General features: G+C 45.5%; 1 long non-coding RNA gene across 1 annotated transcript; it reads left to right on the top strand.

Annotated features, from left to right (window-relative positions):
• Positions 1–32,161: 32,161 nt before the first annotated feature.
• On the top strand, positions 32,162–47,686 carry LOC135316770 (uncharacterized). Its single transcript, XR_010376019.1, has 3 exons — positions 32,162–32,249; positions 44,668–44,793; positions 46,066–47,686. It is a non-coding gene; the product is annotated as an uncharacterized LOC135316770 (long non-coding RNA).
• The last annotated feature ends 23,913 nt before the right edge of the window (positions 47,687–71,599 follow it).

Raw genomic sequence — 71,599 nt, 5'->3', positions numbered from 1 at the left:
TTGTACATGCGTGTACTCAAAGAGATAATAGAGCCAGCAAGATCGCTCGGCTTCTGAGTCACGGGCTAGAGCCAAAGGCACCAAACAGCGGTGCCTCTCCTGAACGTATCCTAGGGCTATTCTTTGCCCCACAATGTATCTTATGATTTGAAGCAGCAGATTACTTCAACTGTTCATCAGTTAAATATGTGAAGGTGGCTTCAGGTCAGCTTTTGGCATTGTGGATCCCGTCGGGTTCACGGAGACCAGTGCTGCAAGAGGGAATTTCATGCATTTAATTAACAAAAAAATCGTCTTGGGTTTGGAAACCTGCTCAAGTGAGCACAGCCTCGAGAGGTGGGGGGAGTTGTTAAAGCACGCATGCTGTTTCTAGTTTTAAGGACCTTGCTCCTGCAGGCAGTTCAGAGGAGGTGAGTCCTGGTCCTCTGAAATGCTGGGGAGTCCTCCTGGATCCGCGTGCTCAGACAAGAGGATCAGGGCCCCAGCAGACGGACGGGGGAGCTGCGCATCAGGACTGCAGCCCAAGAAAAACAGAACAGCATGGTTTTATGAAGATGGCTGAGTTATTCAAATCAATAGTTTTAAGCACTTAATACCTAAAGTGGTTTGAGCGTTGGTTATAAAAGCCTGTGTAAACATAATATATAAATACTTGGTAATTGACAGCTCATTCTGGGAAAATACATCTCCTGTAAGTTTTGTGTGTATATACTGCTTGTTTGTATACATAATCATAATTTATGGCTTTACAGAGTGTCAGGTATTAATCAACTGTAACAATAATACACCACGTTAGTGCTGAGTGCATCTCTCATAGCACCATCTGCTTGGGTAGAGGAAAACACTGGCAAAGGCGCTGGCAAAAGAGCTATTTTGTGATTTAGCAGAAAACACTGTAGGAGACTGAGCTTTAATAGTCAGAGCTACAGATTAATTTGAAGCTGCACATTTTGTACCTGCCCTTGCCACCAGATCGTCATGACATCATGGTCTCCACTGAACTGCTGGAACTGGTGTCTGAAGTGAACTTGAGCCCTTAAACCTAGGCTGGACAAAGTTAGAAAATACAGTACAGGGGAAAATCCTCCTTTGCCTGAGGGCTGGCAGACCTCAAGGGCTTTTGTCTTTGAGATCCTGAGGTCTCCTGCTGCGATTCCGTACTGATCCGGAGGTACCGCAGTGTATGTCTGCCAGTGTATGTCCCAAGTGAACTTAGAGCAGGCAGTTCTTTGTGCATCTGCTTGGGCTAAACGCAGTGGTGTCAACACCAGAACCACAGCCAGCCTGCGGAAACATGGAGTGCTGAAATGAGACCTGTATCTTTCCGGGCACGTGGCAGAGACAGAGCTTTCTCGCTTCCCTTTCCTGTTCTCAGTCCCCAACTTAACTCACCAGAAGAGCATTTAAGCCTGTGTTTTAAGTTTAGCCATAAATTTAGTGGGATATTTTCAAAGTCATGAATGGAAGCTAAGCAGCCCTTTAGCTCCGATGGATTTGAGTAGAGCTTGGAAATCTCCTTGATCCCTGGGATTTAACCATGTGCTTGAAGTTTAAGTCTATGCTGAGGCTCTGCTTCCATTTAGCTCCTTATCCCAGCAAAACAGTTTTCTTAAACATCATTTCACCGACTGAGCCAGGCTTCCAGATTCCTCTCCATCCCCAGGGGAGTGCTGGTGCTTTGCTGCTGGAAGCTTCACAAGACCAGGTGATGGGATACCATCCCTTTGCAGCCGGCATCTTTGGCTGTCTAAAAGGTGTTTGGATTTTTAAAATGTTTATTCAGATAACTAACATAAACCAAGAAGATGAAATGTTTTAAAACCATACCTCCTCCAGTGTTATGTCTGTGGGCTGATAAATCAGAGTACTCTTATCATCAACTTTTCATGCATTGCAATGGACTTGGCAAAGATTAGCAGAAGATGAAAGCCCTTTATTACTCTCATCTTCAGACTTCTGAACATTCAGACTCAAGGACAATTTCCCACACCTTATCTAGATGGAGACAGCATTGATTTAGCTTACATTAACCTTTTAAGACCTATCAGATTATGCTGGATACATCTCACTTGATAAGAATTTAACTCGAGTGTAGTCTCTGCCGCTCTTCCGTGCAGCCAAGTCCTGTAGCGTTGTATTAATCACGATCAGGCAATCTGCTTCCGAACTTCCAGTGGTGAAGTGTTTTTAATCACAATTTTAGTTCTAAAATTACGGACCAATCCTCCCCAGCCACCTCACTTGTTTTAAATCAGTTGTTCCTAGGGACATTTAACTTTCTAACAGAGTCTTTGCGCTGCCCTGTTTCAGGGCTAACTTAAGTTAAGGATGTAATTCTCAGACCATCCTACTTATAATGTCCTGCACAATCTCATTCGCTTTTGTGTCTCACCTAGTTGTCATTTTATCAGGATTCATGTCTTGGCTTTCTGTTTGGAGTCCAGGATAGGGTTTTGTAAGATGAAGTCTGGTGACGGGTAGCTGACTTCTTTGCACAAAACCTCATCTGGGCCCGCGGATACATAAAGAAAGCCTGTGGGATTTTGCACCCACATCTCTAATATATTATAAGAAACCTCAAGCAGGAGCTCTGCATCTTTCCAGTCCAGTTGAGGTCATTTCGCCAGTGCAATGTCAGGTGGTAACTAGAGGCTCTTTGTGCGAGACCCACAAGATCCATAAATGAGCAACTAATGGCCTCGGCCCAGCCCCGCGTCACGCAGACGGGCGGCGTGCAGATCCCCCGTGCAGGACGCTGTTTGCATCGCCGCAGCTTGCGAGAGAAGCATCCTGCCCAGGGCCTGTGAAGTCGGAGTTCCCACTGCTTAGGAAGGAAAACAGTTGCAGTTCAGTACCAAACGTGAGGTTTCTGCACAGCTTCAGTACCCGCTTTATCGTGCCTGTTTACCACGGATGACCCTACCTGGGGATGTGCTCTGCGTGACGGTGCCACGCAGCAGGCAACTGTGTCGTTACGTTAATAGGGTAGGAGACCTCTGGCACAAAGCTCACAGTTAGGTCCAGCACTTGTTAAAACAACAGATTTAAAACATGGTTTGGTTAACCCTGTGCAGCATTGTCCGCTCCTGCTGCTACTCTTCTCCTTGACTTAATAAACCCTGTCAGGAGAGATGTGGACTTAGTGAGGCTATCAAACTCCAGGGAATAACACTGTGTGACATCTTGTGACATGTATATTACATGGCTTCTGGAGAGGAAATGTTTTCCATACCCCTGGGAACTAATTATGTCAGTTCAGCTGGAAGTAGAGTTTTTGCACCACACTGTTTTGTCCTTTTCAGTATTTTGTGATTTGATTGATTGCCTGTTCTGCTCCTTTCGCACAGATTAGTGAGGCCGTAAACGGAGAGAAAACAGAAGAGGCAGCCCCATAAAAACAAGCAGATACCGAAGAGTTCAAAGTAGCACAGTGCAGGAACATAACTATAAGTCACTGACTGCAGGTGGCATTAAAGATGTGGAGGGCTTGTTCGCATGGAGATTGTAATAAGAATAGTAAATGGCACAGAACTAATCTTGTCTCAGGATAAAATATTTTCAGTGACTATGGAAAAAACAATGAGGGTGGTTTGAGAGGGAGAATGGGACGTAAATATCCCTGAGAAACAGGTGAAATAATTTTCCCCTCAAATAATCTATTAACTTTTTATAGGCATCTGCTTTTAATAGAAATTTGCTGTAATTCCTGAGGGTCTTTGAGGGGTGGGAGGGGAAGCAGGGTTTGCAGGTATAATGGTAGATGGTTCACTAGGACACATTGTCTGGCCCTGATATGAAGTGGTGTAGCACAGCTGAGACCTCCCCTCCCCAAAAGGCAAGTAGCTTTTCCTCCTCGGAGGGTGGGTGTCTTGTCCACTCGGAGCAGCCCCTGGACGGGGGCCTCGAGCCTGTGCCCCCAGCTGTGCCCAGGCGTTGCCCCGAGCGCTGTGAGCTGCTGCCTTGGGCCAAAACCACCCCACGGAGATCATCATCAGTTAACCCCCTTGGACGTTCCTGCGTCAGTACTCAAGCTGATGCCCTCTTCAGTGTGGTGGCAGATACCTAGTGAGTGAGAGGTCTGTTTCAGACTTTGGCGTTTTTCACAGAGGCATGGCACCATTTCAGGAGCACAACAGGGATGTCATCCTGCTGACGGTGCTCCCATTGCAGGCAAACAGGCTGGTATGTGCCTCATGTTTCTAAATCCAGTGCGTGAAGACTTCTGGGCTTTTCCAAGCTTTCAGGGGAGGGGAGGAGACCTAGAATGGAAGAGTTTCTCAATTTACCCAATTTTGCAGTTTCTAGCCATTGGGACCTCCCTGGGCAGTTGCTGTCTCTTACCCCAGGGGAGCGTTGCGTTATGGTGTGGCCGCCGGGCACATTGTGTGCTGTGCCCAGGGCAGTAACACACCCCAAGGACCGCAGCCTGCTAGTGTGGTCTTTTATGTTCTCCTCGATATATCAATAGCTACAGAAATTGAGAGCATATTAGTTGAACATGAAACTACACTGGTGTCTGCGCATCCTCTTGGAAGACTGGCCAGTAAGGATTTTGAAGAGATCAAAGCTTCGGCGTAGGCTATCTGTGCTGTTAAGAGTCAGTGGAACAGACTGAGTGCTGCTCCTCTGTGTCAGTGCAAAGTCAGGTTGCTGAGCCTCAGACATCACAGGAGGCTGGCATAGCGAGGAAGCCAGCTGGGCATTCTGCACTGTCATGGAAACACTTGGGTAATCTGTTCTGTTAGCTGAGACTGGTGACTCTCAGCTGCAGAAAATAACTTATCCAACAGCTCGAACTAGTTTCAGAAGGGGACACCATACCACAGCCGGCTGAATCCCGGCACTGGTCTGTAATATAGAAATTAGGAACTGTTATAAAACTTCCTATCAGTCCAGCCTGGACTAGATCTCTTTTCAGCTGCAATTATTGCTGAGATTTAAAACTATTTACCTACCCAGACTGGCCCTTCTGCTGCTTCAAAAAGTTTGTGCAAGGGCAAATCTAAACCTTTGTATCTAAAATTTCAATAAAGTAAGAGCAGATGAATAAGAATGTACTAATCATTGACTACTAAATTTATGAACTTGCTAGTATTAACCTTTTGTTTTATTGCCTTTATGGCCATACTATAAAATATAGCCATAGTAAAATATCTGCATATTTGAACTGTGCTGCCTGGAATGGTTTGATTTCTGAAGATGAAGAGCCCTTCCTCCCGCTGTGAGATACCCCAAGGGAGTTGGCGGGGTGGGAGCGACGGTGGTTTCTCTAGGTTCAGACATGCCTACAGCACATATAAATGAGAAGGGTGATGACACACTTCTATGACTCAAACTTGCTGCTTCTCATGGTCCATGAGGGCTTGGCTGTGCTCCGTGCAGTTGGGGTTTGCTCTCTGTGCCATCAGCTGCATCTTGATAGAGTATGTGATAAGTGGTCAAAGGCAGTGAGGGGAAACTGCTGAGACCTCGGTGGGGGGAAGGAGGGAAAAGGACTTATAAATCATGCAGTATGGCAAGGTCTCGGTGTGTTTGCTCACATGTCTGAAGCCAGAGAGAGGTGTTGGAGAAAATAAATAATGTAACTCCATTACCTGTGGTTGGATTTTCTGAGTTGTGGGTTACCTGTTCTACGTACAGAGAGGGCTCAGGTCTGCAAGAGCTCTGCATATTAGTTGGGGGGATCCCATTAGCTGGGGTAATACGGAGATGTGTTGAATGTAAATGCAAGTGTTCTTGAGTTCCTCACCCTGGCAAACGGTGAATTCTGGTTTCAGGTCTCTGATGCGTGTTGCTATTTACAACCAGCGCTGTGACGGTGCTGAAAAACCCCACTACAGACAAGGTTGTCCTTGTTCCTGGAGCTGCATCTCAATCTGTGCAAAGCACTCCGTGAACTCACAACACCAAAACTGGCAAAACCTCAGCTGTGTAAACCAAATCTGGCTGCTTTCTGCCCCGGCCAGCTAAGCAGTGTCCTCCAGACCTCCTGATCCCGAGATGAAAGCACGGGGGCTGTATGCAACCCGGAGGACCCCAGAGGTGACGGCAGCCGGTTTCTCCACATCACCATGGGTAGCCCGTAAAGCTCTAGTGATTGCCATGGGACACCTCAGAAGCTCACTGAGGGGGGAGTAAGTGTGTTTCTTCCTCTAAGCTAAAGAGCTAAGAGTTCTTTAACTGTGCCTTTTAGTCAAAAACAGCCAGAAAGACGCCCTCAGTTTGTCATGTCATTTAAAAGCGCATGCAGGCAGTCCTTAACTTGAAGCACCTGAACAATCCTGACAAAATGAATGGCCTAGTCCAGGTTTCACACCTGTGTCAGTACCCAGCTGCACCAGGAGCCTGTGGGTCAGACAGAAATGAATCTCCACAAATTTGCTCATCAGAACCACTTACTGAGATATTTTGTTGTCTTTTTTTGGGTGGGATGAGCTTCAGCACGACGTATGGTACCATGTCTCCGGGCACTGTCCCTACTAATAGCTCTGCTGGGCTAGTAATGGCTGTGGAGCTGGTTGCTGGTGTGAGGTGGCACTAGCAAGTCTGAAATCATTGCAGATCAGCTCAATTTCTGTGTGTTTTTCCATATCCCTAATGCTGTTTTACATTGAGCTCGTTATAGAAAATGAGCTGTCGCAATACCCATCATCACAGCGTATGGTTAAGCAGAAAATAGGCCTTTTTTTATATATATAATTTTTTTTTTGACAGCTTTTGGACATGATGGGGAATTCATACCTTCACCGGATGTGATAAATTTGCAAGGGAAATTATAAGGCAACATGGGTTTTGCGTTATTTCTTGGAGCTGACGGGAGCGCTTTGCAAGTATATTCAACAACTCCAGTCATGTTGATTAGCGCTGATGGCAGTGTATCTAATGGCCTCATCAGAATTGCTTGTAAACCGATTGTCCTACTGGAGTAGTTATCTGGGAGCTTAAACAGCTATGATAGCATCTATTCTGCAAGCACTTGGCCACGTGTGAGTAAATATAGCAGCACTAAATGCTGGAGGTGCTGTAAGCGGCAGGCTGAGAAATTCTGCTGGGATCCCTAAAATTTGGAACCGAGCATCTTGAGGGTAATGTCACTTAGCCTGAGCTAGAGCCCACTGTCATCAAGGAAGGAAAAAACATTCCTGTTGACATTAATGGATTGTTTAGTTCTGGGTCTTTTTGGAGAGAGGCTTCACGTTACATGTGCAGGCTTGGGACATCCTTGTTTTGGCTATCAGCTAGCCGAGGAGACTTGATAATCCTCAGTTTGCGCTTTCAAAGCACAAACTGTCACAAAACAAAAAGCTCTTGACAAGCTTTATCCAGGAAGAAGATTGTTGCTGTTGGGGGGGGTGAGTTTGGAGAGAGGCTCTGATTTTTTTGTTGCCCTGCTACCTGTACTGCAGGAAGAAGTGTTAAAAGGCTGATTGGAAAGATAAAGTTAGTTCCTACTGTAACACACAGTATCATCCAGTCCTTTGGATTTCAACAGGGCACCCAGATAGTAAGAGCAAAATTCAGTTTCCTTATCCACTGCAAACCCTGGGAGCTTTAGAATAAGGCAAGAAGCAGGTTTATTTCAAAGACAAAAACCTAGGGCTTTAATTTGAAATCCAGTGCACAAGGTCCATCCCTTAGAGACAGGGCACAGAGGATATAATTGGATGTGATTTAGTGTCCTTGGTAGCAAAAAGCATCTGGATGCTTCTAAACCGAAGGCCTTGCTGGTTCACGCCCCTGTTAGCAGCAGTAACTTGCAGACGCATCTCGTGCTGCAGAGCCCCTCGCCTTCTCCATCCCCCCATACCACACTTGACCACGTGCCCTCCCTTGAGCTCTGTGCATTGCAGTGCATTTTGCACAACCAAATCATCTTGTGAAGGGTGTCTGTAAGCTTAAAATTGTGCATGTATTATAATATGCTAATCCCCTCCCTCTTCCTCCAGCCTTAACTGCCTCATTTTCCAAAGGGAATTGACTTTCTCTCAAAGTCTTTGAGGAATGCTTTCCATTCGTCTGGTACGATCCTCTACGCACACTAAACCATTTCTATTCATCAGAAACTCACCAGCTTGAAACTGATGCTCCATTTATCTCTTCTTTGAAGCCTCCACAGAGCTCACGAAGCCAGGCCTGCCTGCCTGGCCTCCCGTGCGCCTGCGTTCTTAGTAAAGTAGTGTTATGAGTTAGGAATGGGACCCTGGACTCTTAGTCCATTTATCTCCTCCTGCTGCATCTTCTTCCTGAGTCATCAATATCTGTCTAGTGGATGGGCAAAACTCAGCGTTGGCTGCTGCCTGGAGACCGTCTCACTGCGGAAAAGCAAGTTGTGTTCAATTGTTCCCCATCCATCATCAGCTAATGAGTGTCCCGTGTCTGATTCCAGTAACTCCTCGTAGTGTCCCGGGTGGCCTAAAGGATGGAGCGCTCACGGAGGAGCCCCAGGATCCCTCCCTGCCTCTGCTCTCCCTGCGGGCAGACTGCAGGCAGATTCCTCCCCTCTTCGGCTTCTCCCACTTCTGAGAGCAGAGGAATCGCAGGCTGTGGTGCCCTTGGGGACCTAGAGACCAGCAGCGCTAACACGGGCAGGGTTCTTTTACTGAGGCTCTGTATTGACATACCCACACTTAGAGAGATTCCTCTGCATTGGCTTGGGACTTCACTGTTGCTGCCTCTTTTTATTTGGCCTTTTTTTTAAACTTTGGAAAGTATATCTAACAGGAAGAGAGTTTTTTTCCTGCAGCTTTTAGCTGCAGAGCCCTTTTTGTTAACTGGTCATGAAGCTTGCTGATTTCCTAACTCATATCAAGAGTTTGACAGTTTGGGGGGCGCAGGGAAGCTAGGAGTAACTAACTTCTATATCATACGATCCTTGCCTTCTCTTAACGCTATCTTCATGCAATGTTAGCTATTGGTGTTGACCCCCATGGGAGAAGAGAAAGACAAAGACCCTCACGTGCTATTGTTGTATATACAGTATCATGCTACACCCAGTTATTTTTAAACCTGCTATATAAACCCTTCCTCATGACTCCTCAGGGTTTTGAGGCTCGGACTTGCAGACCAGAGGAGTAATAAGGTTGAGACAAGGGTCTGAAATAGTTTCCAGCTCAGACTGTTTGAAAAGGACTGCTCTTGCCCAGCTGCAGGGTTGGACAAGTAAGCCCTTAATGCAGTAGTAGGGCTTTATATATAAATATAAATAGATGAGAAGGAAGATGAGGACACCAGTGAACGGCTGCATCACGCTGCACGGCCCACAGCAGTAGCTTCCTTAGCATTTAAAGCTCAATGGTGTTTGATTACTCCACACCTGCCTGCTCTTCCAAGGCTGAAAGCAGAAAAAATAATCTCCCCTGATATGCAAATCCAGCAAATCTGGATGCAGTTGAGCAGAGTAAGAAATAAATCTGGAAATCCAAGTCACCAATTTCAAACCACTTCTTAATAGAGAGTTGACTGATTTTCCCCCCTTTCTCTCTGGCTCACTCAGAAAAGTCTGCATGAGAAAGAACAAGGACTTCTCATTCTTTTTGCACCATCGTCTTGGAAAAAATATGTACGGCTTCAGCGGACTGTGCTATACTAGAGCAGTCGGGCATTTTCCAACAAATCTGCTAAACTTCTAACACCAAATGTTTTGAAATGAACGGTCCTTCACATTGCTGTACCATTTTCATCAAGAAAGCTCCCCAGATCAGAGAGCTCTGTGTGCTTCAGAGCAGAAACACCTTCCACAGAACCTAATAGCTCACTTTGCCTTGGATTGACTTCAAATCCCACTAAACTTGAGCTGTTCTGGTATCAGTGCTACTCACTGGCCTTTATTTTTTTAAGGAGTTTCATTTTCTATGAATGAGTAGAATAAGTAAAATTTATTGGGAAGGGAGAGTTCGGGGGGGAGAAGCCTCACACGGAACTGCAGCAGTGTTGAAAAGCAAGAACTGGCTCGTACTCATGTGGCTCCACTTGCTGAAGGGCATCTTCTCTGATTTGTGTCCTCTGCCTAAGGAGAAACATCTGTCTGGGGGGGAAAGAGGTGCCAAAACAATGCTGGGAAAAAAACAAAATTGTCATACTGATTTTAATTGAAGACTAAGGATTTTAAAGTTAAGCAAGTAGGTAGCTGCCCCGTATAGCAGAGATTTCTCCCAGTTTAGAAAAATAGCAGGTGTTGCTGCTGTCATTGGAAATATCCAGCTTGTCTGAGAGGAGCTGGTTCTTGGATGCTCCTGTCCCAGGACTAACAGTTCGAGCCACCAGGTAGGGACTGTGCTTTTGTTGAAACAATGGTGTGGCAGAGCTCAGTAGGTCTGACAGCTTTTGGGAGACTGACAGAAGGTGTGCCATCATTGCCAGGCCAACCCGAGCAGCGACAAAGGTGCCTCAGCTTCCTCACGGGATGACAGTCAGGAGACCAACCACCTCAAGGGTGTGCATGGCTGTCGTGGAGCCTCGCGCACCCCTCCAGGGACACCTGCCCCAGCACCTCTCTGAAATGCCTGTACACCAGCGCACGCAGCCTGGGGAATAAACAGGAGGAGCTAGAGGTGTGTGTGCGGTCGCAGGGCAGCGATCTGACCGCGATTAGAGACATGGTGGGGTAGCTCACATGGCTAGAATGCTGTCATGGATGGCTACCTACTTAAAGACAGGCCAACAAGGTGAGGTGGGGAATTGCTCTTTATGTGAGGGAGCAGCTGGAATGTGTCGAGCTCTGCCGAGGGGTGGAGAAAGAACGAGTTGAGAGCCTATGGGTAAAAATCAAGGTGCAGGCAAATATAGGCGACGCTGCTGTGGGTGTTCGCTACAGGCCAGCTGATCAAGAGGAAGAAGTTGACGAGGCCTTCTACAGACAGCTGAAGTAGCCTTGCAGTCACAGGCTCTAGTTCTCATGGGGGACTTCAACCACCCTGATATTTGCTGGGAAAGCAAAACAGCAAGGCACGCAAAATCCAGGAGGTTCCTGCAGAGCATCGAGGGTAACTTTTTGGCATAAGTGGCGGAGGAGCCAACGAGGCGAGATGTGCTGCTGGACCTTATACTAACAAACAGAGAAGGTCTGCTTGAGGGTGTGAGGGCTGGGGGTAGCCTTGGCTGCAGTGGCCATGAGATGGTGGAGTCAGGATTCTGAGTAGTAGAAGCAGGGCAACAAGAATTACAGACCTGGACTTCAGGAGAGCTAACTTTGGCCTCTTCAAAGACCTGCTTGGAGGAATGCATGGGCTAGGGCTCTAGAAATTCAGGGGGTCCAAGAGAGCTGGTCAATCTTCCAGTAACCCTTACTCCAAGCTCAAGATCAGTGCATCCCTTTGAGGAAGAAGTCAAGCAAAGGAGCCAGGAGACAACATGAATGAGCAAAAAGCTTCTAGAAAAGCTCAAATAGAAGAAAGAAGTTTACAGTATGTGAAAAAAGGGACTGGTTGCTTGGGAGGAGTATAGGAATGTTCTCAGGGTATGCAGAGATGCAACAAGGAAGGCTGAGGCCCACTTGGAACTAAATCTGGCACGGGATGTCCAGGATAACAAGAAGGGCTTCTCCAAATACATCAGCCTCTCCAGAGAGGCTGTGGGGTCCCTTCCCTGGGGACATTCACACCCCGCCTGGACGCGGCCCTGTGCCCCTGCTCTGGGGGTGCCTGCTCCAGCAGGGGTGGGACGGGGTGAGCTCCAGGGGGACCTTCCAACCCCCACTAGTCTGTGATTCTGTGACTAAAAATTAGTAATAAAGATCTTGTCATCACCTGCTGTGGAATAAGATTTTTATTTTTTACCCATTGAACTACCAACTCTTTAATAGCTTTTTCTAAGTACGGGTTGGTCTTTCCAAAGCATTATTTTGTCATCCAAGTTCAGCACAATCATAACTTCTTTCATATCAAAGGAGAAAGCCAGCCCAAAATGTATTAAATTGGATGGAAATCAAAAATGGCTATGAATTTGTGTCTCATAATACCGTCCAAAACACTCCTCGGCTTTCCTAGTCTTTGATCCAGTGCACTGAGTTGATACTGGCACTTCTCATTCCAGCTGGATTAACGAATTCCTGGACCAGCCAAAGACTTCCTGCGATTCAGGGGAGCAGGACAGGTGCGTCTTCCCTAATGAGTCAGGGCAGATGGAATGGGTGTCAGGCCAACACTTCCCATGAATCAAAAAAAATGTACCTTTTATGCCAAGGAGCATTGGTGCCAGAGACATGGAAGGGGCGGGACAAAAAGACGTACAACCACAAATCAGAAGAGGAACCGTTAGCATCCTCGTTGCAAGGGTTGCGGCACATGCCTCTACCTAAGGCTGGCCGGGGCGATGAGCTGTGTACTTGTTCAGAGCAGAAGCAGAGATGGTCCATCGTGACCTGCTGTTCCTAGCCCAGAGCAACACTTGGCTGCTGGAGCCTGCCAGAGCAGGCGAATGAGACCTGAGACTGCCCAGGCTTGCGGCTGGTGCCAGACATCGAGCTGCAGCCACTGGATTCCTGTAGCCTGCACCTGCCCAGCTAATTGCTCCTGGGTGGAAGACGTGCCTTGCTTGGAGAGCAAATGGCAGAGTCTGGAGCTCAAGGCAAAGTACACGATAAAACCGACATAAAAACAAGTTGAGACGATGTTGTGCCTCCAAAGGCAGATCTTCCAACACTACAGAGTTAATGATAGGCTGAGACTTCGGCTATGCAGGCAGGATGCAGGGGGAAACCACCGTGGCATACCTGTCATCCCAGTGAGACAGCAGGACGGAATCTTCCTCCTGCAAAACCCAGAAAATGGTAAGATTTTTGAGGAACAAAAGGTATCAGTGAAATTGGACTAAATGCTACCATAAATGCTTAAAAACGTAAGCGAAAGTTTTTTGGAAATGTCAACATTTTGCGTTGACTTTCATCACTTGTTCTGATTATTTCTTCTAACCAAACTCAATGTGAGGCAATAAAGGCTTCAGGGAGAAAAAAAAAAAGTCACATCTCAGTGGGTCTGCAGATTTTTGTTTGAATTTTTTTTGTTGTTCTTTAGTTGTTTTTCATTTCAGCTGTCTTAGTTCAAACATAAATCCTTGTAGAGTTGACTTATACTGATAGGCGTCAAAGAAACTGCTGCAAGGAAGGAATCGGAGGGTGAAGAAAAATGTCTTCTCGTGCTGGCAGTAGCTTTGCTAAAGTGAGAAGCGTGGCAGGGGTGGGAATGCGTCCCAGGGTTCGGCAGCAGTGTTGGCTTGTGCTGGCCTGGAGTGCGCACAGCTAGAGCCTCAGCCTGCCTGCGTTCCATCTGTAAAATGAGAGCTAATAATTGCACTTGCAGACATCATTTGTGAATAGGCACATGCTTCCAAACAGCTGGAAGAGTCGTGGAAGAGCACACTGTGAGCCAGTCCTCCTCAACTGCACTGCTTGTGGGTGTGCTGCCTCAGCTCCTTCCCTGCTCCTCTCCAAGCTCAGGCTGCGCCACAGGCTCCCGGGCCGTGTCCGCAGCAAGACCCTGGGGTGGCGTAGGGCGACTCCTGAATGCGCCTGCACTGTTGGTGACCGTGGGCTTTGCACTGGCCCCACAAGTTTTGCAGAGCAACTGGAAAGGCTCTGCTGTGATTCCCCTTCGCCATACCTCTGTCTCGTGCACACCAAAGGAAACTGAGATTTCACCCGTGTGGTGTCCCAAACTCGCACCAGGGCTCAGGGCTCCAGGATACACATCTTCCCCGCGGTTAAGGGCTGGCCGTGCCGCCGGTGGGGATGGACACGGATATCCTGCCAGTTTTGGCCAGGCAGTGCTTGCACAGAGCAGGATCGCTCTCCCGTCCCACTGCCCGGGCCCTTCAGGGGCTGGGCACACGAGCCCGGGCTGCCCAGTGCCCTGCGACAAAACCTGGCTGCAGCCTCTCCCCGTGAGGGGAGCTGTTGGACTCCCAGGAGCTCACCAGCGTGATAAAAGAAACATACCTGGTTTAAGATTCCTCTTCAAATTTCAGTTTGCTCTCACTATTTTTCTACGTGTACATCATTTCACTGGTTCTAAAGCAGTAGCAAAACATAATTACAGTTGATTAAGCACATGAAATAGCCTGTCTTTTAAAAAAAGACCACTGGCAGTGCTACTTACTTGAATCAAAGTGCTTCCTTTGTGTGCAGAACCAAAAGCGTGGATACTTTAATATTTCTTATTTTAATACAATTTACTTTTGGAAACATTAATTTACTTTAACAAATACTAAAATTATATACTTAGGGAATGCTCCTCTGTTCTCTGTGAGCCAATAAAAACGTTGTGATTCTGGAGGATAAAGTCATAAAAATGTATAGATTTTAGCTTTTTTCTCTCTTCAAAGTTAAGAGTATCTTGGAAATCCTTAGAACTATTTTGGGATGGGAAACCCATTTTTCTGTTCAGCAATAATTTCATCTGACTGATGAAAGCAGTATTCCTTAACAGTGAGGCAGAATGGCTAGTATTCATTAACCAGACTTCAAAACCTCATGTCTGGTAGATAAATGATATATATATTTTTAAGAGTGTTAATACACTGACTTGACTTAGCATTTTTTCCTTTCTCAGCCTCTGTAAAAGGTAACATCCGGACGAGCATCTGGTAATTAGCCCCAAAGGGCCAAAGCACAATTTTATTTCAAAGGGGGACTTTCATGCTGGAAAAAGATATTGATTAAAAAAAAAAATAAAAAAAAAGGGCTTTGCCTTCAAAAAGAAGCCTCTGAGTGCTATGTGTGCATGTTTCCTGTCGCATGCAGACTTTCCTTCCCCAGTTCTGCCAATTTGGGGACTATTTGGCAAGCCGAAAGAACTTGGAACAGGCTAGAATGCCCTGAATAATTGACTGTCTACGGAAAAATAGAGAAATTGTTTGTTTAAGCACCAGGTCTGGATCTGATAATCAAACTCATTTCTACCTGTTCCCAACCTGATGCTTTCCGCTGTTGCATTTATCAAAGAGCTCAGCAGCTGAACTCTTTCACGAATTATGCAGATCAAAAGAGCTAACACGGAAGTAGAGAGGGGCAGGAGATTCACAGAGCTGAATGATATGGGATACCAAAGAGGGAAAAGGTAGAGGCACTCAAAGGTAGAACCGCTGTCAGAGCCGGCAAGTGAGAGACCAGCTAACTGAAACTGTGGATTACCAGTTAACGTACTTCCAGAAGATCTGTAACTTGTGATAGCCAGCGCTAGGCAATCGTGTGGGTGTGGGGAGGAAACGCTCCAACCCATCCTTGCAAGGTTATTGTATTAATAAGCTTCTACGTTTATTGCCTCTGTTATTTTGAGTTAATTACATGGGTGCCTAAATGTATCTCTTTTAAATCTCAATTAATGTCCTTTACAATCAATTCATATTTAATTAATATAACGGGCTGATTAAATGTAAAGAGAATGCTCATCGTGCACAAAGTGCTCCCAGTCCTTTCTCTGCAGCAGAGTAGCTGGAAAGTAAAACTGAGTGATAGGACTGGACCTGACAGCTTTGGAGTTTGCCAACTTTTCACATTATTTAAGATGGTTCAGGAAGCCAGCAACTGTAATTCAACCGGACTGCCTACAGGGTCAAACACTCTGCCAGGACTAAGTTCCAGCAGAGCAAGCCAGGGCTAGAGAAGCCCATGGTGAGAAATGCAAAGGCATAGGTAGGCAAGTATATGGATATCTAGGGTCAAAGTCATGGAAGAGGTGAGAGAGGACCCCTGCTGAGAGGCGTAGAGTCCCTTGCCCTTACTGAAACACGGGCAAGGGACAGGCGGTGCTGCACACCGTGCCCACCGGCCGCGGCGAGTGCACACGCTGAGCCCGAGGTGAGAGACGTGTCGGGGAGGATGCTCCGGTCCTGCGTAAATCAATGCAACATCCAACTTGTTGAGTCTTGAGGTGCTCTTCAGCTTTTCTTTATGCAGTCTGGGCAGGTGCAGGATTGTAATGATGGGGTATGACTGATGGATCCTGCTTAGGGACCATCTCGTAAACCTTGTCCATACAGTGAGAAGGACATCGCTGCTGCTCCCACTGAAGGGAGCCAGTATTTTAGGTCATATGGCAGGGGCTTCTATTTTGAAGGCAGAAACCGCTTGACGCAGCCCTCGGCAGTGATTCAGAGAGGGGCTGGTTCAATGATGCAGAGCCAAAATGTTGGGAGCTTCAGATGTCTAAAGAGGGTTTCTCTGATGCAGGCAGCAGGATGTGGATAGGTGTCTTTCTGGAAGCCGCACAATGTGAAAGGAAGAACCAGCTTAGCAAAGAGCAAAATTTCTCAAAGTACAATTAGTACTGAAACTCAAGGGAGTTTCAGGGTTGCCAGTTCAGACTCAAGTGGCTACATTCCACAGAAATGCTGTGTAGAATCTCTTTGCTCACCTTCCCTTCAATCTCTGTGATGGTGAAGGTCACTTTCTTCTCTTGACCCTCGAGGAAGGCTGTTCTTAGGTCTGCGACTTGAATCTTCACAGGAGAAAGTCCCTCATTCATCATCCCTGACTGTTGGGAGGAGCAGCTTCCCACCCCTCTCTGTGCTTACTCGGCCCCGGTTATATCTTGCAATTAATACAAGAATAATCCATGTTTTGAAATTCCTTTCCTGGATTAGCTACTGGATGGAGTACTTAGCTCATGTACATACAGGATCTCTCCAAGGACTTGGCTTTTAGTATTCTGATAACTGTAACATGCAGATAAGAGGAGCACACGACACTGGAAATACAGAATTCATTTACATTTTCAAAACTGCAGAAAGCCACATTCAGATAGCATCCATGGTCTGAGGAAAAGTAACCCGTAAGAGGAAGGAAATCCATAATAAAGGCTGGTGTGTCAAGCAGTGGCCTGCTAAATATGCTTGCATTTTAGTTGATCTCAGGAACTGAGGCATTGAATTGAAATTCAGGGGCTAGAAGCTCCACTCAACCCTAGTCTTCCCCTCACTCAACAGGAGCCCTGTCTCAGCTGGTGGCAGGGTAAGGTACAAAGAAGAGAACAAATCTTCACAGAAAAAAGTGTTTCTTTTGATTTTTGCCCTTGAGTAATTCATCCCTCTTCCCTGTTCGCTGAAGATCTGCGAACAGATTGTGACATTTGTACATGCACTGGACTATCGGGCTTCCTGCTCTCGAGGATTCCTGGTCTGTGCCTCATGCCGACTGCACATACCAGGGCTGAACATGCGATTTGCAATCACAGGTACGGCCTCTTTAAATTAAAACCGAGTTAACGCCACCGCAGCTTTTTCTAAAATTGACAAAAGATGTGTTTTTGGTAAAGCTTTGGCTACTTGAATTAAACTTGATTTGAGGTATTTGATTTCCTCTACTTGGATTGTATGAATACTTGTGGTGAAAAAGGAGGAAGGAGCCAAAAAAAAGAAAACTGCTTTCAAAAGCAAGTGAACACTTGTGAAATTTCTCTCCCTACATATATTTAATTCTGTGAGTGGATTGTTCTCTCGCCCAGCTGGACTTACAATCTTTTTGGTTTTTTGTTTTTTGTTTTTTCTTTTTTTAAATGTTGAAAGTATCAGGTTTTGTAATTAAGCCTATTTGCCTATTTTTTCACCCACTGTTTAGTCCTTCTACGTCTGGAAGCGTTGAGACAGGAAAATACCGCAATAGCGTGGTTGTGTTAGTCTCTGTGCACTTTGGGCTATACCGCGCTTTTTTCCTTTTTCTTTTGGAAGATGAAAAAGTAACTTCTCACATAATTGTATTGCTCCAGGAGCTGAAGCTTTCGAACCTCAGCAGCTGCATGCGAGCACTTCAAGCACCGAGCCTTTTGTGTTCCAACTGCCGAACTGGCAGGAAGGAGAACAGCCCAGCGCCGTGTGATTTGGTGACCCAGGCTCTCATCCCGCAGCCTGGCCCTGCCGGAGCCCATGGCAGAAGCCCATCAAGAATTCCCTGTGTCGCTTGAAGCAGAGGAAAAGAAAGTTCCTCTTCAGGAGGAACACAGGCAAGAAGTCTTATCAGGCAGCCTTGTCATTGAAGGAAAATTAAAGATTGAGTCAAAGAGACAATGACAAAAGAATTAATTTTTTTCTGTCTTGTGAATTTTGATGAAGGATAAGTGACAGTTTTATATTCCTTCAAGGGAAATCTCTTAAATAAAAGGGGGTGGGGGGGGGAGAAAGGGGAGGGAGGAGGAGGGAGAGAAGGAGAAAGCAAAAACTGCTCGGAGCTGTAACACAGCCAAAGGCAAGAATTCTTCATTAAGAACTTCATTTAAAATCAGGTGCATCTAAGTAGTTTTGCCACCCTCCTAAAAGTTCATTTTCTCTTCATGCAGCACTCTTCTGAATGCATTAATCTTTAATAATTTCATTTTCCAGTGGCCATATATGTATACAGTTGGCTCTTGGTCTAAAGAGTGTGTTAAAGCCGTCTTGCTCGGAGACCTGGAAGTAAAGAAGTTTTTAGCAAAGCTGTAATTAAACCTCTATCTGCCGGTGCCCTTGGCTTTGGGTGGCTTTGTTTGTTTTTTTTTTTTTCTTTGACACTTTTTTTTCCTTGAAGAAGTATGGAACTTTCATTTTGAACCAAGGACTTCTCTGACCCAGCCGAGGAGGTGCTGCCCCTGCGAGGTGTGCTTCCTGCTGAATCGGGAGGCATTTGTACAAAGCAATAACTTTCTACCCAAACCACTTTTCTGTGGAAAATGTGGGGTTTTTTTCTTTGTGAAAAAAAAGAAAAGCAGATATCCTCTGAAAGAGTTTGTATTTTCCAGTTTGGGTGTTTTGTTTTTTTTTTTTTTAAATAAGGTACTCAATGCCTTTAAATTTGGGATCTTGCCCTAAATTATAAAACTGTAAAAATTCTGGTGAAAGAATAACTTTTTTCCTATTAAAAAAAAAATCAGAGAAAAGTGATTTCACTCAGCAAACACTCTGAATTTTATCTGCGAAAATAACCCCAATTCTCCCAAAACATGCAAACGGATTTTCAGGCAGGACTCTAACTGAAATTTCAGTGAAAACTCATGTCTCTGATCAAGACAACCTCTGGTCTAAGAAGAGTTTGGTTAGGGTAGAAGCTTTGCAGCCTGGCTTGTCTCCAGTAAGAGCACAGGAGAAGGTTCTTTGGCTCCGGGTTCTGGACGTGGCTGTGCTGGGCTGAGCGCCACAGGGGTCCCCGTGCTGAAGGACAGGTTATGGCTGGGCACGGTCCTGTTTGTACCGACACATCCTCCTGTCAGTGGGGGGCACCTCCTCGCTGTGCAACAGAAAGTCTACTTTTCACCCCAAATTCCCCAGAGAGGCAATGAGCTCTTGTACTCCGGCACTTGTAACTCTCCATGCCTTTACTGTGGTCCTTACCCTTTGTGCCTGCTCTGGGGCTCTGTCACAGCCCGGAGCATCTATAAGTCAGCAAACTCTTTAAAGGTGGAGGCCCGTGGATGCCTAACTCTGTTCCCCTTGCTTTGGAGACTTTTCCCTGGCTTACAGGGACTTGCTTCAGTCTGCAGAGGAGAGCTGGGGCAGAGCGAGATGCCCCAAACGCTTTAGCACTGATTCTTCCCAGCTCTCCTGGACAGAAGGAAGGGAGCAGGAGGCTCTGCTGCATGCAGAGGCTGACACCCTTGGCACATCATTGCTAAGGGAGATGGGGAAGAGGGTGAGGTGTTTTTAAAACCTTTAGATTAATCTCCCCTCCCTCCCTCCTTGCTTCCTTCTCTTGCAATGATGTATTTTTTGCATCATCTGCTCTTTGTGAAGCTTTTCTCTACACCTCACTGAATGCAGAGGCATCTAAGGAATTTTAAAAAATAAAAATCTTTTCTTCCATTTCATTGGAGGGAAAGGCAAAAAAAAAAAAAAAGAAATGAAAACCAACCCAGTAGCTCTATGAGATAAATACAGCACAGGTCAATAACTAAAAGCGCTTTCATAGGCCACAGCTGGATAGCGTTGCTTGGTCTGATTTTTTTTTTTTAAACTCTATCTTTGTTATGTGTGCAAAGCTCAGAAAGAGTCATTCGGATTGCAGCTTTCCTGATCTTTATGCCTACAGACCGACAAATCTGCAAGGCATAATGGAAGCACCGATTGTTGTGGCTACTTGTAAAATAGAAGCTCTCGCAGACAACTCAGATTTTTAAAGATTTTGTTCTTAGCATCTTGCTAGCTTTCCTTTCCTCCCTGCTAGTTAATGTGCCTCCCAGCAACAAGACCCAGAGAGAATTGAAAAACCACTGGCAAGGTGGCTGATAATTAGCTAGCTGAGTTTGTGTATCCGGAACAAAAGAGCTAATTATGTAGCAATCAGTTATTTGATGGCAAAAAAAAAAAGCACTGCTTTGAATTGCTCCACAGTGTTTCTGCCCCGATGGGTGGGAAGGGCTGTGGCCTGGCGCTGCAATCACCCCTGTGTTGGGGATACACTGCAGAACGTAGTAGGAGGCATGAAAGCTGTCTGCTGAGGAGGCCAGCAGCTGCAGAAAGGAGCACGCTGGAGCCTGCGCTGAGTCTGGATCAACCGAGCCTCGAGCTTAAGATTTTGGGAATGAAGCCCTTGGGTTTTGTTTCACTCTCTTGCCGTTTTTCTCTTTGTGTGGCGCACAGACAGGCTTCACTACCCGGCCTGTGCCTGTCCGGGCCGTTGGAGCGAGGCAACAGCATCGGCCGGGTGAGAACGGCACAAGCCCGGGCACACAGCCGCAGGCAGATGCGATGGCATCTGCTGTAGGGCAGTGCCTGAACAGCCCGTTCAGGTGGATGTAGGGGACCACGATGACCTCCAGCTACCCCTTGGCCATCACCTGGTGCCCTGAGGCGCCCGGGATGATGTCAGCGGTGATGTCAGCCTAGAGGCCAAAGTCAGCTGCGACGTAGCGGAAGCAAAAAGCGTCCTGTGCTCGCGGGAGGCGCGCACAGCCCAGCCCGCCCAGTCCTGCTTTGCCTGCTCGCCCCTCAGCCAGGTGACCAGCTTTCCTGAAAGCCTGTAAGCACTCTGCCTTATTCCCAAATCAATAGATACTTCAAAAGGTCTCTATCTTTACTATTTAAAGTGATGTCACTCCTTGCAAGGGCTGTGGTATGCAGGAAAGGCGCTTTGCTAGCTAGAAATAACGTTAGACAATTTCACGCCGTATTTTCTGGCCTTTTCAGGAAAGCTCTGTGGTCAGCACTGCCCCTTCCTAAGGCCAGGCGCTGTAAGGACTAGCAGCTTGTCTCAACATTGTTGGCGGGCAGGTTTAAGTACCGAGGCGTGATTGCCACGGCAACCGAGCGGGAGAGTTTAGCCCCCAAGGTAGCCCATTGCCGCCTGCCGACAGCAACGCCGGTCCGGTCGGAGCACACGCCCTCTGCGCATGCGCGCGGGCCCAGGGTCGCCTGACAACGTGGTGGGGGGGCGGGGCTCGGACCCGCTAGAACATTCGAGCACCCTCTAGTGACGGTACTGCGCATGCGCCCACCGCCGGGCGGGAGGCGTGGCTATGCAAATCAGGCACTGCCTATGCAAGAGGACAACGCTATGAAAAGGGCAAACCGGCGGAGGGCGCGAGGTTGGTCTTCGAATATTCCTGCTTCCTTGGGTTTGAGGACACGACGGACGGACGGACGGACGGACGGACAGACAGACAGACATACATACATACATCTGTGGGGGTAGCTATTGCAATACTCTCGTGCTTGCTCTCTCTCTTTCCCTTTCTTTTGCGTATTTGTTGTTGGCCAAATGAAGTGACTTGGCTCCATTTTGAGGCTTAATTCTATTTATGAGAATGTAAAAGGAACCTGGTCACGATAAAACATTGGAGTCAATCAGAAGTTAAGCCCAGCCGCCCCCAACCTCCCAGAGTTACCTGAGGTCGGTTGGAAAGCAAGGGGGTTTAACCTCTGCCAAACTGTTCAGCCCAACTGTGGATTGTGACAGGCACCAAAGGTCAGTTAAGAGCAGGACTGGTCATGTAAGATGGTCGCCCTCGGGTCTCAGTGGCTGGGATCCTGCGGCTGGTTGCTGCCGGTTTGGAAACCCATGAATGAGAAACTGAAGAGGGAGTTGGCTGGAGAAAAGATGTTTGGTCCTTGGTGTTCATCTCAGTCCTGCGTAAGCTTCAAACTGAGGCTGTGGTGTTAGGTCGGAACAATTCCTGGGGGCCTGGGAGAAGGTTGCTTTACTGTAGACTTCGATGCCATGAAAAGCCGGCATTGGGACTCGACAGTCTGAATGACTGTTAAGCAGGAAATCTTTATTGCAGTGCTGGATGCACAGGGGATTGCTCCTCCTAATGTGCATCCTGCAAGTCATGATGGACAAAGCTTATATTGCTCAGTTATATATATGTGCATTAGACTTCCTGGAACTAATTATAATACTTGCATCTTAATTACCCATGTGTTCTAAGTCCCTTCTTCCACATACAGTCATGAGTTGGCCCATCAACTAATCTTGTCACGGGGTATTGCAAGGCATGTTGGTTTCAACTGGTGTTCTGACTCTTACCTAGATGGAGATGTCCTTAGTTCCTTTTGGCTACGTTTCAACTGGTGCCTGCTGCAAGGTTGTTCACATCCCTCCAGGATGTTCCCCATCAGGCTTGTGAAGATTATGTCCTCGAGTGCCTCCTTGCCTGAGGCCCCTTACAAGAGTGGCAGTGGTGACGCTGTTGTGTGTTTGTCCTGGCTGTTTCTGAAGGGGACTTCAGGGATCCCCTTCAGGAGATCGGTAGTTCTGCAGTGTCCTTATGTTTATGATTCTGTACATCTGCGTCGTAAATTTTGTTTAGGTGCTTCTTGTCTTTGAAGCCATTCTGACTCTGCCAAAGCAACAAGTTGTAGTTGCAACAGCTCTAGCTCTATCAACTTGATTTCATGTCCTTGAGCCTTGTGCACATGTGAGAGCCTTCTGTGCACCCTCCGAGCCCTGGTAAAGCAGTGACCTGTGGGATGTCCTTCTGCTCAGCCCGGTCCCAGGACCCTCACCCGGTTATTGCTGCATCACACCCTGCTGCCTCGATGAGTGATTAGTGTCTTTAAAAATACATGGTCGTCTTTACAAGATTACTTACGATGTTTTCATGCCCACTTTTCATTGCGGGAGGGGAGAAGGAAGATGGAATGCACATTTGGAACATCGTGTTTTGTGGAAGTGTGTTAGTTTTGTTAAACTATTAATTGAAAACTATCTTTCTCCATAAAAAATGGAGTGGGGTTTTTCTGACGTTTTAAAATGAAACATTATCAGTTAATCTTGTTCTGAAATTTCCTTTCTTTTTTCTTCTTTTTAATAATCCTTGAAAAGTGAGGAAACAAAGTATTTCTTTGAACCAACTTGCCTTTACTTTTGCTACAGCTCTGAGGTGGGGTGGGGAGAGGCAGTCAGTCCAGAATGATCTTTTTAATTTGTTAAGACTTGAACTGTGTTACTGTGCCCTGACTTAACAGCTGTAAGTGATGGAAAATCTAGTGCATTTCTGGTAAATGGCTCCAGTGCTTAGTTAATCCTGCTGGGGAAAAAAAAACCCCACCCAAACAAAAAAAATCCTCAAGAACTCTTTTCTAGCTTAATTTTTACCTTTTACTTCTTCCCTGAAGGCTGCAGCCTACCATTCTGCTAAGTATATTGGGGTTGGACAAGATAATCTCCAGAGGTCCCTTCAACCCCTACCATTCTGTGATTCTGAATAGATTTACTAGGTACAAAACCAGGCTCTGGGAGAACCTGTTATTATGTTCTCCAGCTTGGAAACTGGAAAACTTATATTCGACAAAACATGCCTACTGCTCATATTTGAAACAGCCACCCGTGGGACATGGGCAACGAGAAGTGGTTAGTCGTGCCTGCACGCGTGGTCAGGGATTGCGGGTGCTCGTGGCAGAATACTTTATGAAATTGCCCCGTTCCTACAGGAAGCATCAGCAGAGCAGCTCAGTGTGTTGCAGTTTCTTAAACTACTGCAATTACAGCTCTTGCAAGCATCAGACTCCTCCACCAGCCTTGCTTTTGGCCCCCAGGTGCTATCCAAGCCCAGCCATTTCTGGTGGCTATTTTGCTCTGACTTTTTGTCTTTACCTCATCAGATCTGCTTGGAATGACAGAGCCATCAGTGGGCTGGGAAGGAGTGAATTTGCATCGCCTTGAAGGACAGGTGGTACAAATACAAAAGAGAAGAGTCTCCCTGTCAGCTGCTGTTGAAACCTTCCTGGGAGATAAAAACATCTTGGAGGGAGCAAAAAAAAAAAAGAGGTACTGCTTGCTTCTGGCTTTAATGGCTCACAAGCCAGTCTGTGAAAACTTGAGCTTAGTGTCACAGGGACTTGCAGTTAATTTATGCAGATTCCTCCTTAATGAGGCTGATGTGAGACCGGCCTATTTGGAAGATGATAGGTAGCTTTTGTGAAATGAATACTCTCTCCTAGGGCTTTTTAGTGCTTTCCAGCATTCTGATGATAGCGCTATAATCCTGGTAATCGGAAGGTTTCCGCTGTCTCCGTGCCTCTGGTGAGATGCTCTGATTACAACCAATCGCCCAAACATCTACTGCCCTCTCACCCCCTCCAGGCCATGTGCTCTCTGCCTCCCGGGCTTGTCCTTTTTCTTCCCACATGCAGGACCACATTTTCAAAGCAGCCTCCCTTACACCTCTGTAGAAATAATACTTCTCAATGTGAATTAGTTTAAAAAAAAAACAAACCACCTCTTTCTTTGAAAACCAAATAAAACCCAGAATGCTTATATCCGTGCAAAATGAAGTATGCTTTCGGTTTTAACCCTTTCGGAATATTTTAGGTGTTGTTAGATATGCTTCTAAAGTACGTTTTCTTGTGTTAAGGTTGAAGCAGAACACTTTAACTGATCAGAAATTCACCGGCCACCAGAGGTTTTCCTGCCCAAGTTTTTCCTTATTTTTTTGATCTGTGTGAATAATTGTGACTCCCCTGAAACCTCTGTAATTTTTTTCCCAAAAATAATTTATCTGGCTTTGTTCCTATTTAATGTCCTTTAAATAAGAGAGAGATTTTCCAATGTTTGCATTCTCTAGCACTTCACACAGAGGTACAGCGTGAAAAATGTTGATGTGCTAATGTTTCCCTTCTAATTATTCCCCTATAGACCTGAAACCATTCCCTGAAATTCTGTCTTTATGGAAGACAGACTCTGGCTCTGGTATGAATGCACAAAAATCCCAATTTGTCAACACATTAGCCGTAATGTTGGGCCTAATTCTGCTGTTGCAGGAGCGAATGAAAGATGAAGACATAAATAGCTGCAGGAGTTTAAAAATTAGTTCCAGAGCCCTACAGAATCAAGTTTTTCTGTTTGATTGACTGATTAATGAGCTGTTACCACCAGCCTGGGCTTGTGCTGCCATTGCCAGCCTGTCCGGTAACTGCTGAGCTCTAATCAACATGAAAGGAAATGTTTATACAACCTCTGCAAAGCTGAAATGCCAAGTCGAGCATGCTTGCAGGGCTGTTGGAGCAGCATGGTTATCTCTGCTCGTACCTCTTGCTCACAGGTACACACAGCACCACCTCAGGGAGTCTTTCTGACCCATTCCTGGGGCTGGATGTCTCGCAAAGTATTGTTAAGTGGGTCCCTGGGGTCTAATTTTCCTCTTACAGGTACTAACATAGCACCAGCTGTAGCCCTGCTGGGCCAGACCCTGAGCTGGGGGAAGGTAGTGCAGGGTTGGTTTAAAAAACAGCCCCATGTCCTTTATAGAAGAGGCTGCTGCCATTGCCCGCTGCCTCTGCAGGTTGGATTTGTAGCCTGCTGAGGCTGGTTTAAGGGAGCTTTGTCTCACCACCAGTCCAAGCCTGTGCTCTTTGGGCCAGGCAGCTTAAATGCAGTTAGAGAGCTGCCCTGCTAAAACCTTACCAGTCCTGACTTTAATGGCTTTTTTCTTTATGAAAAGCCGCAATCAAAATGAGATCAAAACTGTGTGTAGTGCTGTGCAAACTCCAGAAGACCCTGCCTGCCCTGGAGACTGCATTTTCTAAGTAGACAGAAACAGTGTGGCTAAAATGAGTCTTGCAACAGGTTTGCAGTAGCACAGAGAGTCAGACCTGTTCCCTGGTTCCACTGCCCTGGACCCAGGACCAGACATGGTATTTAGTAAGAAGCTTGCAGACAAGATTTATCCAGATCCACCAAGTTATCCAGCATGCAAAAGATTTCTTGATGTGTTCTAAGCAAGGATACCTTGGCCAGAAATCCCACTTGCTGATGTCTTGGTAAGAACCAGCTTGTGCTTTGAAAATTCAGACTCAGAGCTTTTTTAGCAGCTGAACTTCTGAGAAAGCCAGTTGGCTGTTCTGTACTAAACAACTGCACATATTTATCAACTGAAAACCATACGCTGCTGGATTAACAATTAAACCTTGCTGATTTATACTTCCCAATGCAAAGGGGCAGGAAACAGCTCCATCTCCACAGGTAGTTTGCTGGCTTTCCAAGCTGGCCTTCATGCTTCAAATCGAATCATCTCCAAAACAGCGTGGCCTTTGAAAAAATACAACAGTGCAGAGTTATTCTGGCTGCAGTTGTGTGTGAGTGTTTTGGTGCCTCCTGTTTTGGTATGCAAATATGCTGGTTGTGTTGGAAACAAACATATGCTTCATTTAAAGAAGTAACCAAGTGCTTTTACGTGTAATTCCTGACCAAGTTTATGTAAAATTAATTGCATCACATGTTCTGTGTATCTTTTAATTGCAAAACCAATTAACTTTAAAATGTTCTGCTTTGTAGTTCTCCTAATGGATGGCATAGTTTTAGTTGGCTTTACAAAATCCATCTTTTGTTGAAACTGGGCAGGAAGCCATACTCAGTTATCTTCTGGAAGTGAGTTCCCGTCAGCTGAGCCAGTTTCAAGCAGTCAATGCACTGAAGTTATTTTACAGGCATGGGTTTTTGGGTGAGCATCTGTATAAACCCTATCTAGTCCTTCAAGAGGAAATGCTGGGTTCCTTGGGAGAAGCGTGGCTGGCTGTTTGAGGTTGCTAGTGTTTGAAGCTGGAACAGCTGATTCCTGTGGGCTAAACTTCCATTGCTGCTGTTGTGATTGCTATGATAGCAATGTCCAGAGGAGTCTCCAGCTTTCTGAGGAGCGCAGGAGCCAGGACAATGCCCGGGAATGGTAGCAACACACTTACACAGCATGACTGAAGTGTGAGCGTGGCTAAAATACTAGTTGGTAGAGGAAGGCAGGATATACTGGGGTGGTCCATGTAGTCTTGAAAGACACTAGGTCTGGAAGGTGAGGAGGATACAGAACCCCCAGGATACGCCTGGGGGTGCTGGCTGACAGCCGGCTGGGCATGAGCCAGCAGTGCCCGGGTGGCCAAGGAGGCCACCAGCCCCCAGGCTTGTGTCAGCACTGGTGTGGCCAGCAGGGGCCGGGCAGGGATGGGGCCCCTGTGCTCGGCCCTGGGGAGGCCCCACCTCGAGTGCTGGGCTCAGGTTTGGGCCCCTCGGGACAAGAAGGCCCTGGAGGGGCTGGAGCGTGTCCAGAGAAGGGCAGCGGGGCTGGGGCAGGGTCTGGAGCACAAGTGTGCTGGGGGGCGGCTGGGGGGGCTGGGGGGGTTTAGCCTGGAGAAGGGGGGGCTGAGGGGAGCCCTTCTCGTTCTCTGCAGCTGCCTGAGAGGGGCTGGAGTGAGGGGGGGGTCGGTCTCTGCTCCCAAGTCACCAGTGACAGGTGAGAGGGAACGGCCTCAGGCTGCGCCAGGGCAGGTTTAGGTTGGGTGTGAGGGAAAATGTCTTCCCTGCCAGAGCGGTCAGGCCCTGGCACAGGCTGCCCAGAGAGGTGGGGGAGTTGCCATCCCTGGAGGGGTTCAAGAAATGTGTAGATGTGGCACTTCAGGACATGGTTTAAGAAGCATGGTAGCATTGGATTAACGATTGGACTTCATGATCCTAGAGGTCTTTCCAACCTTAATGATTCTATAATTCTATGATAGTGACTGCTTTTTCTGCCTTGGCCTGCTGCCTTTATGAACATCCCATACATAGAGCCAGTACTGCTAGTGTCTGGGCCTTACAAAGGACACTTCTGCCCCTCTAGGCCGTGGGAAGCAAAGAACAGAGTCCTACAGCCACATTCTTCCTTATTCCTGGGCTGGAAAGACAGTGGGCCAAGAGACCCTATAGCAAAGCCTGTCTCTGACCAGTAGAGATCATGGAGAGGGGGTGTACTCAGGGCAAAGCTTCAGACATCTGACGTTGCATCGTGATGTCTTCTGTGAGCTGAGCTGATGAGGTTCTGTAGCGATGAGGAAAACGATTAATAATCAGCACATAACTGAAGGGTTTCCTTTTTTAAAAAAAAAGCTCTGAAACATTTTGCAATTTGCACAGCTGTTGTCTTCAAATAGAGCTTATTATTTTTATTGTTACTTGAAGGTTTTAACACTGTTCTCTTCTGTCATATGTGTCAGGGTTTTGACTTTTGTTCGTATAATTAAGACCAGCCATAGAAAAACGAAGCTGTGCAGCTTGGTCATCGCCTGAAAATGTGTCACTGCTGCAGGGGTTTTTCTTTCTTGAGTTTCTGTCCCTTTGCCAAAGTTTGGGGATATTTTGGCAGTTGAGTAGTGTGGTTTTTGGGGGAGATTATTTATTTAAGGAAAAGGAAAGAAGGAAGTGGAAAACCCAGCTTCATTCTATTATTGAGATAAGTAAAACCAACAGGAGAAAAAACTTTATAAAACACTATATACTTCAAAAAGAGAGTTGAAAATCAGTTTATTTAAAAAGACCTAAAATATTTCAGTCTTACTGCAGTTGCCGTACCATATGAGGTCGTCCTCATCTTCTGAGCGAGGCAGGTCTGATTTCTTCTTTCTCCTGGGCCAAACACAGGGTGCACACACAGGGTGTCCCCCTCTTCCTTCTGACCTCTATTCTGGGAGCCTGTAGGAACTATGCTGTCTTTTAGATTTGACAGGATTGTGACCAGTGGATTCGCCCACACATCCCTGCACACAGAGTCATCACATAAGGCTTGTTTGGTTAGAAAGCCAAGATAAAAATAACAGGTATTTGAATAAACAGATCTTTCCACCTGATTTCTGATTACCCCCCAGCAAACAGCTAGTACAGACACCCCTGCTCTCAGCTTGAGCCGTGTTATCTTGCACTCCTCCTAATACAGGAATAACTGCAGTGCTTTTAGAGAAGCCTGTCCTGATGGATTCTGCAAGATCAAAATCAATCAGGACTCTGGCATAGAAGAGTTAACCTTTCGTCCCAAACAAGGTTTGTCCAATTCAGAACCCTGACCATCATTTCCAAAGGCTGCAGGTGCAGGTAGCAGCCAGCTCTATCCATTGCGGGGACCTGCAGCAGGTCAGAGACCACATGCCTGATCTGGAGGAGCTTGGCTGGAGCCCCGTGACTCCCCAGCTGTGGCTGGACCCCCCCAGCCCTGCTCCCAGCCCTGGCAAAGGGGAGCCAAGCTGTCCCTTTCTGCAGGAGGAGGTCTGAAAGCAGAGCCCTGGGGCACTCCGCAGAGCCACAGTATAGGCAGCAGATGGTTGCCTTAGTGTCACCCCTCTGTTGTTCCCATCCTTGTGGCTAATGAACTGGAACTGTTCAGTCCTTGGTTTTCTCTGGGGACAGGCTGCACTCTTGAAAATGTCAATAGAAAGCACTGTGAATGTTTCTTCCCTCAAAATGGACAGGATACAGAAATATAAGTCCTCAAAGAAGCGTTGCAATTGCATCATCTCGGTAGAGCTCCCGGGATGTATCTCTCCAGCACAAAGATACCAGCCTGCTTTGCCCAAGAGTCTTGACTTTGAGAGCTGCTGCCTCTGAGAACTGCCTGTGCAGAAATACCAGGCCTTGCAAGACCCTGGGTTCCTCGGCTTCTGTGCTGGGAGTGACACAGAGGAGTGGGCAGCTTCGTGTCACTTGTCATCAGGGTGTCCCTTCATGAGCATTGCTTGCCCAGGTGTGTCTGTGTAGGCTGTGGTTGTTTCCCCCCCCTCTTTCTTCCTGCAGCCATTTAGTTGGCTCTGCCTAAATGTTTCAGTGTAACTGGCATTGCTGTTGGTGGGGAAGGCTGGTGATTGACTCTGCCCTGCCTTCAGGGCTAGACAAATGCAGAGTGGTCCCTTTTACATCCGTCCATGTGCCCCCACAAGGATCCTTCACCCTTTTTTCCGTCTTTACTTCCTTTTCTTGGATATAATTCTATTCCAGGAGAATATTTCTGCTCAGCTCCACTTCATTCATGTCTCCCACCAGCAGATTACTCAGCCTCAGCTGGGCAATTCATTTGTTTTTATGAAGTATTTTTGTAATGTGGCTTGAGCCCTTTTTAATCTGTGCGCAACCGCTGAGCTGAAGTGCTTCATGGAAGAATGGATCACATGTCAGTGAGGGCTGATCCATGGGTCATTAGTTTGGACTGAATAAATAGACATTAAAGTTCAAGCTGAGCCCTACACCCATGCATACTAACCTCCTCTGTTGGCAGTGCTCTGCTCTCCCAGCCCAAACTTACTCATCGCTGAGCAGGTGTCTACAAATGTCGATTGCTGCTTGGTTCTCAAGCCTGCTCCAGGAGCTGCTGCGATCACAGGCTGGCAAAGGCAGGAGGCAATGGCTAGGAGCCAGTCGTGCCATTTATTTAATAAAACAAATGGAAAGGAATGGACAAAGATGGGCAGAAATGGTTGGCTTGGATATCTGGGATCCCCAGCCAGGAAATGGACTTTGCTGATAAAATCTGGTTCATATAGCTCATTAGGGCTCCTGGTGTTATCTCCATCTGTTACCCCGTGGGTTCCACAGGTTTATCTTGCGTATACTGGCTGGAGGGGGGTAACAGTAAGAAGTATGCAGAGAAGAACCCAGCAGAAGTGCCAGTAGTCTGAATCTGCAGGTTTTAAAATTGTATTAAGAAATCTTGTCTACAACAGACACTCAGAAGCATCGTTAAGCTGTGGGACTTGGTAGCACCCAGCATTTGAGGAATCTCAGCACTTCACAGAAAAATGACTGATGGCCCAGGGAGGCCCCAGCTGTATTCCCTGTCTGCCGCCGCACTTTTGCGCCCCGTGGCTGGGTCACTTCACATGTCTCTCTATGCTGGAAACCTTTGGATGCAAGATACAAATCCATGGATTTGTAGGGCATCCAGCATGATGGGTTTTAATTTGGTTCCTGGGTGCTGCAGGAATGTGGACAAAAAATAAATAAAAAGCACTTGGTTGGATAATGTATATATCTGCAGTTCTAAAAGACACAAATAAATGCTATAGGCTTGTAAATTATAAAGTGCCTGATGGAAAGTTGGAACTTGTCCCAGGGAGCTCACTTGGACTCCCCATTATGGGGGCTGATCCCCTTCTGACCCGGCTGCTAATGTCTCTCTCCAAAATACCTCTTCCAAGGACCCTGGAAGAGATGTGCCATGGGTCTCACTCCGGCTTGCAGCCCCTGTGGGGTTCCTCCATGGCTTTGCTTGGTCTTTGATCCAGAACGGCGCTTTCCTCAGTGCTGGCATCTTGGCTTGCTGTAGCTGAGACAGTCCTGCAAACCAAGATTTCTTCTCTGCTGTCCACCCTCTTTCTGAAGATCGAATGTCAGTGAGATCATGGCTGTCCTTTAGCAGATGCTGCGCTGTGGGAAAGAATTGTCCTCATCCTAAAGCGCAGTAATCGAGACAGGGCAGGCTGTGAGGCAGATCAGAGGACACCCTGGTATTTTTAACTTCAGCAAACAACGAAGGATCAAAATATCTTGGTTTTCTTTTTTTAATGTGGAAAGCAGATGTGGTGAAAAATTCCATTTCATAAAGAGAAAATTAAATTTAAGAGTTTTGTTGGGACATTTTCAACCTCATTGAAAGGCAGGAATTCTCAATCATCTCATCCTTTAGGGGACAGGATATAGACAGGGATGGACCATGAGAGGAGTTGGCAAATGCGATAAGCAGTGTACACAGGACTTGCTAGAGGGGTTAATGCTGTGAAGAGCATTACAGAAACTGAGGCCTCCTGGTGTTTTACTCTGTCCCATCGCCGATGAAATTAGCCGCCAGTAAATTTAAAGCTAGTAAAAAGGCTGTTTGCCTTCCCTCTGTGTAGAGCTAGCCTGTATAATTTGTTATCATCTAGAGTCAGACCTTGCGGTTCAATCGGTAAAAGGGCTGGATAACTTAATGACCAATATTGACATAACGTGTAGGTTATCAACCTCTGCATCATCTGTGGGTTGCCAGAAGCTGTGACGTAGCCAGGGAAAAGGCTCTACCTGACTGTCCTGTTCCTGCACTCTCCTCCAAGCGTCACCCTAGCAGAGACCGAGGCAGGTATCGGATGAGGTGAGGCCCCTCTTTGGTCAAGTACTGCCATTCGGAGACGAGCTGATTGCAGCAGGGCGTCACCGATGAGCTGAGCCAGTTCCTTCTGATGGGAGCACCCAAGAAACCTTTTGACTTACAGAAGGGTTGTCTCAACATGCCACAGCAGCAGAGGTGTTACACCAACAGGGATGTATTGCCAGCCCGATGCAGTATTGTGCAGGCTCTTGTCTTTTCTCTAATAGGAATTGATTTTGATTCCCAGGTAACTCAACCAATTACATGGGTGCTGAGGGTAGAGTGGGCTAAGGAGTCTCCATCAAAACATTTTACATTTAAGAAGGCATTAGCAAGAAAAGAAATACTTGATTTTATTTTTGTTCAGGTTGCTCAACATTTACTGAAAGGATGAGATCTACTTTTCGTGTAACCCTCAGCCAAAAAAAAAAAGCCAACCTGGAAAACAGTCTCTCCACCAGTCAAGTGTCCTTAAAATAAACAGCCAATTGGCCTACTTCATGAAAAAGAAAACATCGAGGGTTTTTTATTTTCAATTGACGCTATAAAAAAAGACATTATTATGTCTTCTCATCCAATTCCAACAGTCTTCAAAAAAGCTAGGCTTTAATCTCTGCACAGTTCTTCTCTCGTGTAAGCCACTGACTAGTCAATTTTGAACTTCTCTTTGAAGACTCAGAAGTTGCTTGAACTGCCACTCTGGAGCAGGGGCCCTGGGACAGCTGTGGGCTCCAGTGGATTCCCCAAAGGCCCAGTGACTAAAGCTGGGTGAATAATTTCTTAAATCCTTGAGCAGTTTTAATAACTGAGAAAAGAGTTATTGCAGGTTGAAGAGATTTTAAATATTTTTCTTACAGACTGAGGTACTGTTTATTTGTTGTGGCTAAAATGCAAGGGCATTTGTAAATAGAACAAAGCAGTTCTTTGAACTATAAAACGTAAACAGCTTTGCCTTCAAAAGGTCACACTAAATCGTTTTTACTCTGCCGCACTTTCTTTCTCACTGCAACTTAGTGAAACAGCAATGGAGACCTCTTGCTGTCCCTAAATCTGCATTTTGGTCATTGAATCAGTTCTGTAGCTGTTGACAGCAAAAATTCAAAAATAGGGCTGTGCTAGAGAAATCCATTGGTGTGCACGTGGGCCTCCTTACCACTGTGTGTGTGGACACACGTTTGAGATGCTGCAAATGCGGATTTATTTTCCAGGCTGTTGCTGGAATTGTCCTAGAGTGCAGAGGAAGCTGGTGGCATCCTGACGTGGACACTGCAAATTGCATAAAGGAGTTGCTCTGCAAACTCCCAGGTTTTCCAAGGACGGTGTAATCACACTATAATCACCTTTAATATGCACCTAATTGATAATCAGATTGAATTAGCGAACTGATCTAGATAGGCTGGTCTGCCTGTGTTTGTCCCATAATATAAACCCCAAGTTTTGTGTTTTGGAGAAAAACTTTGTGCGCTGTCCTGTTCAGCATAAACTTCTCTGCCCATATCATTCAAAGATGGCTCTCAATGGCAGAGAAAGTTCACATCCATCCTCATGGCTGTCACCTGCCTTGTCTGAATTATCTTAATGGATTTGTTTTGGTTTTTTTTCTCTGTAGGCTGTGTGTCCTGCTTTTTATATTCAGAGCTGTTTCGGCAAAGTTGTTCTTACTCCCAAGTGGTTAAAGCGGTTTCCTCTCTTTATAGAGCTGTGGGGAGAAGACATGATAGCCACCTCTTTTATCATAAATGCTGCTAATTAATTAATTTTTCTCTACTGTTTTACTTGGCTTATTTTAAAAATAAAATGTTTCTGGGTCTGAAGGTGGTTTCACTTAAGCTGGTGCAAAATCAGGAGTTGCTTCTGTTAATGCCAGCAGTAATGTAAAGTTTGAGATTGAAACAAGAACCTACATGGCATTTATACTACTACCAGTCGGGTGCTGTTTGAGTTTTGTTTCTCTTCTGTATTGAACTGAAAGCCATGAAGACGACTTGCCTTAAATAATTTGTAAAGTCTTTTTTTAAACAGAATGGAGAAGAAAAAGCAAGGAGCCTTACTGAGTTCTCTTTATTTGAAATTCAAGAATGTCAGCAGCCAACAAACGTTGCTTTGTAACTTACAGATAGAAGTGCTAAGAAGAGAATTACTTTGAATATTTTAAGTACAGCTGACCAGCTTCTTATTTATATAAGCTATTTTTTATCACTTTGGCAATATGAGGGTGTTTCAAAGGGAAAGTAAATTTTTTTGATGCTCACTGTGAGGCTTTCTTGATCCGCTAGAAGGACACATAGCTGTCAAAAGTCATGAGCCAGGCCTTGCCCAGAAAATTAAGAAGAGGCTAAAGGTCATGGGATTTGTAAATGGATACTTAAATTTCTTTGGTTTTGTCTGGAGTCATGAGGATACTTCCATGTCAGCCTTCTAGCTTTTTTCCTGGAATCTAAAGATCCAGAAACCTAGTTATGGTATATTTATTTCTCTGTGAAAATAGAAAATTTCAGATCATCTGGCTTCCAGAAATGGAACATAAATATCTACCGTTATCGATGGGTTTCATGATAAGAGACATGTTAGTTTGACATTATAACAACCTAAATGCAAGTGATGTTCACACTTCCTACCTTGTTAATCATGTCCTCCTTCAAGGTAGGATGTCTCCATAAAAACACACTTTGCAAGTCTCTCTGTCCTCCCAGAGGAGCAAAATGAGTATCCCCAAGCTTGAGCTTTTAAGAAACCTGCTCCAAATTACCATACTCAGCAATGTTTAGAAAGAGCAAATGGTGAGTTGGTGGCAAGACAGGACAAGACATACAATTGATGTCTCATCTGCTCAAACAAGGTTACACATTCTGTCTCCGGTAAAAGCAAATGTGCTCCAGAATGATCTGGCCAGCACAGCAGGGTGTTGGTGTGCCCAAGGCAGTGTGTCAGAAAACAGACGGTCCAGCAGATTGAGGAGGTCATTTAGCTGGATGTTGTCATCGATGAGCCTGAGGATTGGGTACCACTCAGGAAACAGAGCTGCAAAAGGGGCCATAGTTTCTCATGCACAGAGATAGCCCTTCCAAAAGGGAACTCGGCCTCCAGGATGGATGTGGTGTTGAAAGCTGAAGCATGTCTGTCAGGTTAAGGGAACAGATTTTGTTGTCTTGTTTCCCTTCTCTGAAAAAGTGAAATCCCTGATCAGACTGCAGAGAGGCTGTGCTGGGCATAGAGGATTTTTCAGAGCTGTTCACACTTCATGGATTCTCTCATGGAGCCTCCCCAGTCTTTGTGTGTTCCGCAACAAGCGTCGTCTAAGTCTGAAAGGCTTTTACAGATCTGTTAGTCTGACCTGGGGCATAGCTAGAAGATTCAGGTTGTGGCTAGCTTGGTTTTGAATTAAGAGCTGGCTCAGCAGTTCCAAGACCCCATTCAGCAAATGTTTCATGTCTAGAGCAGTCACACAGCCCTGGAGAGGGCCCTTGGATTCACAGGTGTTGAAAACTCTTAACAATGAGAGCTGAACAGTTTTTGTGGGATGTGCTAAAGGCCACCCCAGCCAGCGTGGATGCAGATGGTCATTCAGGTTGGAGAGAAGGCAGATGGACGTAATGCTTCTTACCTCACTCCCATACACGTAGTTGGTTGTAAAACTTCAGTGTCTGAGCTGCCCGGTCTGGGTAAGTCTGCTCTGGCAGTGCTTTTTCTTGCTCAGCGCTTGGCAATTGGCAAAATTAAACTTAATTTAAAAAAACCCAATCCCATGTCTGCTATCAATGCAAAAATATATCAGGCTCATGTACTAACGGTACAGACTGGAGGCAGATGCAGTAAAAGGAACAGACACCGGAGGCTGGAGGCAGAGGAGACGAAAGTTCTGCAGAAAGTGGTGTATATATAAAGTGGATTGATCCCCCTGATGCCCAGAGAGACTAAAAAAAGAACAGGATGTGAATTGAGGTATGAGACTGACATGAAAACATGATAATGTGGGGACAGGTGGAGGGGAAACCAAAGGGTAGCAAACGCAATGAATGCAAGCACAACCACAACCTGTACTAGGAAAGACGGGAAGGATGCTTCCCATGGGGACCTGTCCGACCTGAGTTTCTTGAAGAAACAAGTCTGGTCAAATATGAGAGATGGCATTACACTGCTGTGCCTGGGTTTGTAAAGACTGAATGGAATGAGGAGAGGAGGAGAGGGGGGCTGATAATACATGTGCATGTGTTCAGGGATGATTTTTTCAATATCTAGTTCTTGTGATTGCAGAGAAGAGCTTGGTAATATGACCCAAAATGCTTAAGACAGTGCATATTCTTAGCTTGTGGTTTGGGAATTCAGAGCTTTAAAAGACTCAATTTAACAAATTACTAGAGGACTGAAGGAACTTTTTTCCCACAGAAGAGGGCACTTGAAACTATGTCATAAGCTGAACACTGTGCTTTGGGGGATAGTTTGTTGTTATGCTACTATTGAATATTATATTCTTTCCCAGGTAATTTTGGATTTCTAGAGATTACAGTCCCAGTAACACAATAGGAAATGAATGGTTTATTCATTACACAGATCTGTGTAATTGTAGACCCGGGGATACAGTCTCCCTAGAATACATTATAGCTCTTCACAGCACAGGAAGAGAGCTGCAGGCTTGCTGATATCCCTATTTCATCTGCTCTGTGAGACCTGGGTCTTTATGGCAGCTGATTCAAATATAATGAATCTCAGGAGATTCAGATCTAACTCTTGCATGGTTCATATGTAGGATTACTCTGGTTTCCTTGGAAAGTCATGACAGAAAATAAGGATCAATATAAAATCTGAAATGAAAGTGTTCACCTTCCACTCTAGGTGGGACATTTGAGTTTGGGCATGCATGACATGGCAATACATGTGTCTTGTTTCTGTTCTTTAAAGACCAGTCTTCCTAGTTGGATTTCCTGGGGTATGTGGATGCCCCAGGATGACACCTCTGGCCAGGAAGCTCAGCCTCTAGAAAGAAACGAGTGTGTAAATCCTGGCAGGTCTGAACTAAAAGATTTAATGTGACAAAGCTTCTGGGTCTTACAATGTCTGAATCATGCACCAAATCTCAGGACACAATTGTTTGAGTTTTATTTGGGTTGCAGATGGGCCCTGAAATTCTTCCAAGAACTGATGATATTTCAAGATACTTCTTAAGATAATTCAGCACATTCTGTTAGATGGAAACCAAAAGTGGGAGGGAAAAATGCTGGCAGTGTTAGCTCATATACAAGCCAAAGGCTAATGGAAAAGGACTTTGCATTATGTAAGTGTACTGTAACTCTACAGTAGGCAAATATGCCCTGGCTGTATGGACCCCAGCTGCTCTCAACACGTTCGTCCAGTGATTATCCATGATTTTCACTTTTGCATCTTTGAGATAAGATGCAGTTCCCATGCTTTAAATTCCCTATTTCAAGTATCATCACTCCCACTTGACAGAGTTATTGACCTAGGTTAATATTATAGCTGCTGAGACAAAGAGCAAAACAATGAGATTATAACAAATGATGAATGTTGGATGAATCATGAAAATTCATCCCTGCCCTAATAAAACATGGGGGGAAAACGCAATTAAGTTTAATAACTCTAGTGTGTGAGAATCAAAGTTATAAAGGACTATTTATCATGGGGATCCTGACAGTAAATAGAAAATGAAATAATATCCATGCTCCATAAGAAAGGGATACTTTATCTGTTTGTTTGTTATTAAATCACCCATCCTCAACCTTGTTCATTGCTTACCAATGATTTTGATGGATGACAAACCATAACCTGCCATTCAAGATGCTGCAAAATTATTTCAACCCTTGCAAATACAGGGAGTTATATTTCAAATCACTGGGCTTAAAAAGGTTAAATCCCCCATTGAAGACTGCATCCCTGAAACTTTGCTATGCGATGACTTCATCTCATATACTCACGTAGCTTTGTGCTTAACAGGTAATTTGAACGCTGGATTTAATCCAGTACATCCATACTATAAGCTTAACCAAGAGCGCTCGTAGCAGTGGGGATCTGGGGATAGAATCTCGGTTACCCTTCTCGGCATCCAGGACTTGTGGAGGATTCACCACAGCATGGTGCATCTGCAGACGACCGCTGGGGTTCCTCTGGTCAGATACAGGTGCCTCTACTGCTCCCCTGTCCCCTTGTTACAGTCGGTGGGAAATGTAGACACCTTATAATGCAAGTCACCCAGATGGGTGAATTATGCCTTCCACAGAGCTGTGTGTCTACTGCTTAATGGAACAGAAAACGTGGCTCACTGGGGTATGGGTGTTGACCTTGCAAGTGTCTGCTGTTAAATGGGGTTAATCCCATCCTTTGTGTGCTAATCCCATCTTTTTCCTGCAGGCCCCTTTGGGCAGTGGTTGGAGGACTATGTGATTGGAGCAACTGTCCCCATGGTGTTCAGTGGTTGTGTTGGTGCTGTTGACAAAAGGTGTGAGTTACTTCAAGTGGATTTGAATTATGCAAGAAACTGTATCCATGTACTGCTTATAAAATAGCTAGAAAGGTGCAGATGTGACTTAAAGCTACTTTACAGTCCTTTGGTACTGAGCTCCCTTCTGCTGGACTCCCACAGTGATCAAATAGCAGAAGTGTGAAGGATTGGGCACTCCAGCATGGGCTGCTGGCTTTTGCCTTTGCCGTAGCTCCAGTGAACTCCATGGGGAGTTCTCACATTCATCATCCTTCTTACATATCAGGACTTCTTACAGCTGCAGAAGAGCTGAGGGGCTTCAAATAGTATCAAGGAGTTCCCAGCATTCTAAATCAGAGCTGGAGCTGGGGGGGGGGGGCGAATCTCATTGTGGGATGAACGAAGAGAGCCTGGATGTGGAAGTGAACTGCTGCTGTCCTGTGCAAGAGCCACAGAGCAGCTTCCCACATGATGAGATTCACGCAGATTAATTCAATAATATGCCACGTAGAGAAGCCTGCACAACACAGTAACTGGTTTCTCTCTCCCACAGCTGTTCTAGGTGACTTTAAACTTTGGATGAACTGGGAGATTCGTCAGTAGTCCTCTGAATCTGAATTTTCCTATCCATTTGGTACTTGCAGCTCCTTTTAATAAAGAAGAGGCAGTTAAAAACATCCAGAGCCATGACTTGAAAAGATCTGTTCCCTCAACAGGCATTGCTATTGATCTGATCAGAGTAGCAAGCCACTACCTCTTTGGAGAGAAGCCTCTGGCTGCAGTGATCTGTGTTGCAGTTAAACTTCCAACTGTGCACGAATTGAGAGTGGGATCTGCCCCACTTGTTTCATACTGTTTTCACAGCTATAGCTATTTCCAGAAATTGCATGGGCACACGATGGTAAAAGCCCAACTGCGCTGAAGTCAGGAATGTCACAGAAATCAGGATTTCATCAGCACTGCTTGGGTCAGCTGAACTCCTGGAGTAATTCAGGCCCTTTAGGAAACCTGTGCATTTCCATACTCCCCATAAACTCTGTACACATCAGGTAAAGAAAAGATCCCTTCTGTGTTTCCTTTGATACCAGTGTGTTTTCTGTAATTCAGGACTCGAGGGAATAGCAGGAAGATGTGCTGGGGAGGGTTAGGCTGGGTATTAGGAAAAGGTTCTTCCCCCAGAGGGTGGTGGAGCCCTGGAACAGGCTCCCCAGGGAGGCATCACGGCACCAGCCTGGCGATACTCAAGAAGCACTTGGACAAGCCCCTCAGAGACACGGTGTGAATTTGGGGCTGTCCTGTGCAGGGACAGGAGCTGGACTCGATGGTCCTTGTGGGTCCCTCCCAGCTCAGGATGTTCTATGATTCTGTGATTCTATTAATTTGGCCATTAGGTGTCAGTTCTGCATTTGCACCTTCAGGCAACTGCTGGGACTCAGTGCACTGACTGCTGCTGCCCCAGGCCACCAGCTGTGCCGGTACCAGGTACTTGTGCTGTGCTTTTCCATGACAGGTGGCCCTTGTCACTGTACCTAGACCTTGTGCAGCCATTTCTGCACCAGTACGGAGCAAACAGATGCAAACCAGTCCTGCCCTGAGGTAGAGAGAGGTAGTGGCATGCCAGAGCAAGACAGAGGCTCTTTGAAACTGGGAGATGTTCTGTATTCATATTATTCCATATGCTTTCAGATCCCCACAGATGCCTTAGTACCAGGGTAGAAATTTAAAACAGCCCTGAGTGGTATTGTAGCTTGCCAGCTCCCAGCAACTGCTGAATATGGAAGAGCAAATGTTCCCTCATCCCTGAGCAGAGGATGAAATCTGCCCCTGAATAAAGTTTGCCTTGAACTCTGCTTCCCCTGTTTTATACTTCAGCTGGGGTTTTGGTTGTTGGTTTGCTTGCCCTTTTTTCCCCACTTCACATGCTAAATGTTTAATGAGTGCTCTAAGCATTCAGGCATCATGAAGTTTCAAAAGTTCTCATCTTCAATACATTTAAAACCTCAATCTAATGAGAAAAAAAAAAAACCTGCTGGAAGGCAAATACATTTTACTCTGTCATAAATGGCCAGCATGACATGCAAAACAAAGGAATCTGAGTGGAGCAGTTGAGAAAACAGCAGCAGGGAGATCTTATTTGTGGGAGTCACAGATGGAAGAAATAATTTACTTGTATTCTGATTAACAACAACAGTAACAGAAGCTGCACACACAGCTTCTGTTGTGGCTGCCCTCCCATCCCTTAGTACAGCAACTCTGGGTAGTATTTCACTGCGTAGTCAGCAGTTCTGGAAACTATGCCTTGGCCCGCTTCAGACCGGACTGTAACCGAGAGTGAGAGCGCTGCAAAATTCTACATCTTCCAGCTTCTGGATGGCGGCAGGTTTGAGTGAAGTTGTCTGCTATATATATATGGGTAAAATGTGTAGATGGCTAAATCTCCCTGCTGAACAAGAAAGTCATAGCTTAGATGTTTGGCTTGCACAAGCCTGTCTGTCTCCCAGTAGAAAATATATCCTTAAAAAGATCAGGGCTTCAGCATAACAGTGTGTTGGGAGCAGCCAGAGCACTTGCTCTCCAGCTGATTCTTTCTGGGGCTAATTGTCTTGTCAGAGTCAGAAGTGATAAAGCTGGGTAGCCAGACCTTTGTTTCATATATTTTTTTGTCTCCCTTTCTGTCCCACAGAGAGCAGTAGCTCTGCTCACTGCATTTTCGCAGCTGTCTACAGGACAGAAGTGGCCTCTTGTTCTTCCAGGATTGTATATTGACCTTCATTTCCCCCTGTGCAGTCTTGCCTGTGTATGGCTTCCCGTCTTCCAGCCTCAGGCCAGACCCTAATGTCCTGGGCTTACCCAAGTCCTTGAGTACCTTTGCAGAATCACTTGATGAAGTGATTCTTCATTTGGGGAGAGGGGAAACCCTCCTCAGAACCAACTGATCACAATGGCCTAAACACCGTTGTGAATATTAGCCTTTACTCCAAGCAGGTTTTTATTGCTTGCTGGTCATGTCACATGGACTTAAATTGATGGCCAAATATGCAGCTGTTGGGGTAATAACTGGGGTAAATATCCTACATCACCTTTGCTCAGCAAATGGAGCTTTGTCCTCAGGCTGGAGACCTCTGTTGTTTAAAATACTTTCGTCTGGCTCCGCATCCCTCTTTTGATGGATATCTCTGGATATTACTCCTGCTTGTCTTTGTAGCAATTTCTTTCATGCTTCTTTGCAAATAAAGACCGTATATTTATATCCTTATAGCCTTGCTTGACTTGGGAGACTATTAAGGAGTGACATCCTCTTTCATTTTTGATCTCTTGCTCCTGTCAGAGAAGAAACAAGTGAGCTGGGAAGAAGTCCTTGAGTTTCATGGTGCTAGTAATCAGTAATGATTTCTCCAGGTTATCTGTGATAGCTGTGCATCTCTTAGGAGGACAGGTTAAGAGCGTGTCTGACATGACAGTGAAGTGAGTTGTGTACTGCTGCAAAGACTTTCTCTGCACAGGTTCAAACATCTTACACCTGCTCCATTTCTGCATGCCCAAGACTAGCAGTAATTATTATCTTTTTCCACTAAATCTTCATTAGGTTTCTCTCTTGTTATTCCTTATGATTAATCAATGAAGCATGATCTCCTTCCTTTTCTATGTCCGTGCATTGGGGAAGTTGTTGAGCAACATGCAGGAAGGCGCGTGCAGAATACCTCTATTGAGAGCAATGGGGGCTAGAAGCCAGAAGAGGATCCTTCCCTGTCAGTGCTCATCTTGCTGCAAGCGAATTCCCATGCCTACAGTCCACTGGCTATCAAAAGGCTTAATCTTTGGATCATAAATTTGCCATGTGAAATGTTCTGTGGAAGATACAGAGATCTGAAGAATTTGTGTAGCCGGGCGAGCTGGCTCATGGACCTCTCAAGACTGGGGTTCTGAGGAGATGTGTGCTGGGATCCCTGCACATTCCCTCTTTCAGCAGCTGTGTTTGACATCCAGAAAAACAGCAGGGCTGCTTGTTTCATAGATTCGTTTCAAGCCGTATTGTACAAAGTCCTTCAAGTTCAAACCTCTTCCCACTAAATCTAAAAATGTTTTCACCCTCCCTTTTGTCTGTGGCTGATCATTGAAGCTTTCTCTGTCTCCTCCTGCACTCATGCAGTTTGGAATCAGAGACACATAGAAAAGGAATCAAGGAAAACTATCCTAACAGCAATATTTCAGAAATTCCATTTACCCAAAATGTTTGATAAAACATTACCCAGAACATCAAATCTAACTGTCCATTTTGACACAGATTGGCCTATTGTGTGTTGGGTTTTCAGTGTCAACCCCTTTCAAGTTTATTAAAATGAATGTAATACAAAGAACAATGGATGAAATACAAAGTATAAGAGACATGAAATCTTAAATATAGATAACAAAACAGAAATGTAAGAAATAACTTAAATGTAGTCTGTATCCAAGCAATGCTTGTAGCTACGCCAGGTTCTGTGGGATCACCACTATTTGATCACAGGGAAGAGACTAATAATTTGTTGTTTGTAGTGAAAAGTCTGCTCAGTACAATTTTTATTGAATATCCACTTACCTGGGTTGAGAGGGGACTATCAGGATTGCAGTGCTTTCAGAAAGTTCTTTGCAAACTTAGGATAAATAAATCAAGACTTGCACAGAAGCAGCAGAGCTCTGAAGGCAGAGGAGCGTAACCAAGGGGAGCGAGATTGTCTCCCAGATAAGAGTCTCATCCTGAGCAAGATCTATAAAATGACACTGGCAGCTTTGGAGTCAGAGCTTTGCTCAGAGAAATCATTCTTCTCCCAGCCCTAGTGCTTCTCCAAAGGAAGCATAAAGCCAGGAGCAGTTGTAGAGAAGCAGGCAACCTTTCCAAACACATTGCTACTGACGAGGTACTGAACAAGGAGTATACCCCTGCAGTCAAACTGAATCAAGGACAGAATCAAGAATAAACAGCCTGCTGGCTCTGTTCCCTTAAAACCCACACTGGTTTGTGGGGTTTTTTTTTTGTCCCTTGGGGATCAGCTGAACATAAAATGTTCCTCTTCACACCTTGTCGAGGTTCTGGCTGTCAGCCCAGACTTCAGGATGTCTGTACCTTTGCCCAGTCCCACTTCCACAGGTAGCCACCAAGCTGTAGGGAGCCCTTCCATTTTACTTGCTTCCATGTGCTGGCAGTCATGACTATGAGTAGAGCTAACTTTCCTTAACCTGAGTACAGTTATTGGGCAAGGCATGTGAGACAGCATGAGCTAATCGTACCCTGTTCCCTCAGGGTCATTCAGAAATTTTGCTGAATTTTGGAATGTTGCAGCCTTACAATGCACCTGCCCAAAGCAAGTAAGTCCAAAGCTTGCACTAGCTTTAGTTGGGACGGAGGGACTGTAGCGTAGTTATAGGCAGTGCTTTCCCTGGGGCAAAGTGGAGGTGACTGCAGTGTGCAGTGACACTGAGGATGGTGGGGAACCTCAGACACGATTCATAAAGGTAATTTTAAACAACTTCTTAAAAAGTGATAGGGTAGAATGATCCTCAGACACCTTTTTGCTTAGCGTAATTTCAGGAGACGAGGCACAACCCTCTTCCAAGTACACTGCATTAAACTGCTGACCAGTGCCTACAAGGCCGCGTTGTGATCATCTTCATGTCTTTTTTCTGTCCCTTTCTCAAATTAGAATTATCTAGAGAAGCTGTAACCTTAAGCAAAACTGAAGCGTTTAAGTGCTTCATCAGACAGAAGGAGGGTGTCCCAGAGGATGCCACAAGGAGAGAATCTTATTAACGCAAACACTCTCTCCCTACAAGAGTGCTTGCTCTGTAGTAAATTCCTCTCCTAAGCACACTACAGTGAGCTTGTGGTTGTTTCCTAATTATACAGCAGAAGCTTTCCCTACCATGACTTCCAAAACACATTCTTATCGTTCGTGATGCACCCACAGCTTTTTAATCAAATGCTTGTCATCGTCTTTCCTTTTCTTTTAGAGTCCCTCCAACTTCCCTGATAGCCAGAGGAACTAGAAGTTTAATTTCCTGGATGTGCTAACACCTGCATATAATCACAGGACTCTGAAAGGTGATGCTTTAAAGGCCATCACCAGCTATTACAAAGTAAGCAAAACCTGGTTGCTTGCTGTTGTTCATTAACCGCAGCGTCCCTGCCTGTTAGTCCTGCCATCTCTTCCTAGATGACTCCTTAAAACAGGCTGCTTTAGCGCCACGTCGCTTATGGTGCCTTGGCCCATCTAAAGCCAGACAGTGTGAAGGTTGTAGATCCCAGGAGGGATGTGTTTCAGCGGGTTCAGCGTTGCCGGAGGGTGTCAGAATTAGTTCCCACCCCCTGGAATTTGGCTGGAGTGAAATAATGGGAAAGATTTAGTGCTTTATTTTTACCCTTGCTTGGATCATGCTGAGCCAAATTATAGAAGCAATGTGAAAATCAGGCAGTCTTTATTCTACTCTATGCATTGAGTACAATAGCAACTTTTTCCGTTAACTCTTAAAAATCTCTGCTAACTTCTCAGAACAGCTTCTATATTTTTCAATCAATTTTCCAATTTTTCATTATTGTTTTGCCCCTTCTATAAAGAAGGATGAAAATTAAAACACGTAAAAACTTCAATTTCTGCAGTATGGATCTATTGGTAGATAAAAACCTGCTACAAATAATGAATTCAAGATGTAGTTTGAGATGCTGTTGTGGAGATGCCACAGTGACATTGAAGCACAGACAATTAATGGATTTTCAGTCTGGCACAGATAACTAGACACCAGCTAACAGCCATCTAGCCAGGTCTGGATGCATAACAGGACAGCTGAAAACTCGACTTTCCAGAAGGGCTTCCATTTATGAAGTGTAGATGAGACAAAATTCTGCTCAGAGGAATCTCCAAGGGCCCTTTGTCCCTCCAGCTAAATTCCCTCATCTTCCTCCCCATCTGTACCCTGAACAGAGAACTGCTGTTAGTGCCTGGTTGCCCTTTTTTTTGTTGGTTTTTTTTTTTTTTGAGAATGCTTTGAAATCTCTAGCAGAATTGTTCTAAGGATTAACTTGTGTAGAAACCATCCTCTGGGTGGTATGGCTTAATAAAAACCAGAAAACTTGCATTAAACTTGACCACCCCCTTATACACACACTTTTCTCAATACCAATGCCGTATCAAGGTTTTTCAGTCTGTATCTTCATGCCCCTGAGCCTTTTCCCAGAATCATTTCTGTTCCTGGTCTGATTTGTATATGGAGGCTCTAGAGGGAAAGGTGATGGCTCTTTTGAGACAGAAAAGAGGCATTTTATAATGATGGATGCTGTGATTGGCAGGGTGTGTTCCAGTGTTTTGCAATACAGAGTATAATATCTTATTTGATTTCATTCTCCTCCTTCAGATAACAGAAAATCATAGAAACCACTTAGCTTTAACTGCAGAAGAACAGCCAGACATCTCTCCAATCAAGAAACACACGCAAGACCTGCACTGGATAGCTTTCTTAACAGAACACTACACAAGATTTTAAAATGGGGACTTTGTTGTGTTAATTATGGTGTTTATCTGAAATGGTGCATAAAAATGTACTTTTATAAGTGCAAGTGTATATATCTTACCATGATAGTCATATTTAGAGAAAATGAATTAAGGAAAAAACACTCTAAAGACCTGGGCTGCTATATAAATACTGTAGTGAGTGTTATCAGTGGTAGCTGTAGATAAATTGTACTTTGCAGATCACAGAGTCATTAATTTGCAGCACACCTAGACGGGGTGGTCGTGCATCTGGGCGCCTGTTTAACATCCTCTCTTTGGGCACGGCTTGGACGGGGATATCTGGGGGTCCAGGCTCCAGGCAGGCAGAGGTAGAAACGGGTGCTTCGCAGGACAACGCTGGAAGCCGCTCTTGCAGCAAAGGCAACAGGCTGGAGGAGCTCTTGTGTGTGTAAGACCGGTGGCACCTGCTGCTGCAGCGGGCAGGTTTCACCTGAACATGATGCATTATTTTACCTATATTATCTGAACATTAGTGGTCCTGAATAAAACAGGGATCCTGGAAAGCTGAGCCCAATGTGAATATGCTGTAGGAGCTTGGACTTTGATTAGCAAGACAAAGGCAAGGAGAAGGCAAGGTGATGATGCTCTGTGGATCATGCAGCAGGGTGGTGGCAGGGCTGGCTTCCTTTCCTCCCAGTGCCTGCTGCACTAGGGGTGGCATCGCCACTCTTACCTGGCAGATAAAACCTCTCTGGAAGAGCTCTGAGCTAGCACACAACATCATAAAGGGACATGAGCATCTGTAGCTGAAATTCATTCTGGCTGAAGTCTGTGCTATTCTGAATTTCTCTCTCTAAAACCTGTAAACTAAGCTCTCTGCCCTTGAAGGCCAGCCCTGAAGCTCCCCAACATGACAAGAAGCGCTTCAGCTCATGATAGAGGTACTGACAGAAGTGCGCAAAATTCCTTTTTGAACAATTGAGTTCAGTATAACACAGTTACAATAATTGTTACAAAACTTCAGTTATAATACAAGCAGGATTTCAATGGCTGGGTCTCATGTGAGCTACAGGATAAAAGTCATGAAGCGAGAATGAGAGTGGGAGAACTTATCATCACTACTGATAAAATACGGAATTAGTTTGCATTTCTACCTTCCACACTCTAAAAAAAAATGCTCAGATTGAAGTGACACACTCCCCTGACTCTTGCAAAAATGTAGGCAATAGGCAAATATAAAAATTCAATATCATGGCTCTGTTCCCTGCTATGAGTGCTGTTTGCGCTGCCTGTGTGAGAAGACTAGGCTTCCTCTGTCTGTACTAAAAGAGAAAAATCCTTTCTTCAGCAGCTGACTTAGAGTATTTGAGTAAATCATATGTGGATCTGATATTGCTAGCCAAGATTTGTAGACTTCTGTGGTTTGGGGCAATTACATAGAAGTACAAAATACCCTGCTTTTTTGGTGATTCTCTTACTCAGTTGAACCACCAACCCTTTGAGGTCCATCCATCACGGCAGCATGCTCCATTCAGATAATCATGCAATGCAAGAAGAAACCATTTGAGCTATAAATCTGAAAATGTGGGCTAGGTAATATGATCTGCAGGTAAATTAAACTTGCTTTGAATAGCTGAGCTATACATAATAATAAATGCTGGATAAAGACAGGTGAACAATAAGAAATAAGCAGTGAAAGCTCTTTCTGGAAGCTCTAGTGCAAGAAGTTTTCTCCCTTGCTTCTGAGATAAGCAGCAAATGAAACCAGGGTAACTTCAGCTATTGCCAATAATCAGGTGTGTGCTGTTGGTGGAGCAGGGGATATAAGTACCTCCACCCAGGGCACCTGAGGTCTCTAAGCTGGAGAGGGGGAGATGAGCTTTTACCCAGGGCTTGGCTCTGGAGAGCAGCTTCTGAAAACTGTGTGTTGCAGTACCCTGCTTCCAAGGAATCCAGGAGTTTTAGCCTAACTGCATGACCTGCTTATATACTACAGATAAAGGAGGTAAAACTTGTTTCCAGATACCTAAGGTAAGCACACAGCTCCTAGTCCTGGGCTTTGGCAATTCCTCCTTTGGCATCAGGCTTTAAGAAAGTTTCTAGTTGATTCATGCAGCTGGGACAAGCTCTCATACGGGGTTTAAGTTCTGTTAGGAAGGCCAGTTGCTCTAACAGCAGATGAACCTTGATTAGAGATGTCAGGACAGGGCAATTGCTGTAGAACTACTTCAAATTGCACTTGCTGTAGGGTTGAAAATAGCTGCAGCAGATGGTGAGGGTGCAGATATAAATACTGTGTCTGACAGGCAGTTTCATAGCTAAAACACTTTCTGGTCACCCAGCTAAAAATGGTCTTGTAGCAATAAGATGCTTCCAGGAAGCTCCTAGGGGAACAGCAAGAGGCAGCCCTCCAGCCATGCAGGGATGCTTGGGTAAGTACAGTTGCATGGACTACTTGTCCTGTCGTGATCCTTCCCCCGAAATGTGATTTCTAATAAGCCTATCTTGGAGGCAGGGGGAGAAAGTGTGTATGTAAGTGGAGAGACAAGGTACAGAAGTTCCAGATCTCATGGGCTTTTGAAATTTAGGGTCATCTACCCTCAGGGCAGCCCTGGCACTTCTCAGAATAGCTGTATGGCTTTTTAGGGGTGATGTAGGTGCCTTTTTCTGGCAATGCGAAGTGCAAAGCTGTCCCCCTAAAATAATCTGAACTCCTGGAGAGCCTTGCACTGGAGGAATCCCGCTGCCAGCAGGGGCTAAGCCTGAAGCAAACAGACAAAATGCATTAGCACAAAGCCTTTTCCACTGAGTGTATTTTGCTGGGGTTTTGTTCAGGGGTATTAGCACATGGGAAGCCATTTTTTATTTACAGATCAGCTGATGCATGGTAACTTCTTAAGCTACAGTAACTGTTTGATATGTATTCCTCAAATGTTTTCCGAGACCTACAGCAGGTCGTGGGGAAGCGATAATAGCATTCACATGGTGCAGTGCACACTCTGAAGTGTGAAGTTCAGCTTCAGTAGCTGTGACCCTAATCTTGTAATAAAAGGCACCAGGACATCAAGCAGTCCTTTGGCTTCAAATTGCAGTGCTGCAATAAAGATGCCAATTTAGCCCTGGTGAAAGAAGTTCTGCTTATCACAACACTTGTAGTATTCCCTGCAGCTACTTAGAGAAAACAGCAAGCCAATGGATAACATGATTCTGCAAAGATAACCGGCAATTTAACAAAAGAGGTCCCCTCTATGGAGAAGTTGAATGCCTTTGTGGGATTTGGGGTCTTTTTATCCCATGGAATTGTCCCTGAGAACAGCACATGTCACTGGTCAGCATCCTCTGTGTAGGAGGAGGAAAAAATAGCCGAAAATGTACAATGCAGTGCTGCCAACTTGCATTTTCCTAATTCTTTTGGGATAAGTAGAGATAAGAAGGTTACTTAGTTACTGAGCTTACTTAGGTTTCCTAGTTAGAAGGTAGAGTATGAGATGTAGCAGTAATTTCATGTATAGTGTCTGGGGTATGCTTAAATCCTCTTGTTGACTATTGGATTTGTACTCCACCTCTCTGGAAAATACTGATGTGCAAGTCAGGAAGGTTTTCTGGAAAAGTATTTTGCTCATAAAGGAAGTGCTTTCAAAATTTCTGCGTTAGGGTAAAACAATGGAGTGTCTCCGTTGCTGCATAAATGCCGAATTATCTGGGTGTGAACTGTTGTGATAATTAACCGATGGCCTGTGTGATGACAAACTAGGGCTTCCCAGCTTTGAGGCTGAAAAGGAGAGGGAAGAAACATTTCTTACTGGTAGGAGAAAGGACAGCAAGTAAAGGGCTGTGCCTAAGGGGGCTTTTAGCTGCAGCTTTGGGACTGAACTGCAAGTCCAGCCCAGCCTCGCAAGGCAGCGCACACCCAACGTGCTGCGAGTGTGCGCCTGCCTAATTCCCCAGGTCAGAGCTTAGCATCCTCCCCTCAGCTCAGTCGGAGAGGGTGCCTCTTTCAGATGCCTCCATGTGCTACAACTTAACAGGTCAGGCTGCAAAGCAGGGTGAATAAAATTCACTGACATAATGACTTTTTCTCCTAAAAGTTAGAAAACAGGGTCTAAAATCTGGCATTATTGTCCTTCTGTGGTCAGGTTGGAAAGGGCACTGGACAGCACCTGTTTCCTCGTGAGATTGGTACCAGTCCCGTACAGTAGTTTTGAAAAGGCTGCACGGCTTCTGATCCCTTTTCCCACCTCCATATGCTGCTGTATTCTCTGCTATCATTCCTGCTTGGGACAAGCTCTGCGTTCAGCCAGCGTAGTTCAGGAGCATGAGGCCGTTTGCTGTCACTTCTGCCAGCCCTCTCCCTGATATTAGGTGGTTGAGGGGTTTCGGAGCCCTAATTACTGAGTTAGAAACGTGGTCATTGCAAGTGGTGAAACCACCCATGAAAAACATTTTCAGAGAAAAAGAAACTTTTTGCTCAGTTTCACAGCGAGCCTTTGGCAGAGGCTGCCCTGTCCCTGCTGCGGACGCTGGCCGGATCAGCTGCGTAGCTCTGTTCAGGGCACTCTTGAGCACCCTGGTACCCTTCAGCTTGCCATAATATGTCAGCATCTTGAAGGATCTGGATTTAAATATAGTGTTCGGAGACAAACCTGTGTGGCAAAGAAAGGCTGAAGTTTTAATTTGCCTAGAACCAGCCAGCTGTTAAGGAGGCATCAGAGAGGTCAGACTTTGTGCAGTTGAGGCTATGAGGATGCAGGGATTCCCATAGCATGGAAACTTTCTCACGAGAGGTGTCTCGGGGCGCAGCGTCGGCAGGTGTCTTGCCCGTGCACCAGAAAAGCAGGAATCTGTCACTGTCTGGGCTCTCCAGTTGCTGCTGAACTTCCCCTGGGAGAGCAGAGGAAGGGGTACTGAGCCTACTGGGAAACGCCCTCATAAGCAAAGCCTAAGGCATCGCCTGATTTTTCTGTTATTTTACATCTTTGACACTGAGTAGGATGTAATTTGATGTCGGTACTGCTAAGACCCTGCTTTGACAGGTTTGCAAGTTGTGTTTGATGGGCTGTCCCAGGCTGGCGGTGGGAAGCAAAGGCGCGAGTCATGCGCAGAGAAGTGGCAGCGCCGGGCCAGGGCATCCTGACCCTGTGCGATGTAGGCAGCTCCAGTGGCACAGGCTGCAAGAGCATCGAGGTGCACTTTCATTGCAGAACCAAAGCTGTGAAAGCCTGGCTAGGCGGGGAGAAGCAGCTTTTACAGCCACCCATGCCTTTTTTCATTAAAGCAAAGGTAATGAAGAAAATTAGCAGCCTGAAGTGGCTTTTTGTTGTTGGGTGTTTTTTTTATTATTAATTGAAGATTTCTTAAGAAATCAAGTTTCAGAAAGCCTTTAAGGAGATTGTATCAAAGCTTGAGTTTTAAGTGCCACTTGAGATGGGGAAGTGACGGGTAAGCAGTTGATGTGGCGCTCTGAACACATGAGGAACCTTACTTGTGGTAACAGATATTGTGGAGATAATTTCCCAGAGTACCTGCTGGTGTTTCAGCTGCATGGAAACTAATGTGACTCTTTGAACACAGACAGATTTCTGGTAAAGCCTGTGACTGGGTATGGCTTAAGTCCCTATTTTATTTTTTTTTTTAAGTCATGAGGGACGCCAAATGTGGCGAGACAAAGGTGGCTGTGGGCTCCCCCACCCCCCCAGTTCATCTGGCATCAACTGACAAGTAATAAATTGTTGGCAATAGGACTTAATTTTTTCCCTCTCCAGATAGGTGCTAACTGCCATGTATGTAGTGGGGAATACTGATGGAGCAGGATATGGAGCCCTCTGTCCATCGAGCATCCCACTTGCCCTGTTTGCATGCTCCTTGGCACAGGCTGCCTGCGGTAATACTTGCTGATGCTCAAGATGTGCCTCCAAAGCACAAGACTGATTGTTGAGCTCAAGGCTATTTAGTTAAAACAGCGATTCCGGTAATTTCATCATCTTAAAATTCAGTCTCAAGGATGTCTTACTGGCAGCTGGGTTGAATCCTTAAATGACCAGGGATTGGATATGGTCTATATACCTTGAACTATATAGAGGCAGGCAGGTGAATTACAATTTTCTGTGTAAAGAATAGTTTTCCTGTGTTGGGTCTCAGCATCCAATTTTCAAACAGTAGGGCTAAAATTCAAGGAACTTGGTGACTAGCTCTGGATTCTTTTCTAGTGCTGATCACCCCCTTCCCTAATGGCTATATTTTAGGGATGGTGGGTGACTGCAGGCAGCGCACTTCCAGCTTTCAAACCAAGGTTCCCCAGCTGTTTTGTAGTACATCAACTAGGGTGTTAAACTTCTTGGAGAATATAAGCCTCCCTGATCAACTGTCCTTTCTTGGAGGAGAGCTGTAACAGCAAACTTAACTCTGCAGAGCTGCTGCAAGGACGGCTGCCTTGCTCAATTCATGCTTTGCCTCTCTGGTTGCCATTTGAACTACAGTGATAAGGGGAGGAGGGTGTCATGACTGGAGGGATTTTTTTTCTATATTGAACCATAAATCCCTTCTGTGGCCATCATCATGCTGCATGACTGCTCCATTTAAGCTGCACTTGCTCATCTAGCATTTGTCCCTCTGGACTTAGCATTTTACACTTGTCTGCATTAAATTGCATTTACTGGCTGAGTCACCTAAAAGATGCAAATCCTCTGGAATCTGGGTGTATTGTGCTTGCTCTCAGTGGGAGGAGTAGGAGAGTGTGATAAAAACATATTCTTTCTTTCCCAGCTCCTATGAATCTCTTCTGACCTAAGCGATGGAAAAACACATCCAAAGATGTCATTGGTTTTTTTTTTTTAATGTTTACTTGAATGTGAACAAATCCACAGCATCTTCTGGGGTGTAGATCCCACTCAGACCCCAGCTATAAATCCTGTCAGGGCTCCAGTCTTTGCTAGGGATTTTCTTTTGCTTCTATCACAGTATCCAAGAGGGGAACCTGTTGTACTAGTCTCTGTAAATATTTGCTGTAAGCAATCCCTCAACCTCAGGAGGCTGTAATCTAACTAAATCTGGAAGGATTAGCCTTGATTTGCGGGAGGAAATCTGGGACTAAGCAAGCCGGCGGCTTGCCTGGGGGTAGTGTGGCAGCTTTGCAGGATTGTTAGCTTAATACTCACTCAGGTAGCTCTGTATTGCTGGCACGGGTTGCAAAATAGCTTGAAGAACAGTGTTTTATGCCATCCAGTGGTTCCCAGTCTACCTGGCTTATGACTGCATATATGTTGGGCTAGTCCTAACTCCAGAGGCAGAAGCAAAGTTGGGAACTGGGGATTCAGTATCTGGCTCCACTGCTGCCTTCAAATGGTGGTGAGCTCTATAGTTCATGGATTTTGGATTAGTGATGTTGGATTACATGGCTGCCGCGCACTTCCATGCCTGAAACCTAGATTGAGGACAAGTGAGATTTTCAGAGTGTGGTGTAGGAAACACCATCTCAGTGTCCAGGAGTAGTTAAGACTATCAAATATTAAGCATTAGAAAACAAATAACAAAGCAGAGGACGTCCTTATGGCACTATAAATCTGGGGTTTGCTCATACTTTGAACCTCCTGTGCAGTTCCACTTCCTACATCTGTAAATAGGAATATTAGCTCAGGAAGAGAAGGACAAGAAAGGCGACCATCGTTGTGGATACAGTGGTTTCATTCTACAGGAGCCATCTAGGCTTGGGTTCAGCTTGGAAAAAGAGGACTTTGGGTGTAAAAGTCTGCAGAGCCAAGTATGGTCTGGAGGTGTCAGGCAGCAACAGCTGTTCTGTTGTGGTGCAGGAACTGGGAGCTATCAAAGGGAGTTACGAGGAGCCAAGTTCAAAGCAGATAAGGAGCAAGACCTGTGGAGGCAGTTGTCAAAAGGGCACTGTGTGTGCGGCAGCTGCGTGCAGGCTCAGGGACAACTGGGCAGCGTTTGGAGGGACACCCATTTAGGATCCACTTAGACCAGAGTTTATGCCTCAGTCCTTCAGAAAGGACTGCAATATAGATAATATGTGAATGTGCCTATAACAGCGCTGGGGTCTGCCCTAACACAGGGCACTCTGCACTGTTGGTTGTTTCCCTTCTTGCTGTAGGGGCTGTTATTGCATGGCTGTGTTAGCAAGTCTGTTAAATGACTTTTTCCAGAACCAACTCCTCCCCCTGTCAACCATGGAGATGTTCTTTCTGTCTCATGAGGATTGCATAAAGCAGCTCTGCACTTTCTGACAATAACTTGCAATTCTTAATCACTCCTGGTAATTACAACTTTCTCTGGTTTATGCCTCCTCAACTCTATCTGAGGACAGGAGCTGTTTCATATTTAAATAGTATTATAGCTGGATTGCTCTCCTGGGGAGCTGTTGGTCTTGAAGGCTGAGGTTTAATTCTCTGCACCACTAATTAGATCAGGAAAACAACTAGGAAGATGTAAGCAGAAGGTTTGTAGGGGCATGTTAACAAACATGTCTTATCTTGCTTTAAAAGCAGCGTTGTTGGCCTGCCGTGATTCAGAAGCATTCATTTTTTTAGGGAGCTAAAGAGGAGGAAGAGAAAGAATTGGGTTTTTATCCCTAGATGTTGCTTCTACAGTAACGCAGCAAGAGAAGGAAGTGGAAAGTGTAAGTCCAAAGATCGTACTTGATTTAAAAGCAAAGTTCCTTGGCTGGGAGAGACCTGACAGAGCTGGCAGGGGAGGAGGTCGTGACTGCAGTTCCATCAAGCTTTTACTTTGAAATTGCTCTCAGTGATAACAGGAGACTTCGGTTTGCCCCATGTAGACTGATTAAATGTCATGACAGATTGTTTAAATGCACATAGGTAGCAGATTGACAGCTCCTTGGAGCACTCAAGCAGAAAACCCACAAGGGACATGTAACTCTGCTAGTTGTAAGCTGTATACAGGACCTAGCTCAAGAGGTAACTATGAAACAGCCATTCAGTTGTAGAGACCAAATGTACTCAAATTCAATGATTTACAGTAATGAAACAGCCAAAAAATCCATTAAGGCAACACTGTTGATGTGGGTTTCCTTTTTGAAGTTGAGAAGTCTTGTTAACAGGGAATGAGGAGGAGGGGCAGAGGGTAAAAGGCTTGCAGGAGGCTTGGAGACTGTTTAAAGACATGGTGTGAACAGTTCAGAGTAAATGTTTTACCACCTATCGAAACCATAGCTAACTACTTCTAAGAGAACAGCGTTGTAGTTAAACAGCGGAGTAGTGGATGCTTTTAGAAGTGGAGGGAAAACCATGCCCCTTAAAGAAACTGAAGGCTCTTAACTTAACTGTAGTTGGATAATATTGGAGGGCTAAATGCTAGAAAAGAGACAGAAGCAATGATAAAGTTATTCACGGGGTAGTTAAAATGCAAACTGAGTGGAATTATGGAAGATGTCCCAAGGCTACAAGATTGGAGAGAAAATACCCAATGTTTATGGAGTTGCTGCTTACTTCCCCTATTTATGTTCCTTCTCTTTCAGATGTGAGGATTTATGAAGCAGGGTAGGCCTTATCGGTATGGGGAAAAAGGAGGATTTTAGTGGAGGGCGGGTGATGTTGATAATATAAAATTTCTTTTAACCTGGGAAGAGTGGAAACTTGGTGCCAAGCATGCTGTGAGGGCTTTTTCGCTAGAAGATTTAAATGATTCAATCTGCCTATTGTCATGAGGAGCACCAATGCTTTCTGAGGTCATCAGCCTCTTAATCTTATGAAGTTACTTAGGATGTGTCAGAAGGCTGTTGCTCGCTGAGGTGTGACTGTGTCTGTTCCCTGCTGGTGGCTGCTTCGCTTGTGCGAAGATAATTAGAAAAAAATGCATCACTGTTTGAGTACTGGAGTTCTTCCTTTCTGCCCATTCGATTGCTAAAATCCAGCCTGTTTTAAGCCGTCATAGAGAAGCTGAAGTAGGCTGATGCTGAAGCCTTGTGTCTGGTCCTGGACTTGCCCAGGGTCAGGGGGGTTCAGGGCAGAGCTGGTGGACCTCGGCTTGTGTTTCTGCGCATAGCAGAGCAAACATTTGAACTTTGGTCAGGAACCTATAGCCAAAACCACTTCTGATCCCTGTTACGACTCCTCTCCCACAGTTTTCCCAAACACTTGTCTTGAACTCCGTGCTAGTGTGCAAGTAATCTGCTTGTGCACAACTTCTGCATTGAGTGTGTGCTCTCATCTACTCGGAAGAGAGCTCTGTGCAAGAGGAGGGGTGTTGTGGTAGGAGCTGCTTTTTCCAATATGTCCAGGCTACGACTTGGAACATGAATTGGAAGTTAATTTGATGTTGTCCTGTTACGTTCAACATGGTCCTGAGGCACAGGCGCTGGGTTTGTGCTCTCAGATGAGCTCCCCAGAAGGACCCATTTCCTGCAGGAGGAGTTTCCAGCCCCAAAGAACAGAGCTGCAGCCTCTAATGCTTGTCTCAAAGCTGTTTCTGTTCTAAACCATTGAACATGGAAAATAACCTGCTTCTCCCTGACACTCAGGGAAAATAGACTTTGCTTGGAGGGTGTCAAAATTGTGTTCCTTGTTCTGATGGGACAGTGGAGACCTCCGCCTCTGTTCCTGCAGTACCATGAGTATCCACTCCTTGGTTTCCATTCTCCATGCACTGTCTCTCTGCACCCTCCAAGGCTGTGATCATGACTAAATTGCTGCCTCACAGCATGCCTTTTTTTTTCCCCCTCCGTAATCTCTTATTTTTGATATCGTCTTAAAAACACTGCAGGTGACACGCTTCCCTTCTCTTCCTGCCAGTTTGCATTCCAGCCTTCATGGCAGCAGGTGTCTCCAGAGGGCAGTTCATTTGGCCTTTGCTGCTTTCAGATACATCATTCCCTGGAGCTGCGTATTTCTCATGATCAACTGCCTTTAACGTGAGCTAGTTCAGACTTAAACACAAAGGGTTGTATTCATCTGCTCTAGCTTGGACATCTGAAAGTTATTTAAGTGAACTCTGTCAACATAAACAACACCCAATTCAGCCAGATTTAATCCAAAGCAATGCTTTTAACAGTGGATTTACCAAGCTCCTCTTTTTTTTTTTTGTTCTCAAGAGGAAAGAAAAACTTTGAGGCTTAACTTAAGGACTGCAAGTTCCTGTAGAGAAGCCTGATTGCAGATGTAGTTTTGCATGAGTCAGTAATAGAGTTTGTATTTCTCTGAAAAATATTTTGTACGTTATGACCTTTACTCTCAATGGAAGGCAAAATATAGATCACCCTTTTAATGTGGTGCAATTTGAAACATTTGTCTTTTCAAACTGGGACAAAGGGTAAATTGGCGTTTGGGACACTTAAGGATCCATTTGCTATGCGTCACAGCAGGACAAAATCTGCTGGAGGCTCCGAAATACCCACCTGAATTGAAAAGTTGAATGTCAAGCTTAATTTTTACCATTCTGCAGCACAGAAGGCACTCTTAACCCCCTACACTTCCAAGTTGCAAGGAAAGCAAATTGGATACCTCTTTATTTGGTAATTTGTAAAGATTATTTCTGCCCTCTGTACTTTTTACTTTTACCTCTCGAGGGTGTAAAGTTTTATTCTGTGCTGCCAGTGGGCTTCAGACGGAAATAAAAAGAGGACAATTTTGATAGGCATGCATAAGCCAGAAAACAAAGGAGAAATTTGAAGTGTTAAACAGTAAACGCAAAGTGGGAGAGTTTTATTTAATAACCCCCTAAATGATTTACGTAAAAGCTCTGAAAACACTGTTAATTATTGGTGGAAAAAGGCCACAGTCCTTGTCCTTAAAATGTGTGTTTAGTATAGCGGACACCTTTATAAAAAACAGTAAGCCTTTATTTAAAAATAAAATAATAAAAAAACCAAACCAGTTTTCCCCATCCGGGTGGTGGTCTTTCAGTATATGCAATTATTCCTGTCTAGCAAAGGTGACTGTTCAGGATCTTGTTTTTCTGTTTTATTTTACTGCCCTGTTTCCACAACAGGGGAAAATACGCTTATAAAGAGAATGGCCAAGGTTGCAGGTATCAAGCTAGAGCCTGCATTTGGGTCACTTTTCTTACATCCGATCCCCTGTGTGGCTTTTGGCCAAGGCAGCTGGTCTACATTGGTCCCAGTCCCAATCCTTTAGGTGCTCCGTCTCCTCCAGGCATCCCTGGGAGTCGGGGGGCCAAAATTCCCATGCAGGCACCTGGTGCCTTCAGAGGATTCAGCTTCCTGGGCCTCAGGAAGTTGTACCCGTAGTCCTGGTCTGCCCAGTCTTATTTCATGTGGAAATAAAACGAGCGTGTCTCTTCTCCACAACTTGAGTCATCCGTGACTGTCCTTGAGTGCTTTGAGCCTGTTTTAGGTCCTTCTGAGAAAGGGGTCATATTCCTCAGATGAAGCGTATTACGCTGCTTCATGTTTTCTGCACTCTCTTTACAAGCGAAAGCCTGGAGTTTTGAACCTTATTATTAACTATAAAACCCAATGATTAAATGCAGCAAGGTTTATTATTATTTAATCAGGACACTTCCTCTATGCTGTCAGTGAGATGAGATGTTGCAGGAACCAATAGAGAGCTACGCTCAGCAGTAACTGTTCTCCTTTTCCTGCTTCTAACTTTACCCTTGCATCCTCATTAGAGAGGGGGACGGTGGGCAGAAAGGGTACAAAGAGTGTAGCAACTTGTTTCTACTGTCTCTCTGCTGAAGAAGTTTCTTCTCCACGGCAAGATGGATAATGACGCCTAGACTCTTGATTCTCCCTGGGAAGTCAAGGGTGGAACTAAATAGTTCAGTGGGTGGTAAATAAGCTCCAAAGCTCCAGTCCCCTTACGGAGCAGGAATGCAGTTAAGGTTATCTAAGAATAAAAATGGTCCCGTGCTGCCTCGGTTGTGTTTGGGTCCTTCCCCTGGCGTGTCTGCATTACAGAAGAGAATAATTCGTGTTCAGTTCTTTGCCACTCTTCTTGGCAGAGTGTAGATACAGAGCAATATCAAATGTATTTGTCATCCGTCTCCATGTAGGAGAGCAGCAAGTCTGTGCCTCTAATTGAGCACAGGACCAGTTCTGGATATTAAAACAAGGACATTGCCCCTGAATAGGTATGAATATTATTTTTAGTAAGTAGTGATTGTAATTTTCAGCTTGGCTTTTAACACAAGGAGTGACCCTTCATCACCGTTGTCTTCTGAGTAATGGGTTTATTCCTGTTGGGTATGACTCAGAGGTGCCTCTCCCAGCTACCTTGTGACCCTGCTGAACTAATCATGGGGAGCAAATGAATGGTTCCCCAGGAAGTTGAAGCCCACCTGTTCTTTGCTAAATTGGAGGACCTGTAACACATGAATATTTGTTAAAAAGCATAGTCATTTAAAAGGACTAAAAGTGGGTCCTGATGCCAAAAACAGCTTTGCAGAAGTGCTGGTGATGTGTGGAGGTCAAGTCCAAAGCGAACAATGGAGAGGGGGAGGCTGCAGGGTCAGGGGGCTTTGGTGCACAAGGGTACCTGTTTATTAATGCTGGTGCTGCTATTTTCTGTGAAAGGTCTGAGTACCTTCAGCCTCACTGATCTGAACCATCGGTGTTTCTCAGTCTGCCCTGGTCCCAAGGGATCAAACTTCCCAGCTCTTCTCTCAAGCTAGGTTAGAGGGAGTGGTTGGAGCTGTAAAATACTTGCTGGTAGTGAGTTTTTGCCCTGCACAGCCTGGGTCGTCAGCTTTAGCAGTCACACACTGTGCCCCTCTGCCCTTCCCACCCAACCTTTCCACTGTCCACCTTATTTCCCCTGGCAATACGATTCCAATAAGCTCTATAAGCAATAGACAGCTCAGAAGAGGGACCCTACATATTTTCCAGGTAAGAAAAGGGTGTATGTAAGCTCGCTCCCACACCTGAAGCTCTGCAAGAATTCCATCTATATTCCCACTACAGGGAGAAATAAAAATCGCTGTTCACACTTAAACACTGGTAGTCAACCAACCCTGAGGAAAATCTCTGTAATGAACCAGGCTTTTTTAGTGTGCTCCCTGTACGCTCACCTACCTGACCTTACAGAGACCTGGAAGTTGCTAGATTTTGCTAAAGAGGGTATTGCTCCCCTCTTCCCTGCTGCTGTTTTTCAGATTCTAACATTGGAAAGACTGTTACTGTCACTGTTTTATAAAGATGTCACAGGCTTGAACACTTACAGTGAGAGAGACTTTGCACGACTATTGCAGAAGTGTTTAAAAGGTTCTGAGGTGCTTTTAGGTGCAAAAAATTTTCAGTTGACAAAATAAGTCCAGATCTAGCTAACACTCTTAATGAACATAAAAGATGTGTCTGAAATTCCCTTTACCTCTCTGATCGCCCCTGTGATGTCTGTCTTTCCTTACTGCTTGTTCCATACTAAACCTGTAATTTATAAGATCTGAATCTCTATCATGGAAAACAAGGAGAGTTGCTTTTCAGAGCTTAAGACTTGTCCTTTGTAAGTGAGCTATGCTGCAAAAATCCAATAAAAATGTACATGTTTTAATTTCTAGTAAAGCTCCTGCACATGGCTCTGGGAAGGTAAAGCAGTCCTGACGTGATCATAATTACATGCGTAGTTACTGTCAAATAGTCTTACCCTAAGAGAGAACTAGAGGCAAAGTCCTTTTCAGCTGTTGGGGTGGGAGCTGTGTAGATCAGCTTTAAGCTGGAATGCAGTTTTCCCAACCCAGGCTCCGATCTCACAGCTCTAACATCTGGAGTCCTCTGCTTAAATATTTCACACTTGAGAATATGGGATATGATGCAGAGCGGTCACATCTGAGTTGTAACAAAAGAAACCCATGTAAAGCACTCGAGTGTCATTGTGAACTTGGAAACGGCAGATCGCTGCAGTGCAGCTCCAAAGGCATTTCACTGGCTGCCATTAAAGGGCTCAGAATTACATCTTCAGAATTCAGGAGAACATACAGCTCTTATTTTTATTTTGCAGTGTGACTAATGACTCTAGGAACAAGTTTTTAAGCTTGATCTGCAGGTGGAAGAATATTAAAAATATCGATTTATAGTGACTTCTTAGGTGAACTTTGCTCAGATCAGACTGCAGAGCCGCTTGAGCCAATTTCCCTGTCAGCGTGGTCACTCAGTCCATGAGGCTTAGCGCTTCTGCTGTGAGTTGTTTCACTATAGCACTTCGGGAAAGATACCAGGTTTTTGCAATGATTGAGGATTTTAAAAACAATATATGGAAAATCCCATTCACACACATGGGAACTGTCAGTCACAGCATGCCTGTGAAATCCAGCTGCAGGCACAAGGATGGACACCAGCTCTGACTTCTTAAAATTTAAAAAAAAAATCTTCCTTTGCTTGGAAGAAAGACAGAAAAAGCTTTCTAGGGCCTAAATCACTGTTACTTGTTAAATCTGCTCAGGGCTGTGTCTGCAGCTGGTGCCAGTCCTCTGTACCCAGATTATGCTGCCGTAATTCAAGAGGAGGATCTTTTAATTAAGCACCAAATCATGATCATAAAACGCGGTTCCTATACGTACCTGTTTTATCCTAGGCTCATCTGCACCATGTGATGGTGTCCTAGAAAGTCATGAGTCCCTAAATTAATAAAAAAAGGACTTCCATCAGCTCTTTTAATGAGCTTTAGGCACTGTTGTAAAAATTTCTTCATTAGTCAGCATCTTTTGTTCCCAGAAGTGTATTAAGCTGGGGACTGCACGAAGGTGTCTGGTCCCTCAGCAGCCCAGCTCTGGTAGCCCAGGCCATGAAAATCTGCTGCCTCTCCAGAAAACAGATTTTGGTGCCTCCCATCTCTCACCTTGGAAAATTTCCCACATCTGAGCTGATTTTCTTCCTGCAGTCGCAGCACATCCTTATTATTTCTACCCTGGGCATCAGAAACAGTTATTACCTTGTCTGTGTTAATACCTCTGTGTTGGTGCTTTCATAATGTCAGAAAAACTCCCAGTATTGTCTCAGATGGGGACCAGCAACAGCTTCTGGCGAAGTCCCAGCTCAGGACCAAGGCGTGATGATGAACAGCCGTTCAGGACTGTAACACCCCTAACCGTTGGAGGGAGGTGAAAGGCAATGGTCTCTTCCAGGCTGAACCCCTGCAGTTTCTCCTTTCCCCTCTCAGGAGCACTGTGGTGGTCATTAATCAGCTACGTTGTTCCTCTGCCTCAGAGCAGTGTCTTTCCGCTACCGACTTTCCCTTTCTAATCTTCCTTCAGTCTCTTGTCATGTTCAGCCTGCAGTGAACACCTCAAAGAGTTTATCATCTGTGCCTGTTGGGGTACTGGGGCAAAGGCCTTCCTTCTGTAATGGAATAAATCCCATGGAGATAAATGGGGAGCCAACGAGCCGTGGCCCGGTGCCTGCTGCACGGGGTCCTGGACATCCCCCCATGGTGCAGGATGATGCTGGAGCCAGTGCCATGGTCTGGTGAGGTCTGACCCAGCCTGGCATCAGGGGAGGAGAACTGGAGACCCCAGATTTGGCAGGTCTCCTGCCCTCCTTGCCCGGTTCCACCATCCCCTGGGACCTCCCAGTCTGTATCAGGCAGGTGGAGGAATCCCCCTGCAGATGAACGGGGCTGGGGCACGGGGGCCGGCTGATCAGAGCGGTGCCCTTCTGCTGAAATCAGAAGGATGTGGGCCTCGCTTAAATGCCAGACTAAGCTATGGGCTGCCAGCACAGGGCCTCAAGCGTATTTCTCCTACCCTAAATGAGGTAGCACCGATAGCCCAGGAAGCTTTTTAGAGGATGGAAAAAAAGAATGGATAAAGCAATTACAGAAAAAGGCAAATTAAAGTATTAGAGCTTGAAGGGCTCCTTATTTTTCCCCTCTTCTCTTTGAATTACTTTTCATTTCATTCTTAATTCCCTTACATCAGATTACAGCCTGGTCATCTGCCAGTGAGGGACAATCGCGCTTGGGCACCTGTCCTCGCTGCCGCGCACGGGTGGCAGCCATCAGCGTGGCGCAGGGGCTGGGGAGGGCTGCATTTCACCTGATTATCAGCAGCGTGCTTTAATTTTCCCAGCACATTGCTGTTAATCTGGACTTTTAGGCAGGGGATTGCAAAAATATAAAACAAAATTAAAGCCTAAAAAGCTAGCCGTGTGTGATAATGAATGAGATACTGCTGACCCGTGGGCTTTCTCTCTCTTCTGGATAATTACAGAGGAATAACTGTATAAATCTTGGTTGGATTCCCTGCCCCCTTTTCTCTTGGAAATGGATGATTCTGTTGCGTTTCTGTCTCCCAGGCTGGAGGATTGTTTTAATTTAAATGCAACTTCATGATGCTTTGCTGCTGTAGCAAGTAGAATTAAAAAAAACTCCAAACCTAAACACAACAAAGAAAGAAAAGACAGCGAAGCTTTTAGTTAACTTGGTCATTTATCATACTAGCTGGTAACTGCTGCTCTTGTGTCTGAACTGCAGTTTGTTACGCTGCCTAAATGCAGTCCCCAGGAAGCTCTTGCCAAAGGGTGTGGATTTCCTCTCTTTGGCTTTCTCTGCAAGGGGGAGCGCTCCCCAAGTGGTCTCCTTCCGTTGATCGGTGTGTTGGAGAACAGCAAGCAGGTAGAGGCTGTCACGTTATGGCTCAGGGTGTCTTTACAGAGCGGTGACTTCTGTGCTCTTCTGTTGTTCACCCACATTTGAGAGATCACAGCCACCTCCCATCAACCAAGTGGGCAGAGATGGGACTTGAACCGAGGCTGGTGCAAACAGGGCTTCTCCACAGGGGTGTTAAAAGAAATGGTACTTGGTTTGGTTTGTTTGTTTTTTTTCTGGAATCTGGTAATTATCATTGATCTTTCAATATGTTATGTTATAATCTTTAGTTATGATGTTAAGCAGTTAGGATCCAACACCTACCTTGGGCTGGTGTTCCTCACCCAATGTTTCATCACTGTATTAAATAGAAGATATTAATATACATTTTCATTCTCTGTTTCAGCCCTGCTTTGCAAGTGAATTCAGCAACTCCTGACCTCAAAGTATGTACCATAAACCTGATAAACAAAACCCCAAACCAACCCCAAACCTTTAGATGTCTTGCAATGTTCTTCATTAAGATTAAAAATCACTGATGCTGCTTCGCAGCCCTTCCCCTTCTCTTGGCACACTACCTGTTGCCCAGAGAGAGGTTTCCACCTGGCCCCAGGAGGGGAGGACGAACGCTGTAATCAGGTGCAGGACGAACCTGGGACATAAGGCAGCATAGCTTCACACTAGATTTGTCACTGCGGGGTGCTGCAGGCGCTGCCAATCCACTTACTCCTTATTAGGGGCTCCTGGGCAGTTTTACTGCAAACTGCTAAGTTTAAGCGAGGCTTGCTGCGGAAGAGGCAGGACAGTGAGTGTGTCACAAGCCTGAGAAGGCTTTGGCAGCTGGGAAAGGCAGAAGTGAACTGCAACTGGGATGCCGAGAGGAGAGGGAGTAACACTGAAATGCCAGAGAAGGTGGGATTTTGGTCAGCACCAGGCGGAATTTGTTTGCAGGCTGGATGCAGACTAGAGCCTGCTCAAATGGCAAGGCTGACCAAGGGTAACGCTTTCAGCTGTATCTGCCCGAGGATTTTAGGTTCACAGCAGTGTTTGGTTTGCATGACACTGCTCAGAGGAAGCTGTCTTCAGGCACCCAGGGCCATGGCTCAAGGCAAGTCCATTATGTATGGCCTGAATTACCTCCTTTGGGATCAGGTAGGATTGCTTTAAATCCCAGTGTAGGCGCTCTTCAGAGCAGTCTAATTCAGTGCATCTTCAGATTCGGCATCAATTAAACTAAATCAAATTAGTGCTGTTCTAATTCTGGATGAGAAAGTGCCTACGAGGGGCCTTAATGCAGTTTGGGTAACCACTTTAACTTTACACCTTTAATTCATTTAAATTTTTAAGGTGCTTAAAAGCTTGCCCGCACCTCGTTTGTGAATGCTTTCTTCATCTAGGGTGCTCTATCTGATGGAAAGAAGATTGGATACAGGTTGGATAAAAGTTGGTAATTTTTGTGGTGCTGTCAAGTTTTATTTCAAACTGTTTTTAGGGTATTTTTCCTTTTTTTTTTAGTTTAAACTTCTCATTAAAGCAACTGCAGAGGAAAACTTTGTACATGTACACATGTACATAAAACTTAAGTATATGTACCCATACATATGAATGTGCTGTAAAATCTCTGAAAGCAAAAGATCACAATTTTTTGAAGCCCTTGATTCTAAGCTGATTTCTCGATTGTGAGAAGCATCACCCTGTTTTCTGAACACACGTGGGCCCCTAAACTGTGCTTTTTACCTCTTCTGAAGATGGAACTTCTGGTATTTCCATGCAGCAAAAGGGCTAAAAAAAAGTCTTTTTACAACTCTTCATGATCCTTTCACAGGTTTCTGTTCTCTGCAAAACTTCCCATCTAAATCAGTCTAGCCAGAAACTGCTTAATTAACAACACTGAACCAAAAAGCCAGGATCATCCCAGGCTGGTGGTAACTCTTTGCAGACGTCTGAGGGGAGCTTCTGCTGATGGGAGGCATTACAGCTCCACTTCCACTCCCTGGCAAGCACAACAAAGGCTGTAATTTCTCATTTCCTAACAATATTCTGCCTGCATCTTCAGCTGAAGTTCTGGCTACGAAACATCCAAACCCTGTTCATTGCATTTAAAAGATAACTCTTCGCCAGCGTGTAGAATACAAGTCTGTGTGTTTGAATAAAAAGCTACTTACATAATCCATTAGCAAGCTGCTGGCCTGCAGTTTCTTGGTAATAAGATAAAGAGCAAGCGTGGAACACCGTTCCCACAGTCACTGCAAATGCTCCTGTGTGTTCTTCTCCCTTAAATTATATTTGCTTGTTGCTGATGGAGAATGACATCCTGTTAGTAAGGAAGACCTGAAGAAGCCATGGAGGCAGCAGCATCCAGGGCTGAGGACCTAAAAGGAGCCCAGGTGCAGCTCCTTTGTTTGGGGGAGGAAAAAACGAAAGGTATAAATTGCAGAGCCCAGGCATAAGGACCCTTTCTGGCCTGCTGCTAGAGCTTTCCAGGGTTCTGGAAACCTGGTTCAATCCAAAGCCTTCTCCAGAGCTGAAAGCCTTCCTTCTTTCCATTCTTACAGGCAGATCTGTCGGGTCCAGCTGGTTATTTCTTCCCCTACTCTCTTTCTGGAGGTGTTGGTCTATTTAAAAGCTACATTGTCTTATTTCCTACAGAAACAAGGACACTTCCTCTAAAGCAAAATCTTACATGTGAAGGAAAGGACACCGAAGTCTATTTTTTAAAAAATAATAATAATCTTCTTTTACCTCTCCCTAAAGCCCTGTTGTTTCTTTTTAGTCCCCTAACTGGCTGCTCCCAAAATATGGTGCTGATTCTGTAGGGAGTCTCTGGGCCAGGAGTATAATCTTTCCTTCAAGCAACAAGCCAGAGAATTGAGCAGAAGAGCACCTCTAGAAAACTATTCTTTTACTCTTGACCTAGACTGAGATTGCACGCAACAAGGCTGAACAGACTCCTGAAGGCAGTGAAATACTTCTTGTCCCACTCTCACCCATCCCCGGTCCCTAGTCTGGGCCCTTGCTGCTCTGCTCAGTTTGGATCTAATTCTGCCTTTGTTTGGCTGAGCCTGGAAGCGGTGCTGACAGCGTTAGAGCTGTGGATGCACTTTAAGGTTACAGCCTGCTCCTTCCTCCAGGACAGGGGCCTTGCTAGCCTGCCGTTTTCTGGCTGTTAGAGGCTCCCCAGTAAACCAGGCACCCTTTGCTTTTGGGGGTCACATAAGATAGCTGGTGCATACAGCCGAAGACCTTGCGTGGGTTGTCAGATAAAATTGCCCTTGAGTTTAAGAACTCAAGGGAGCTGAAGTAAAAATACTGATTTTACTAATGAGAAGCTTTTGTATGCTAGTATCTGCCTGTTCCCTCATGGTTCTTCAGCAATTTTGGGGATTATGTGCTTTTTCTGGGGTCATCCAGTTCTAGGGTGGTCTTTGCTTCCCAGTCCATGGCATGTCAGCAGCCTAGTGCCCCCAGTTCTCACAGCCTCACCCATAGATGTTTCCCGACTGCTACATCAAATCGTCCTTTTTCTCTCCCCTTTCCACTTAACTGTAATTTAGTCTTAAAATGGGTACTAACATCTGACTCCTGTGGGTTTTGGGCTTCATATCCTTCCTATCAAACTACCCTCCTTGTCAGCAGTGGCCTGCTAGGGCAGGGTCATTAGAAAGTTAATGCCACATTTTCTGTGATCTGTAGCTCCCTTCAGGCAATGGTTTTAACAGGGTCTCTGCCAGCCTGTGAGTGATGTATTGCTTCACAGAAGTTGGAGTGATGCATGGATTTCCCTACAGCAGAGTGCCATCAGCTTGTCCCATCCTTGGTTGCACATCTGAAGTGACGTGAAGCTGCCAGGGAAGTGATTTTCCTTGTGCTCTCCAGCAACAAGTGGAGACACAAAAAGCTCTGAGTTTGGAGGCAGGAAGGAGTGTCTGAGAGAAATGGCAGTTCCCAAGTACTATGAACCTGGCCTCGCTTTGTTAGAGGAGTTAATGAGAAGGGCAGAACCTGAGCTACCAGTTGTGACCAAAGATGTGATCTGGGGTGGAGTAGCATCTGCTTTAGAAGGATCATTCAGGAAGGCCTGGGGAGAAATCCACCTGCTGCCAGGTGCTCTGTGGAAGCTTTTCCATGTCTCCCTACCAGATTCGTTGTCATCACAGAGTCTGGTGATGAGGGAGGCAGACAAGACGTAATTACTTAAAAAAAAAAAATAAATCTGAGAAACATTGCCCTTCGGGAATCTGTCATGCATTTGAGAGCTACATGATGCTACAGAACAAGGCCCTTTAATTTCTGCTTCCCTGAGACAAACAAAAAGGCTGGAGCAGGTTTTGCCCCTGGTGGGTGGAGAGAAAGAAAGTTTTTCTATTTCATCTCACAGCCTTCCTTGAGCCCCCTTAGGTTAGATACAATACTATCCCCACTTTAAAGGCAGTTTTGGAAAACTTTCCCACAGATGCTTACGGCCAAGATTGCTTCAAATCCACTGTGTCCCACTTCATTTCACATAATTAGGAGCTGTGACTTCCTTGACCTGACTCTTTGTGTCTTGAAATGAGATTTTTTCAAAGCAGCAACCCACCAAGGAGAAATTGAAAGCAAACTGATTATCCATGTGGGATGGCTCTGACCTCCTGGTATTAAAGGATTGACCAACTTCTTGCTAAATTCACTTAATCTTCCTTTTTCCCCCTTTCACTTTTTTAAAAAATAAAAGGTCTTACTCTGAAGGAGAAATACAAATCCACTTAGGTATTCAGTGCCCACCTTCCCTTCGCTTATTGTAATCACTTTTGCATCCTGTGATCCTGAATCGGGTCTGAACTAAGAGGAAAGGGCAGAGCTGGGTATCAACTACATGTGCAAAAATGTTGGGCTTGAATCAGACCAAAGAGTTTCCCGAACACTGCAGCAAAACCAGAAGCAAACTTAAAGGCAAGGTGAAAATTGAACAGAGTTCCCAGCTGAGGGGAGACTTGCCTGTGTGCAAAGCCATCCTTTTGGGGGAACTAGAGAGAGCAGTGGAGGCTTGAGCTTCTGGGGGCAATGAAGCAAAACCTTGTGGCTCAGGTACCAACCCAAGATGTAAGAAACGTGATTTCTGACCTTAGGTGGATTGATTTTGTAGCTCTGCCTTTGTGCCAGCAGTGCGACGCTTTTCTCATGCTCCTCTGCTGCTTCCCTGTCTGCATCTCCAGCCTCAGCAAGGCAGGGATCTCCCCAGGTGTACGTGGGGATATGAGCCGGGGTTAGGTCACCACAGCTGAAGGCGTACCTTTTAGGAGCACTGCACCAAGAGGAGCCTTACTGGGAAATGGGGAGCACCCCCGGGTGACAGGCTGTGGCTCAGTGCTGGGAATGGGGAGCCCTGGTCATCTGGGTTTCACCCCAGCCCTCTGAGCCCTCAAAGTGGGGGTCGGTGTGTGTGGGGACTGGGACACCAGCCCCTTCCTGAAATCTGTCTTTCTACGTTTATTTCATGCAGGCGCAGAAAAGAAATATATCAAGCACATTACCTAAAATTAGCAGCAGCAGTTTTAAGTTGCATATAAAATTAATCTGATTGGATTTTAAAGAGAGGCTTACAATAAACAAGGCTGGGGCTGTTTACAAACCTCACTGCAATATAATTATATTTTTCAGCATGAGTTGAGAGCTACAAGAGTGCTGGTCCAGTGGCAGCTTTATTATATTCAAGTCCTAATGAATAGGGAGCAGATTGTAAAATATTGTATATTTTTATTGTTATTCATGCAGGTGAGAGTTTTGCAGCAAGGAGGTCACTGGCTTTATTGCTCTAGGTTCTCAGGGAAGAGACAAGTGCTTTGCCAAGATTCAGAAATGAGCTGCTGTCAAGGAAAAGGAGCAGAGACAGGTCTGCTCCAGCCTGGGAGTCATTGTTTGGTGGCAGGGGAGGTGGCTTGGGGATGTATTTGTCCTTCAGATCACCTTAGACTGATTTCATTCTCTGCAACTCCATGGACTTCCCAGCTGAACTGTGCTGGTGATGGCCACCGTAACCCCATCCCATGGGCTGTTAGAGCATCCCGTTAGGCGCTGTGTGAAGCTCGGGACCGGGAGCTTGCATCCCTCAGCTGCCCATACAGACACCCTGGTGTTTCCACCAGGTTGTCTGTCAAGTGGGACAAGATCCAACCAACTTTTCCTCCATATGGGCTTGACCCTGGAAAGGAGGGCTCCTGTGTAAGCCACGGCAGTCTGGACCTTTAGATCACAACTGCAGTTAGAAGTGGGAAGGATTTGGCCATGACCTGTTGGTAACTGCGCCGTGATGGGCAGGTTGAAACTGGGGACAAATTCTGTGCTGCGCTACTCCTCATGTGTTGACGTGTATGTGGGCACGTGTGTGGACCTTAGAGCAATTGTCTACAGTTGAATTTCCAGTCTACCATGCCAGGAGAGAGAAATTTCAGTGTTGGCTGTTCCTTGCTGGCTTATGTGCAATCTGAAGAGATGTTTATTCCAGTTTGACCTGTAATGAGAGAGCCTGGGGAGGGTAGAGCCATGAGAAAGCAAATGTTCAGGTATTTCTTACAACCTTCTGACAGTTGCTGAAAGAGTAGCAAAGATATATACACAGGGATTACAGGTAAAATGCAAGCTGCAAATATACACGCACGTAAAATTGTGCTTATCTGCATTTTACTTTTGTTTTAATGAGTGTTAATAGAGTGCTAGAGATCACAAAGGTTTTCTTATTCAGGTGTTAAAATAGGAAGCAATTAAGGCTGTTAAAAGTTGCCATGGTGGCAGGATAAAGATGGTTTTGGGAGGTGAGTTGTTTTTGCAGGCTGATATCTGGGATTAGTTCTTCATTACTCTCGTTTGCCAGAGCGGGGAAAATTTTATATCCGTTGCAACAGAACAGCGAGCAGCGTTCATGTGCGTGCACGCAGCTTTGTACTGTTAATGCAGCCGGGGGCACTGGTGAGAGATGAGCCTGCAGGATGGGTGCATGCATGGGTGTACAGATAGCGAGTGGGACCGGGGGGGTGCAGGCTGCAGCTGCAAAGGGGCATCCCTAACCCTACTCCCATGTGCTGCTGGCCAGACTGGCTGCCACCCACCCAGCATGGGGCAGGGACAGCTCAGGCTCATGCCCACCTTGTCCCCTGGTCTGGGGATGAGGTTCATACATGGCACACTATGAACTTACCCAGAGGCAGCATAGATAAAAAAGCCAGGTTGCAGTTCTGGGCCTCTTTCTCTATTGTTTCCTCTCTCCAAACTGTTTTCGAGGCATCGGACTCAACTGGGGGGAGGCGGTATTATTTGCCAAGCAGCTTTTGAAGGAATAGGTCCAGGTCTTTGAGCTGGCTCAAGGGATAGAAAGCAAAGGGCTTTGAGTTTTGTGTAACTCAAAGGTCTAGTATCTTGCTGCATAATACCTTCCCTGCCAAACTGGGAATTCAGCAAATTGGCTTCAATACTGACTAGAAGCTTTCCACGGGTGGCTCTGTTACCAGACGTTTTGGCTTTGCAGTCAGGGTAGTGGGGCAAAGTAAGATGAAGGCTTAGACCTGTAATTGATTGTCTGGCTGATACCGGGCAAGCTTCCCAGCCTGAGCTCCCTGTAATTCCCACAGTTTTGTCTCCAAGCAAGTCTAAATTGATCTCATGATGTTTCCCACCCTGCCGACACGTTTCCTTCTGACACAATCCCTCCATCCAAAGTGGTTTCAGCTCACTGAATTATCAGGACACCAGCCTGACGAGGAGGTAGATGGTTTCTGATGGCTTGGCGGGGCTGGGAGGGCAGTCCTGTCAGCGCTTCTATGCACGGTGGATGCGGCAAGGCTCTGTGCTTGGGTAGCAGGCTCCCATCAGTCCAGCACTTCAGATGAGATTTGTAGACAAGTTGGACTTCAGAGCTTAAACTAGTCATCCTAGGCTAGACAGGCCTCTCGAGTGGGC

Source organism: Phalacrocorax carbo, chromosome 22, assembly GCF_963921805.1.
Source record: "Phalacrocorax carbo chromosome 22, bPhaCar2.1, whole genome shotgun sequence".
NCBI lineage: Eukaryota > Metazoa > Chordata > Aves > Suliformes > Phalacrocoracidae > Phalacrocorax > Phalacrocorax carbo.
The sequence above is the reverse complement of the archived record's forward strand: the minus strand, read 5'-3'. Positions and strand labels throughout refer to the sequence as shown.